Source organism: Brienomyrus brachyistius, chromosome 5 (genome assembly GCF_023856365.1).
Source record: "Brienomyrus brachyistius isolate T26 chromosome 5, BBRACH_0.4, whole genome shotgun sequence".
NCBI classification, from domain to species: Eukaryota; Metazoa; Chordata; class Actinopteri; order Osteoglossiformes; family Mormyridae; genus Brienomyrus; species Brienomyrus brachyistius.
The window spans coordinates 16,351,335-16,422,655 of NC_064537.1; the positions used below are offsets into that span (position 1 = coordinate 16,351,335).

A 71,321-nucleotide genomic window follows, 5' to 3' on the forward strand; every position below is an offset into this window, starting at 1 on the left:
TGCCCATTGAGTTAATCGGCCCCTTCCCATAAATCCTCTTGCGATTGCATTCAGCCATGACCAGTGCAGCGACTATGGCCACCAGCACGGTGATGATGACGATCAACACTGTGGCAGACTCTGCCATGCATGGCCGTCTGTCTACTTCAGCCAAGGATGCCCCTGCCAGTGATCCGGGGGAGAAGCAGGTGATATTTCGGTAGTCGCTGACGTGTAGATGACGCACGCGCAGCATCTTGCTGAAGATCGCAGTCGTAGTTCCAAGGGTTGCCTGCCAGCTGTAGTTGGGTGTTGGGGGTATGCAGGTTGAGGAAAGGTCTTGAATTTAAGATGCTTCAACTGGTTGCTTTCCAGACCTATGAGAGACAGGCTTTGCAGGGAGTTGAATGTCTCTGAGTCAATCCAGGATTTGTTGTTGTGACCCAGCAGCAGATCTTCAAGACCTTGCAGCATGGTCATCATGCCCTTCTGGAGCATCGTCAGTTGGTTGGCCTGCAGACAGAGAAGGGGTACTGAAGAGTGTGTGGCTCCACCTTCACAATGCGGTTGTAGCTCAGGTCTAACTTTTCCAGACTTTCTATTAGCCCAAAGGTGGGAAGGTCCAGGGGCTCTAGCATGTTCTGATCCAGAAGTAGCTCATGCAATGAAGACAGTCCCTGAGAGGAATATGGGAGCAACCACCATATAGTTTGTTGTGACTCAAGTCCAAGTCCAGCTTCTCCAGGAAAAAAAAGAGTGGATGATGCCTGGAACAGATGGGAAGATAAAAGACTGAAGATGATGGATGGTTGGATGTATGGATAGATAGATAGATAGATAGATAGATAGATGGATAGATGGATGGATGGGTGGATGTATGGATGGATAGATAGATGGATGGATGGATGGGTGGATGTATGGATGGATAGATAGATAGATGGATGGATGGATGGATGGATAAATTATCTATCTATCTATCATATGTCTGCTACGTCAGGTCAGTGCCTGAGAAAATGACAGCATTGTGGTGCCATCACTCACTACAAAACATGGCACATGCTTACTTGTGACTGGAGGGTCTGTATGCTGCTGTCAGACATTACCAGAATGTGGAGGGCCAGAGAAGGAATGACTTTGCAGTATTGTCATGCTGTTGCCGCCCAAGTCCAAGAGCCAGGTTCCAGAGGGGACGCCACGGGGCACGCGAGTAGAGCCGCTGGCGCGACAGCCCACCAAGTCCGACGCATCATAACACAGGCAGAGATGAGGGCATCTCTGAGCGTCCAACCTGACCAACTACCAGGTCGATCTGGGGAAGAACACTACGCATGATGGAAGAACCGGGGTTTCCAAAGAATAACGACGAGGGATGATCATAGGATCCCCATGTCTCCAAGTGGGACAGTGTCCACTGACATTCACCAGGGTAGACCTCTGTGAAGAGAGCTATTGCTTATTTATTTGCTTAATTAATTAAGTATAATGGACATGCAGTGGGATACCCAGTAATTAACACTGATGTAGTAATCTGATCTAATTTTATTATTAAGTATAACAAAATATATCCAGTATCTGAATCTCTGGCCCAGTACTATGTCAGAAAATACCAGATTAATAGGATTTTAGTAACCATGACGAATTTTATGTGTTAATGAAAGTGCTGGATAATTCGTATTATGTGGCGGAAAACTCACAAGCCAGCTCTTTTTTTAAATGATTTTAAGTTTTCATATAGTTTTAAACAGTGCCGTGCAGTGGCTTGTCAAAGAGTAAGTGCTCGACCGGGGTTGGTGGGGTCGGTCCCTTTAGGTAAATTTCGGCACTCAGAATATCCGAAAGTGGTCAATCGCCCCAACCCCGCCCCTTCCTGCACGTACCTTATTTCAAATAATTTAACGTAAGACACGTACATCGGATATTATCTTGCTCTTAAACAAAAATTTAGGGCAGCAAAAAATATATACATTTCTATCGTAAATTAACAGAATTTAGGATACGGTTGCCATACAAAACTGTTATAATTAGGATCAAACATATACATAACCTATCTAGTTCTCAGGAACAATCATAAAAATATCTGAAACACATGTGCAACATTACCGTCCGTCGTTACCTATGGTAATAAAACTTACTTTACATGGAATTTCCTAATAAAATTTCATGTCAAGAATACACTTATTCGTCACCAGGACCAGGCTCAATATCAACATCTGTCATTTCTGCCTCTCACCAGCTTACATGCAACACGTACTGCGATCGTTACATCCAACTTTCACAATGTTCAGTTCAGCAAAAGAAGCACAGAAGAGCAGCATTTATATAGAGGAATGTTACCTTGACCGCTCTATTGCAGGAAACCCTCTTCGCGCTTTGAAAGCGTATACCGGGGCGGAACCAGTCTTAATGCTGCACTAATTTTCCCAGCTCACGCCAGTGTGATTAGATTTGGCAACCATGTAAGTAATCCCCTCCCAGATGTCGTATAATTCCCGAATTTGCATTGTATAACTCCCGTATGTCATCAAATTTAAAGCTATAGCGAATTATCCTGGTGTCCAAAGCCGAGCCTTTTGCGCACCTGTCTGACATGATCAGCACGCAATCGTATGAAACTGCGTAGTCTCTTCGTGTTAAAATGTTTATTCATTCTAAAATCTCCTGGCTGCCTTTGGTGCCCCCAACAACCAACTGAATATTCCGATTTATAAACGAAAAACTGAAACAGATCCCCCCTTAAACGCAGAGCACCGCTTACTACTAATTTTTTTATACGTTAGCCGTCGAACGGCTCCGACTAATCCAATGGGTTTAACCATGCATAATTATTTCTGATCCACCCCTAACTTTCCATATCTTACAGCATTTACATCCAGAAAGAAGAATAACGCTGCATTTAGGTTAACACTAATGAATCGGTTCAGAGAGAAAATATCAGATCAGGGACCGAACTCGAGCAACTTCATATGTAAATCGACCGGAAAACCCACAAGCAGAAAGTTGATTATACGGCTGACGACAACGTTTTCAACCAGGTGAATGTAGAGATTACGAATCAGTGTTGCGATTTATTTTTCAATTCAAACCCAGTTTAAATACCAAGGATGATAAATCAAGCACAACCTGAATAAAGAGTATTGTTGCTTTCTCTTTATTCTGATGTCACTTTAGAAAATAAAAATAAAATATCGGGTAGGAAACGGTCCAGTCTTGTCCACATAGCTGGACTGACTGTACAGGTAGCTCATGTCACTGAAACCGCAATGGCTGAGCCCAGATGAGGCAAAAAACCCCAAATATAAATATTGACATTTTTATGGAAGGAATCAGAACGTTCTCCAAACCAAATACACAGATCTGGCTGAGAATAAACCCGAACAAAGTCAAAACCATACGGCTAAACAAAGAAAACATGGGGGGGTGATTTACCTGCCTGTTGTAGCCCAATGGGCATAACGCACAACAATATTCCAATTGGCTTAAAAATGTACATAAGAAAACTGTGGTCCCATTTTGTTAGGAGGTATTGTAATGGAGAACAAGGACCATTTTAAAACAGATGGAGGAGGAAAGAACAATGCATCATCATAAGGTCAGTATTATTAAAACCATTTTGTTTCTCCAACTGCTAGTTGCCCCTGGCTTCCAGGAAACCTCTTAGTGGGTTGAAGACCCTGTACAAGGCAGTATCAAGTAAAGAAGGAAGGAGACTCAACCAAGAAGGCTACACTAAGAAGGATAAGAGAATCACTCTCACTTGCACTCGTGACAATCCAACAGAAGGGATTCTGACAGAAGTTCATCAAAAAGAATCTCAAAAGTGACAAAATTAAGCACTGAAATTACACAATTAAAAGAAAAAAAGGCCAACACCCGTTTATCAGAAAGGCTTCGGGAAGGTGGACAAACCGCAGAGGAAGCTTAATTTGACCGATATTCCCTCGATCTTCAACGAACTTGCAGGGGAAAAACTTGCCGTTGAAAGCTAACCCTCCTTTTCCTCTTAAAGTGTAATTTCAAGTGAAAGATACTTTATGTAATCATTTATTTCACTCTTCACCAGTGGTAAATGTTCTAAAAAATAACATTTTTTTCCCCCCAAAAAAAGCTTTTAAAATTACAGTATTACAGTCAGAATTTCTGTTACTTTTATTTTAGAAAATGTCCTTTTTCAAGTGTGGTATTTCAAGTCACATTTTGTTCAAAATACAGAAATTTTCGGAACATGGATAAGAACACATAGCTAACATTTTTGAATGGTCTTTCTTTTCTTTGAAGACTGGGCAGGGGAGAGAGCAGAGAATGGGCAGGAGGGCGGCTATTCAGCCAGGGCAGGACAAACAAAGTTAGTTAAACGTTATGCTTGTTCTCTCTTTAAATTATCTTTTAAAATTCTAAATTTGAGAATTTTACTTTATCTTTTTTTTTGTCTTTTTAATGTTTTCGGTCTTCAAGACCACTGGCCATCCTCACGGCCCCAGGCAGAGACTGAGGAATGCCGGCCTTGTCTGGAAATGGGAGGGGGACTGGGGGGGGAGACTGCCTTTGTCATCTTGCTTGGGTTGCCAGGTAGCTGCACCAGCTCAGGATGATAAAGCAGAGTCCTTCTGTGTTTGCTGTGCTTGTGAACGCTGCACGGACTTCTGGCTTTCCACATCTCTAAAGTGTTTCTCAACCTAAGAGGACAAAAGTATAAAGTTAACATACAAAAAAGTAAAGCTACAGGAAAGACATCAGAAGGTACTTAGTGACAACTTTTGTGCCAAAGTTCCCAGTGATGCAAAGCCCATCCACAGGGAGCAATAACATTTTAGCCTGATGAATGCAGTAAGGTTTGCACACTAACTCAACACCACTATATTGTGGACATTTTGGGGCACGGCAGAGAGCTGTGATGGGGACACTCATTCATTCTGTTCGTTATTCCTAAGTTTTGGCTCTCCTGCTCCACTAAAATGACTGACCACTCCATAACCCAACTACCACTGACGTTGTGCTTTGCCTCAGCACTGATACTAACCCTGTTAACTTTATTTTCACTTCACTACTTTGAAGACCCACTACCCAGTAAACAAAAAAATAAAATAAAATGAAAAGTTCAATTCCTTCACCTCCATACATGAGCTTCTTTTTAATGTCACTCTAACAAGGACCTCGACCAATGTGGGCACTCAAGGGCAACACATTCCCTTCTCTAACTCACCCAGCCAACCGTCGTCTGCAACAATAAAGTGTGTGCATAGTGCAAAAGCATCAGTGTCATATACCAACGCGTAGGTACAGCAGCGTCACCTGTACAGAGCTGCCGATTCTCAGCCAGATATTTCACCACCCAAATGCAAGAGCCAGTTGCGTGAGCCAGGCCTGGAACCCACAGAGTCGCAATACGCCAAGAAAGAGGTTTAATGGGCTGAGCTAAAGACCCATTTCCTTGAGCTGGTGACTTAGGTGATCTCTGTCCATAACAGACTCACCCATGTTCAGCAAATTCCACTAAACTAGCTACCTGTTGAATTATTATTCATTAAACATTCATACATTTCTTAAGCCAGCATTTTCTGGAAGAGACTGAGAAAGCCATATGTGTCACATGTCAGGACTTTGATTAAAAAGCCAAATTTTGCATAATTGGACACAAGGCGACATTATTTGCCGCACAACATACAATTATATTTACCAACTACTAATTAACTCAAATTCAAAAACTTTAGGGATCGCAAACATGTCTCATTGCAATGAAGGTCATCATGCACTTACTATTTTGCGTACATGACTTAAAGCGCTTCCCTCTTTGCCTTTGCAGTTGTCGGCCTGGTAAGGCGGTGAGATAACGACATCATCCATCACAATGATGTTCTTCTCCTGCCATTTACAGTCTTTGATGCTGGAACGAGAGGTGACAAAAAAAGGGATGGCAGCATTTACACGGGTGTCAACAAAACTCAGCGTGCCTGTACTTAGACTCCCTTTATAGATCACTCTCAGCGAGTTAAGAGCAGCAGCTAAATTTGGCGACCTTCAATTGACAGGGCCAACATCAACGAAGCAGACTATAGTTTCCAATGAATACTGATCAAACGCAAGGCAGCTGGAAAAACTTACGTTTTATGTATAGTTTGGAAGAGCTGCTGACCCTCCACAGAAACTCCAGCACTAATTGCATAAGCTTGGGACATTTTGTCTTCCTTCTCCATCCGTGCTCGATTTGCAAGCTGCAGAAATCAGACGAAAAATTATTAAATTGCCCCTCTTTTACAGAACAGGTAGGTTACAAAATTTTGAACACTGAGGAATGTCTCACCTTGCCAACATTCAATGATGCTAGGGGTGGGGGAGTTTCTGTCCGGTCATTTATTATGTCCACTTCCGAAACATAGGCTAGGTTAATCAGGACTACGTCGCAGAGGTTTGGCTTTCCGCTGGAGGAAGCACATTCTGGGAGGAGGGGCAGGAGTCAAGGAGAAAGAGCAACAACAAAACTGCTTAGCTATGGTGGGGGGGCAGGTTGAAAAGACGCCACAGGCAGGGGGCAGCATCCCACATATATACACAGCCAGCCATACTAATCCAGCATCCAGAGAGTAATCAAATGCACAGTGTTAAATGAGGCAGAAAATTTATGCATTAGCCCATCAAAAAAACAACGTCCTATTCTATCATGAACACACACAAAACAAGTTTCCCCTTTTAAATCATCCAGGTTGGCCAGTCAGAGCTGGTTAATAAGGTGCTTAACTTTTGAAGGGCAATCAAGAAACAAAAGCTCTTCACTAGCCTACTCAAGGTAGAGGTCTTTTAGCACATCACATCTTTCTCACACAAACGTCATTAGGAACATGCCAGATTGTAGCCAAGGAAACTTCAGGGATTAATGCTCTTCATGAAAGACGGCATAAAAAAGAAAATCAGCCAAAGGGGTTCATCCTGGCAAGAAAAGGAGCCCACTGTAACTGCTAAACCCGATTTCTACATTACGCTACAAAAACAAGACAGTGTATAGCAACCACTTTGTCTTCAATTCAACTCTTAAGACACAATCTAATAAATCCAAACTGCCACTAAAATCATCTTATAAGACAATGCAAAAAACCAGACTGTCCTCATACACTGAACGTATACTAAAGACATCCCCAAGACAGAAGGAAAGAGTGGATTGACCGCTCCTCAGACCCCCTTAATCAAATGCCTATGGAGAAACCAGCCATACCCTGCAGTGAACATGATTATTCCAATTCGATATAGTGAGCAATTCTCTTGCAGTTCCAGGAGTGGTCAAAGACCAAAAGCCAAGAACCGCACACCCAAAGGGAGAAACGTTTAACCGAGAAAGCAGAAGGTCACCAATGCAAGGCCACTACCTACTTAGTTCCTCCTCCTCTCATTATGAGCACCACGCCTTTAGTGTAAATAGTCCATTTTCCAGCATTGCTGACTGACAGCGGAGAAGAGGGGCTGCCAGTTAGCAGGGCTGGGCATCAGCGAGCCACAGAGCGTCCAGAGGGTCTGACCTGCCAAGCAGCAGAAACCAAGCCAGCAACATCAGACCTGAAGATCCTGAGCCCATTCCAAAGTCACATCAATAAAGCATAAAGGATTAAAATGTGAATTAATTTTCCGCAGATAGTTTACTTTTATATGAATTCAACAATATTTTAAGCAGGCCAGCCTAAAGCCAATAGGCTACCAAAAACACAAACATGACTGAATCACTCTTTTCCTGTGGGAAAATCCGCACTATAATTAATAAGAGTATACCTACAGTTCCTCCGCTGACAAATATCAATGAAGACACCCATAAAAAGCGAGTTTTCCTTTAGCAAGATGGATAAGGTTTTATATACTGCATCATGCAGACAAAGCAGTCTCATACTTTGCATTGGATGGGCAAAATACCATCACAGAGAAATGCATGAAAATGCCCATACATCATCACTAAAATGAATCTATGAATGAGAGAGCTGCTTTCCTCAACTGCACATACTATATATATATACACACACACACTAGCCCAGCCGTTCCAACTGTACACCTTCATTTTCTTATTTGGCTTTACAACCAAATTCCTAGGCTTTACACATATGTCATGCCACTGATGCTGACCAGATAACTAACGGCAGAATGACAGGCTGCGATATGCCAACACGGGAGTAAAGACACGCTCGGTTTGACGGGGCTGATGCCGGGATCCCTGCGCAGTCTCGTCCGCTAGGTCACACTGCAACGCCGAGCAACACCCAGCAACACAAGGCGTCGCACAGCGCCAACGGCAAAACCAGCTTGCGATTTAGCCTACAGAATAGCTGAACCGCACTTAACACTAAGTGTAAATATACAGCCAGTTACTTCTATGCGGCCTTTAGCGGTATATCCTGTACACACACGCTAACTATCCAGTTTCAAGGTTAACACAGGCAAACGAATGTCTCCGATTATACATTGAAATGATGCAGCTATCGCCTCTCCCAGCTATTTAGGAACACGCTACACTAATTAGTTATAGGACTGCGGCGGCAGCAGGTAAGAGCTTTAATCCTTCCCACAACGGCTGAACTAAAACCGCGACCCAAGAATTGCGATCAAACTGAGTTTCCTCTCTGGACCCTGTATGTGAAGCATGAGCACACTGCCGGTAAAGGCCATGTGACAGATACCACCTATTTCATTAAGAGCCTTGCCGGCTTGCTACCAGGCCACCGCTCCTGACAAAAACACTAGCGGATCGGCTCGTTATGCGCTAGAAAGTGCCTTTCCGTGCTAACGTCAGTCTGTGCAGCCTTACAAACACGTAAAATAATTACAAAACACAAGCACCTAGCTAGGTATGAGTACAGTCAGCCATGATGCCCCTTTGAGTTGCCAAATAGAGATCCGCAGCGGGACTGACCACAATGCTTGTTTCATCGCAACACACAGCACTGAGAGACACAGCTCCGAAGCTCGTCTCCCGGACCCAGCGATATCAAGTCACCGTAAAAGAACGCTTTCTTTCGCTAGCAGTAGGCCAAAATTCAGTTAGCGAACGAAATCTACAAGGACGCACATCGGCACCTTGGTAGCTAGTATCCTAACTACGCCTGCGCGGATCACTATTTGGCAAGCTTTGGCCGGTTACCCCGCAGGCCCCTCGTACCCGAAAAAAGACCAACGAGACAGCGTCAACCTAGGTCGTAAAAAGGATACTCAAAGTCAACATCTTGGACTGATAGTCAAAGGCCACGACCTCTCCTTGCAGGCGCTGCCCTAAGCAGGTGAGACAGGAGACATGGCTCCCAACGCTGAAATACTCCCCCGGTCCAGGAGCCGCCATTTTCTCCACCAGGAAACCGGAGCGCCAGCTTTACGTAAACTTACGCGCCGACGTCACTGGAACGCGAATGGGGCGTGTCTGTGACATACGAACGCGTGTCCTCATTGGTTGTAAGACTTAAACCGTTTGGTTTGGTTTGGTTAGTAAGCGAGACAGACGCTTTATTTCTGAATGAACCGAGCGCTTCAATTCAGTGGATCGTGCTGCCAGACGTGCTGTGTAGGCAGCAACACCGTAATTGAAAAGAAATTCTGAGCTAGTTTGCCTAATAGGATATTTTCGTTATTATTTAAAGTCGAATGCCATTGTTTAGCATTGGCATTAAAAATATTTGTACCACTTTCATGCATTTTCTTTTGCAACAGAAAAAGTATAAAGGCATTTCACTCAGTTATAAAATTTGTAATAATTCAAAATATAAAGTGAGTCACCGATTTTTTTTCTTTTTTTTTCCAATTTTTTTTTTATTACAGCTCTGGTAATTTACTTGCTTTACCACGTGACTTATTGTTGACAATAAATATTGCACGTAATTTTCCAAGCAAATAAACAAATCGCATTATTAATCGTGCAACAGATTCCACAACAAGCTACGGGCATACTGTAATCTCGAGCAAATCTAATGGACTTACTGCTTTCAAGGTTGGATGCCTTCACAGTGACTGGGCCATTAAGTATTCTAAAAATCTCGAACCCTTCACTTTTGCTGTTTAACGTTTTGTGTGTCAGTGTGTGGTAGTCTCATAGTTGTGGAATTGTATTATTACCTAATAAATTAATCTTTCTACATCAGGTCCCAACTATTTTTCTCCTACAACCAAACTTAATCAGTAACACAAAACCAAAGCACACTGTCCACTGGGATGGGGAAGATGAAATGTGCTGAATGAACGAATGGGAACCCCTGCCCCACCTCATATCGCACACAGGGTGCAAACCATGACATGATGATGAGAAAGCATTTAAACATTTAACAGATTCAACATTAGAAAGGAATTTGAATATCATATGATATATGATGAGTACTGGGGAAGTTACTAATAAAAGTACTCCATTAAAGATAGAGGTGGAATGTTCAGGTCCAGAAAGTAGAAATATAGACCAAGGTTTTGTTTCAACTATCCAGTTGCATATAAAGGGTCATAGTCACAGAGTCCTCAACCGGTTGGTTTAAACAAAACTTTGGTTTCTACTTTCTGGACCTGCACTTACCATCTCTGCCTGTAACGGATTAGTTATGCGAGTAACTTCCCCAACACTGCGTATAATGCAAACCTTAGTGGCACAGTGGGTGACAATTTTGTATGACACTTCGTGGTTTCAGTTCCGTCTGTGTCTGCGTATGGTTTGTGTGTGTCTGCATATGGTTTGTGAGTGTCTGCGTGAAGTTTGTACATCCTCCCCATGTTTACTCAAATTCTTTGAGGTATTCTGGCGTTTTCCCATAGTCTAGAATGTGTGATTCTGTGCCCTGTGATCAAATAGCATACTCTCCTGCGTAATCTCTTTGTGCCCTCATGCTTGCCGATATTTCAGGTTCCAGGGATGTTGTGACTATGTACTGAATAAATGGACACTCACAGAATAAGTGCAAGTACATTCTTTATTAATTTAAAGTAGCATGAGTTGAATGGCAGTAATTTTATTAACTTTACACTGTACCCTACATATGAAAGACATGGATCATTAAGACTTTCTAATTTTATTTTCCACTTTGGAAAACCTACTGCGTTTTACGTCTTCCTTTCATTCCATTATCCATCTATTTTCAAAAACCACTTATCCAGTTAGTTGTGCTGACCTGCAGCTGCACCCAAGGTAGGATGCCAGTTTACTTTAGGTCACTGGCACACAGACACATTCACACTACAAATAATTCATAGTCTCCAAGGCTGAGCAGCATGTGCATGAAAGGTGTGAGCATCGTTACGAACGTGGGGAGGACACACACTCCAATTATACAGAGGTGAGAATCGAATCAAAGCCAAGTGTGAGGTGATGGGGGACTACCCGCTGAGTCATTATGCCGCCCTTCTTGACGTTAATAAAAATGTACTCACATTACATGGGATTGGTATCAAATGTCGGTTTCTTAAAATAAGTTATTGAGGCTGTCCCGGGCAGAGGTTATTTTCCCTACGATAAACAGCTGATGCAAATTAGGTAAATGTCACAAAACCGCGCTACTTTCGCGTTTTCATCACAGAGTGACTTGTTATTGCTATTCTAAGAGTACTTTTTGATTTTGACATTAACAATATAAGCCTAGTCTACTGGCTGTAGTTACAAGATGTATTTCGCAGTGACTTATATTCGGCATCACTGTATTCCCCATGTCTTCCGCTGCTAGTGTTACCATTTCAGCTTGGTAAAGTGGCACCATGAGTCCACTCGGCAAACAACGGCTAAGTACTCCCGGGAGCTCCCTTAACTCGGTTAATTCTCAGAGTGACGCTGTGTGTATTTGAGCTTGAGGTTTAATACGCGGTTCATCAATAAAACAAATACTGCGATAACTATCTGCATTTAACGCACAGCTCGGTGAGTCTATTTTCTCCACAAGAATTTAAGTCACTTTGTTAAGTTTGTCCCTCTTCGCTTGCTGTTACCATAAAGGGAAACGCAGTACCCTGGCTAAACATAGATGAAATTAATCTAGGCATCCCGGGCTCTAATTGAAAGAAGCAAAAGCGAAAGTCGAGAAAATTTCATCTTTATTTTGTTGTGTGAGTTATGTTATTTTTCACCTTGCCGGATCTGTGCTTTGTGCGCAATCAAAAGAGATAAGCACTGTTTTGCTTCCGTGTGCATCACCTTTTAGGTAGGCAAGAAGCGGCAACGGGCAGGTAACACGATCCTACTCTCTTCCAAGCCTACACGCAGTTAAGGCAGAAGCCACTTTGTATGAGTTTTTAACAAAATAAAAGTTATTTTAAAGTAGTTATGGAAATGAGTAGGCATCCACAGATCGGGCAGAGTATCTATGAGTCATCACGGCAATTTGATGCGTGTGCGGGCAAAGAACTGCTTCTTGGGAACCTTATGTGTTAACGCACGTATCTGATGCACACATAACCTATTATTTTGTCTAACTCTAGGGCATCAACAAACCGCTCATTTAGAGGTGCATAGTGCCAGCGCAGAACATGTTCAGTGCTAGTTTTGCCAATTAATTGCAATTTCGACTTTGTGCCCCCCCCCCAACTCCGCCCATGCAGATATCACTCCGTATCACTCTGTTGTTGTGTAATTCCATGACTATTTATGGCCATCACTCATTATGGTATAGTCATGTCTGTGGTATAAAGGAATATCTACGGGTATCCCAAGTAGCTCTTCTGATACAGGTGTCCCGGAAGAGCGCCCTCTGCGGTTCTTTTTGCATGTCGGCATGGGCTTGTCGCTAGGCGCCCTGCTACTGCACGCAGGCTATTTTACGGGGTGACCCCACTTCCAAAAAAATGTACACTGATTAGTTTAAATAATGTTTTATCAGCCCCCCCACCCTTTAATAAATGTCTAGTAATGCTGCTGGCCTTTAATCTGTAACACAATGCTTCTGCTCGCAAAAATGTTTCTGGAGTCATCACATTGTCCAGAATAAAGTGATGAGGTGATTCAGCAGCTTTAGTAGGGTATAAACAACGAGCATACTAGAGACTTAATGTTGAGAGTGAAGTCAATGGTATAGGCTGCTGCTGTAGCTTATATTAATGAGAGCCTTATGAATTCTTCCATGTCCTAAAAGCCCATGTTGCACTGCATTCTGAAACTATTATAATAGACTTTTATTGATCTTTGAAAATGTTTTACTTTTGATTTGCACCACTGATTTTCCAAGAAAGCGTACAAGTTTTCTGTCACTGGCTTTGTCTGAACTTCTGTGGTCTGTTCCTGGCCGGTTACTTTGGCATCACCGCTGACTTTTGTAGGGAAGTTGCAGCCAGCCGCGCTAACAGTCCGCCGCTGCCACCGCCAGCCTTCCGGGATGCAGTCCGTACACATCCAGGGCGTCCGGATGGCTGAGGTCCTTCAGAAGACGCTGGCCGACTACGAAGACGTGTGGCTGTTTGTCACACACATGGGTGACCCGAAAGCTGCCTTCCTCCTCTGCTTCCCCGTGACCTACTACCTCAGCCGGCGGACTGGTGTGGCCGTCCTCTGGGTAGCAGCCATCTCGGAATGGCTGAACCTCATGTTTAAATGGTACGAGAGACACCCGCCTCCTTCGTGTGAAATGATACCCGTCTGATTATGGGCAAAATGAGGCTGGAGGGAGAAAGTCAGTTGCGGTACAGTGATGTAATTCCGCTTGACACATGCGTTTGATGTTCGTTAGCACTTCATATTAGAATGATCCTTTTGTCGTCAATTATTCTGCTTAATGCTTTTATATTCTACAAGAAAACGATCAAATGGGCTGCATTGATGGCCTATATTTTTGCGCAGGTCCTATTGCATTTTGCTGAGCGTGTTGTTTATCCATGTCTAATAATAGGGTGCTGTTTGGAGAGAGGCCATTTTGGTGGATAGGGGAATCCCGTCTGTTTGGGAAGAACCCTCCCCTGGTGCGGCAGTTCTCTACCACCTGTGAAACGGGGCCAGGTGGGTGAAGCTGAGTTCAGGTTAAATGGGACACAAACCGGAGACTAGTACGGCGTCTGCTGTAGCGAGAGGGGCCAGCGCGTGTTTCTCTCTCCACACAGGTAGCCCGTCTGGCCACGCCATGGTGACGTCCGCCGTGTGCTGGGTCATGGCCTCCAGCCTTGCCTCCTTCCTGTACCTGCACACACGTAGGTCTGTTTCCAGGCCTCTTACGCCAGTCCACAAATGCCTTCCTCTTCTAAGAACTCATCTAATGAATTATTGTTAGCTGAAAAACACGTCTCGTAAACTTTAGGTACCATCGACCGTTAATGTTAGTCTGCACAGAAAGTGTTTCCCCGTATTAAAGCTGAAGGACCATGGTGGCTGCCTGTGTATCTTCTGCTCTTTGTAGATGCTCACTGCGTGTCTCCATCCTAGTGTCCTGCTGAGGGCTGTCCCCTACCTGCTGTACGTGGTGGTGCTGCTGGCCGTCGGCATCTCCAGGGTCTTCACCCTGGCTCATTTCCCTCATCAGGTCATCGCTGGGAGCCTGACAGGTCACTGCGCTGTCTCTTCTGAACACTGACGTATCACGTCCAACGGGCGGACAGCGAACCCCAGCAAAGCTTAGTTACATCTGCAGTTTAGAAACATTTCCTTTCTGTAGCCCAGGGCTGGGCGATCTTATACACAAAGTCTGGTGTGTATGCAGGTGTTTGGGGTAACCTTTAGGTCAGCTGTTTAAACTCAGGTGTGAGGACTCTTCAGCCAATCAGTCCTCTGATCAGTAATCTAATTAGGGAGTTGCCGCGAAAATCCACACACACAATGACTCTTCCTGGATAAGATTGGCCACCCCTGCTGTAGACAGACAGAGCAGAAACACAAGCAGGATACTGATATTGACGTCAAGTGTCTTGTCAGAAGGGGCTTATGACAGTCCTCTGCAATGTGTCTGAATTATTATGAATGGTGTATGGCTGCCACACACTTTAGAGGTGGGTTTTGCTATATGAGTGTTGCTGTCCCCTCATTTAATGGCAGGCATCATGATAGGAGTGTTCCTGAACCGCGCGGTCCCAGAAGAGCGCCCCCTACGCTTCTTCTTTCATGTCAGCATGGGTCTGCTGCTAGCTGCCCTGCTTCTGCACGCAGGGCTGGAGTACTTTGGCATCAACCTGTCCTGGTGAGTCCCACCTAAACAGGCATGCGGGGGGTGGTTTGCAGAGTCTGGGCTACAACACTGTGTTTGGATGCCTTGTTGAAGTGGTTAGCACTGTTGCCTCACACCTCTGGGACCCGGGTTCGAGTCTCCGCCTGGGTCACATGTGTGTGGAGTTTGCATGTTCTCCCCATGTCGTCGTGGGGTTTCCTCCGGGTACTCCGGTTTCCCCCCACAGTCCAAAGACATGCTGAGGCTAATTGGACTTGCTAAACTGCCCGTAGGAGTGAATGGTGTGTGAGTGTGCCCTGTGATGGGCTGGCCCCCCGTCATGGGTTGTTCCCTGCCTCGTACCCATAGCTTCTGGGATAGGCTCCGGATTCCCCGCCACCCAGTAGGATAAGCAGTTTGGGAAATGGAAGGATGGATGGATGCCTTGTCCTCTTCCACGTTTTGCCAGGGCAGATGAAGCACGCCGCCTGTCAGCTTGTCTTCGCCTTCATGTTATCATTGCTGGTGTTAAAAGGTAGTGTGACGTTTAGAGGAACACAAACCACTACTAGGGATGCATATGGAACAAATACAGACTGATCAACTCCAAGGGTCAACACAGCCAGGGCTGGTTTTATAAATGTGAAACTATGCAATAGAACTGATAAGGAAACATAACATTAATGGTGTTTGGGATTTACTAAAGTAAATAATCACAGGACAGGAATTCACAGACATTTGTGAATTCTAAGCATTTCTTATAATCCAGGCTGAGAATAATATGGGTTAAAATCAGGTTGGTCATTAGCGGTAAAATACACCCTTTGTGTTTAAAGGCCAATATTTATTGGCAGCTGAAAACTATGAAAGCTATGAAAAATTACTCATAGCTGAAAACTTGCACACAGTCACAAAATGACTTATTTCCTAAAACAATACTTTTCATACTAGGTTAAGGACTGTCAAGGTTAGAGCAGGAAATAAGATTTTTTTTTCCATATGCATATTATGTAGTCATGCAAAGTCACGGATGTAGTTTGACTCATTTTGATTTTTGACGAGCCAACAAGGTAGCATTATCATATTTAGGGTTAGGGTGTTTTTGCCTTGTATTGCCGGTACTTGGCAGGCTCGCTCATCCTCATTGACACTTGAGATATAGGTGTTTGTTAAATTCACACAACACTGGGTTCGAACCTGCATGCTAGGAGGTGTGTGCAGGTGTACTTGTCAGATTGATTATACAGCCATTTCTGGCATTGTTTGCTTCCAAAACATGAATGTGCTCATATGCGGTTGATTATTAGGGGAAAAGACATCTGTATGATGCAATATTCTGTTGGCTTTGCTTGCAAACATGCTTAGGTTTTATACAGCCGAGTAACACACCTGAAGGTGCCGGCCGGTGGAGGAACACAGTCGAAACTCCGTTAGCTTAGTTAGCTTTGTTTTGGAAGCTCAGCTTTTTAGGGGCGCTACAAACAGCTGATCTAAATCGGAAATCTAGTCCAAGTGTTTGCGATATGGCCGCATCAATTCACAACCCTGAGTCCAGTTTGAATTTAGGAGCTCGGCCAGAAACCAATACAGCCGTCACAAATCCATCGAGGTGCTTTCTCCGTCCATCCAGAGCTTTCCTGAAAAGGCTGACAGGTCATTTGTAACAGTGCAGGACAGTTTTCTGTTGTTTTCAAGCCTCCTGATTTTGTGTGCTTAGACTGAATAGATCTCCTCTGTTTACTTCTTCCCAGCATGGATAACGATGCACAGAAACCTAAATTCCAAATGGGTGTTACACCCACTTTTAAACTTATTTTATGTCCTACATGCTGCTGTAGTGGGATTTGTTTAGGCAGATCTATTGAATTAGTGGTATGTATAAGAATGAGAGCTGGAGTTATGCATAACAGCTTAGCTTTGACGGGATAATGGTTCACATGTTTGGCACATTAGTGTGTGTCCCCAAGCAGGGAAGTGATGCTGTGAAAATGACTAAAATCATAATTATATTCATGTGATTAATAGTTCATACCATTTCCATTTTTGTGAACTACTCATGTATCGGCAGTAGACTCAGTGACGGGTTGTTCAGAAGCGAGATGTTGCCAGTCCCTGTTAGAGAGAGAGAGCTGTTCAATTTTGTGTTGTCCATAAATTAATTCATAAATTCATCATCGTTTCCTCACGGTCTTCAACATTGCCGCAAACTTTTTTTTTTTTTTTAAGTGAATAACACTTTTTCTGAGGCAAAAGGCTTCAGCACAGCTTCAGGTGGGCTTGTGGTAACCCTGTGGAATACAGTAGGGAAGTTTTTTAGGTTGTTGGGAAAACCCTTTGGACCCTTGAGTTTATGCATGTTGGACTGCTTCATTTAAACCGTCAGCTAAATGTAACCCAGTTATTCAGTCAAAGATCATGATTCAGTCCAAAGTGCTGTAGAGGAAGCCGCACTTATGGTGCCCTCTGCTGACACTGTGATATCATGCCAGTTTCGTGTTCCTTTGCAGGTCCATTGCACTAGCTATGAAATGGTGCTCGCACCTTGCTTGGATCCGCTTGGACACGGCCCCCTTCTCGTCCCTGACCCGGGACTGTGGTAGCATGCTGGGCCTTGGACTGGCTCAGTACTGGAAGCCTGGTGGGTGGAAGCTCCCCTGGGCACCGCGAGCGCTCTGCATCGCCCTCTCCTCCATGACCCTCTACCACATCAACAGAGTAGCCCTGCCTACGTCACCTCCCCTGCTCTTCTACGGCCTCATCTTCATCAGATTCACCCTGGTGCCCCAGGTAGTCATGATCTTCGTGCCTGGCCTGGTCCACCATCTGACTGCTAAGAAGAAGAAGGACTAACTGTGTTGAGGCAGAACGAGATCGACATTATTGAGAAGATGTGCTACAAAGCATGGGACAGGCCCGGTGCCTGAGCAGGAAGCCGTCCAGAGTTGGACTCGGGGTTTGTCGGGAATCGTGCATAGGGCATTGCGAACAATCGCTGATATCTCCTTGGCCATTTTGTTTACCTGCCACTACTTAGGGCATCGTCAGACATTTCTCTCCATCGGTTAGCCATTCAATACTCCTGTCTTGTCATCCATCTGGCAACAGCCAGAAACCTGAGCAATAAAACGCCCAGCTTCATCGAGATGTAAAACCAAACAGGCCATCCTTGGGTGGGAAAAGCTGTTCCGTATGAAATTCTTTTGTCTTCAGGCGCCATTCAATGGCTGTTGTTGTTGTCAGTAGTACTGGCTTTACTTCCCCACTGCTTTGACGCTCAATATTAAAGCTGGACGTCGTGTCTTTTATCCATTCTGATTCTCGCAGGGGGGTGGGAGGGCTTTTCTGACCACATGAGCGTTTACAATCACAGGAGCCTATTGTCTCAGCAGAAACAATGTCATTTATTTACACAAAGACAAATGTTATAACATGATAAAAAATACTCTGAAACGCTGAAGAGATAGAACCAAGACTGGTAAAAGTTACAAGATTTCTTTTTCTCAAGGAGAATCTCACATTGGTTTCTTTCAAACAGAATAAATAAAAAAAAAAGCAAAGAAAATGACAAAAATGAACATTTTGTACAACACATTACAGGTCATAAATCCACTGTAAAGGACACACTTGAACATAACAGAGCACTCAACAGCTTGCTATATCCACCAAATGTGTTCTTATACAAAAGTCGATCAGTTCCAAGCAACACAAAACCCGAATGAAACATCTCAGCTGTTCTGATTTATCCTTGTTTGAAAGAAAAATGAAGCAAGAGGACAGAAGTGTGCCCTGTTGCCCTTATTGTGAAACTGGCTTTGAAAGTGCCATCTCAGTTTATATTACATGGGGGGGGGGGGGGGGGGGGCGACGATGTTTAACCTCAATGTGGGGAAAAGTCCAAACCTGCTGCAGCCAGAGGTAACAAGAGAGACCATCAACGCTGCGATATAGAAAAGGCTGGTCACTCCACCACAAGATCACAAATAGTCTGTAAGTCTGTACAGACTCAGGTGAACTCTACAGCGAGAACAGGGGAGGGGGCGACCTCTCAGCATGTCAAACACCCCCGCACGGAGTTCGTATCGCCTCGATATGGCTGAAAGCTAGAAAGGGGGATGTACTAGTAAGCAGGGTTGGGAGAGGCTAGGAGAAAGTGCGAAATGCAACATATCCTTATTACTGCTAGTGTATTAATGCATAATGTAACACTATTTCTGTACAATAACCCCTGCCATTGTCGTATTTGAAAGCGGGCAGATCTCGAGTGCTGTATTGCTTGCCCTAGGCACATCAGAACAGAGGAATTAAAAAAAAGCTGTTGCGTCTGCGGTGAAGGAGAGCATCGGGTCGTGGGTGTGTCCGTCGCACGGGTCACGATTCGCTTTGAGGCTATAAGCTAAAAGAATGCCTATTATAGCCGAAGAAACGTGCGACCCCTTGTGCACGAGGGATGGTGACACACACAAGACTCCACACTCATTAAAGCTTTCAGAGACTCTGCCCTTAGAAGTACAGTTCACTCAACATATCATCGTGACATAATTCAACATTTTCATTTAGCATTTAACATCCTTCTGATTTAAGGTAGCGTTTTTCCTCAAGTAGTATTGTAAAAAAAAGAAAAATGTAGAGATGGACTGATTCATCATTACGAATCATTTGTCAGTCGCTGTTTCATTTTTACCCATCACCTTATTTCCATGAGACGGGCTGCGAGGAAGAGGGCAGCAGGCGGAAGCTGTCGGGACAGGTTACGCGTCCCCAAGCTGTTCCGACGACATGAGACATGTCGTGACCGCTCTCCGTCGTCGGGTAAAACCAAGGACTGCCACTCGGCGCATTCGTCTCTTAACTCGCCTTTTTGACATGAAAATGAGGCAGGTCTCTCAAAGCCATGACAGCTAGCATCAGAACGCAGTACAAAATCCACAAAGGAAACCAGCTACACGCTTCCTGCCACGCCAATGGAAAACTTTTTTTCCAGCCTAAGAACATGAGGTAAAAGCAAAGGTTTAACCAGTGATTGTCGAACCGGCTCCTAGGGACCCCCAGACAGCCCATATTTTTGCTGCCTGATACGTCTTGCAAAGGGGTCATTATTGAAGACCTACGGCCATGTTTTCTTTCCCTGATAGGGAGCAAAAATGTGGACCGTCTGGGGCTCTGCGAGGACCGGGTTTGGAAACACTGGCTTATGCAACTACAACACCGAGCGTGTGGGATGGCGATGGAGTCGTAAGTCTCGATTAATGACCCCTTTGTAAGACCATGGCTGAGTTCTGAAAGGTGTAAATCCTGTAAATGAGTTCGAGAAAAAAAAAACCCAAAACAAGAACTATTAAACTATATTGCTATAAATCGCCAGAAGTCCCTCGCATTAGCTGGATTTGAAGCAGCGTCAGTTTGCAGAAGTTGTATGGTCTGTTTCCCTGAAAAACCTACAAGCAACGGCTCATCCACCCCCCCCCCCAAAGTTGCCAAGCTACCTAGTCACCATACATTGTATTGCAGCAACAAGAGCAGGTCTTTGTAGGACATTAATGCATCAACAATTTCATGGACAGCTCCATTCAAATCATCCAAACCTCTGAAACCTGGAGAACTCTCATCGTGAAAGCTTCTACCCCCTCTGTGTGTATTGTAACTGAATACATGTGTTGAGTTTCAGAAGAAACTAGAGGACCATTGCCTTGAAGAAAAAGAAAAAAAAAATCAGGAAAGTGACTACAATGAGAATCATTTACAAAAAGGTTTTGAGTGTACACCCTAAAATTATTTAAATAACAAGAACGTTCCCTTTAAGATCCGAACTGGTTTTGCACCATTTCACCAGAGGAACACTGCACACAATGCAATCATAAAAATCACATGAAATAAAGAAAAGGGAACAAGGATTTTTCAGTAAGGATATTCACAGTAATAGATTACTCAACTGTGCAATTCAGTACATATGTGTATGTGTAAATATATATGTATATATAGCATATATCTATATATATTCTACACATTCTACAAGAAAGCATTTGAATGAACAGACATCGAGGAATGTGCTTTGATCATTTTGAATGGCTGTGTTTTAATATAACCAAAGATTTTATATACTGAAAATATATGGTAAAAGATGGTCACATATTCAAAATGCAACCACAGTGCATGGAGACTGAACACCCAAGCAGTGGAAGGGGACGACGTGCAAAAACAGACCCTCTCTTTCCAAAGTCAAAAAATATACAATTACTCTTTAAGTCTCAACAATCATAGATCACTAATACCAGTATACACAACATATGAAATATCAATAAATATACATATTTACTAAATAGCAAAATAGCATGGGCACAACAATAAAGCTATTTTCAATGGTGAATTATTCATATTATACAAGTATATCTTCCAGTACACGGTCAAAATGACGGAGTCCATCTTTGTCACTGCTCCTACTTCTCATTTAATATGACAGTTTACATTCCTCTAAATAGTCGCGCCTCCGTTGTCGGAGCATGAATTATTTTTATTGATTGTGTTGCTGTATCCAGCTGCAACAGACTCTTACAAAAAGGGAACTTGCTTCAGCAAAGAGGTCTTTAGTCATCTCTAACTGCACATCCGAAAGACACACCCATCCAACTCATCACATTCTTTACTTAAAAAAGGGGCTGGGGGAACATCAGTCCTCATTTAACAACAACCGTGTGGAGATCGTCTGTCGAGACGACTGTGAGAAGACGAGCGAGGGAACAGGATGTCAGACGATCCAAATATAACTTACAGACAGATGTGGCGACTGCTGCGTCAGCGGGTCTGAGTTCGGATGTTTGCCAGTCCTGCCTCCTCCGATGGCGGAAAGCTTTGAAAAAGTTGCCCGTCGAGGACCAACGCGATGAGGCACACGGGAGTCCCAGGCTGGCAGGGCCGGGGGGAGGCATGGGCGCCGTGCCCACGGGGGCTCCGACGCCTCGTTTGGGTTGGTGCATTTCCGGTTGGTGTCAGACGGCGGCTCAGCTGGCACTGCGCTTTGGCACTGCGCTTTGGCACTGCGTCAGCTGTCCGCGCTCGCTGGCGGGGCCCGACACAGACGCGCCACGTCTTCCACGGGTGTTTTGGCATGCAGAGTCATTTCTTTATTTGACAAGTTGTATACATCCATTCAATTCCCTTTTTCATGAGGGGGTGTAAAATGATGTAGTGTAGGTGTGCCTGTGATTACCTCTCTTTACAGAACAGAGTTTTGACAAAGGTCGCAATGAGTGAGCTAGAAATGGCGGAATTTCTTAAAAAATGTACAGAACCATAAAACAAAATACACTGTACTTATTACATAATACTTTCATACTTCATAATAAGTCCTGATGGTTGGATCGATACTGTCTGTTACACTACGATAACAGTGACCGTTTTCTTTCTTCCCTAACCAATGAAAAAAACAAAACAACCGCTTCAGGTAACAAATGTGTAACGTGAACACTATTTACAAAATAGACATTAAAAGAGTTGGTCGTTATTTTACATATTTCCTCACAAACTGCCACCAAGTAGGCAGTATAAATAAATAATGAGGAAGCAGACAGGGTGGGGCCAGGGACCAGGAGGTGCCCTTTGACCTCATGTAGCACATGATCCCAGGTCCTCAACCAATCACAGTAAAAGATAGGGAAGGGGGGATAGATATAAAGAAAATCATGAACAAGGAGAGAGAAAGAGAGAAAATCCTAGCTATCCTGGCTGCAACATCTGCTGAATTGGCGCTTTTTCTTCAGGAAGTTAAGGCATTTCAATAAAAATGAGAGTAACAAGTGTGTGGATTTTTTTTGTTCCATTTTATTGTTATTATTGTTGTTGTTGTTGTTTAAGAAAAGGCACCAAATTCCTCTTGCATTTCAACGCTCACTTTGCTTTGGCAGCCACAAATACCTCCTCAGACTGCGCGAGGACCGAGGAAGGCCAGCGCTTATAACGAGCCTGAGCGTCCCTCGCTAACACTTCGTAGCTGCCCTGGAGGGAGCTACCAGCAGGTCCGGTGCCAGTGAATGTGCGAGAGCGTGTTAGTTGGACGGAAAGAAATTATATTAAAAAAAAAAAAACAGCTGAATGTGTCATAACCCTATTGAACGTCCACAAGTGAGGAAATAAATATGTTTTCCGGGCAAACGGCATGAGAACCGGGCTCTGTCCGGGGAAACATTCGGCTGCTACAGGGAAGAGTGATCTTTTTTATCCTTTTCGCAGTGCTTTTGGAAAATACAAAAACACAGACAAACCCTGTCCTGACCCAACACACGGAGTAGACAAAATGGATAGAAATATACAGTGTGTGTGTGCATGTGTGTGTAGTTACTAGTATATATGCCGTTTCATGTTATACGTACAATATATTTGTGCTCTTTTGCACAGTACTGAACAAATAGACAAGTACACTGACAAAATAAAAAGAGATAAAAGTTACGCACACTCACGAGAAAGAAAGCGACCCGAAGGCTGGTGCACTCCCAAGATCACTGTGCCGTTCCCCCCCGGACGCATGTCAGTGTACATTAGTTTGTGCTACTGTCTCCTTACTTCATACCCTACTGCCAGCTTGGGGAGGAGAAAAGTGCGTTAAAAACGTCAAACCGCCTTCTGCGCTGTCCAGTCCTCCGAAGCCCCACGCCGCCCCCACCCTGTTAAAAAAAACACCAGCCTGTTTTGTGGGGGGGACGCCCCATCCGTCTATCCGCCCGAGTCGTCATGTCGGACAAGCCCTCCGACGGCATCAGGTGTGGTGGGAGGGGCCCCGAGGGGCCCCGAGGGGCCCTGACAGAACAACAGGCCTGTGGTATCTGGGGAGGGGGAGGGAGGAGCAGGGGGTGGAAAGTGATGGGTTCCGCGGTTCGCGACGGGTGTCAGCGCCCCCTACAGCACAGGCTCTTCCTCCATTGGCTCCTCCATGGACCTGCGGGCACAGCAGCACCAGACCACTGAAACGCGGCCTGCTCACAGCCAGCAAATCCACAGCCCCCCCCCCCCCCCCCCCATAAAAGACATTTCAGTGATGTGCTACAGAAGATAGCAAGCATTAGGATATACATACAAATAAGGAAGTTAATTACACTCTGTGCCGGATGTGTGTGTGTGCGTCTGACAGCAGGCGGTGTGACTGTGAAATACAAGACGGACGGCAGAGTTCAGCTGCTGATCTCACATCACAGCTACAGTAACCATCTCTCTATGTCACTGTGATAAAACGGCACCTAAAAGCTGCCACTTTACAGCACAGGTGATGCAACTTCCGGCACGACAAGTCCCTGATGGGCTTCTGCTCTGCACCCAAGAACTTTGACCTAATATAACAAAGTATTTCAGTCTAAAAGCACTAACTGTGTCAAAAAGGAACACTTAGTTGTTAGTAATGTACCTCTGAAATTTAATACAATGACGACAAAGTGAACGACAGGCACGTTTCAAGCGCAGATGGAAATTTCTGGAAGTGACGACACTCTGGACGGGGGTGTGGGGCACATACCTGCTGGAGTCCTGGATCACGCCCTGCTCGGCGTCCACGGTGAGCGAGGCCATGGCCGAGACTGTGTCGGCCTCCTCCTTCTCCCTGCGCTGGGCCTCCAGCAGCGACAGGGCAGCTGCAGAGCTGAAGCGCTGCACTGAGCTCCAGTGCTTGCCTGCAGGGCAGAGCAGGCTGTCACTAGCTTGCCCCCCCCCCCGAAAGGAGTCACACCACTGCTTTATAAGGAGGATCCTCCCCCATGCACAGACGGCAGCCCCACACATCTGCTGGCACGCCACGCGGGCCTGTCCCTCAAAGGGCTCCACGGGTCTCAGCACTCACTCTGAATCTCAATGACCTTTTCCAGTGAGGTGACGGCTTTGGGACACGGTTTCTGCTGCGTCACGCTCTGGGGCAGGGGATCCAGCTGCAAGAAGTGACAACCATGAGGACACGAGCTGGGCAGACCTATGTGACTATATGACGGCAGGGCAGGGCGGGGCGGGGCATACCTCCTCCCCCAGCAAGGCGGACACACACGACTCTGAGGCATCGCAGATAGCCGTGAGGTCGTGACCCCCCTCCAGCGCTAAGACGACACGCCCGCCTGCCAACTTCATCAGCTGTTTGGTCAGGTGACCGAAACCTGACAGGCATCATCAGTCAGAAACACTTATAAGCACTTAATTATTTATTATAATTAATTATAAATGCTTAATTAAACAATTGAGGGTCAGAGGATATAAAAGTCAGACCTCTGGTGATCCTGCAGGTCACATGCAGCCTGAACAGCACCCCCTGCAGGCAAACACAGTGCCGGCGATGTGCACTCACATTTGGCTGTGACTGAGTACCCCCCCAGTGGGGACTGATGGCCCTCAACGGCGTCAAATCCAGCTGACACCAGCACCACGTCCGGGGAGAACTCGTTGGCGATGGGCATCACCACAGTCCTTCATGAGGTGAGATAAGAAAGGAAGAGAAAGAGAAAGAGAGAGAGAGGAGAGAACGAGAGAGAGAGAGCATTAGGCAGAAGCCCGCCACAGGGTGGCAGCGTGGGCCAGCGGCTGTGGCAGCCCACACAGCCCGCATGCCAGTGGGGATGGTGGGAGGGGTGTTAACACTCCACGGTCGACTGGCGGTCTTCACCTGCATTGCGACAGGCGAGGCAGTTTCAGACGGCATCCACGGAGCGCAGAACCCCCCTCACACATACCAGACTCACACCGCCCCGCGGCACCGCCATCGCTACAGCGTCAGTCCCTCAGCCGGATCTGTACCTGAAGGCGGACAGATACTCCACATCCCCCATGGGAGGGTCCACGCCACCCGTCCACGCGATGTTCACGTTGTAGCCCACTCCCGGGCCGGTGCCCACCTGCGGGCGCAGACACAGAGGTGGTGAGCTGGACAGCGTCGCTCCGGGGGGGGTCAGGGAGGGGTGACATAGCGGAGAACTGCAGCGATTCTCAAACTTCGGAGTGACTGATACTCAAGAACAGAAGAGAAGAGATTTCTGCACTACGACAGACATCTCAAGTAACGAAATAGTGCAAGGAAAAAAAAGAAACAAATAAAAACACACAAACACAATTCAACTGGATTTGGAAATTCTCAGAAATATCACTTTTCACTTGAGAGGCAGGTCACAGTGGAGACAAGGAAGATTCTCAGCACTGAAAGACTGAAACAGATTCAAAATATCCTATCCATTGCTATGATATATATATATATCTTCAGACACACACACACACATATATACGTGTGTGTGTGTGTCTCTGCATGTGTTGTGTTTGTGTGTGCGTATTTGTGTGTATGTCTCTGCGCACGTGTGTGTGTGTGGGTTTGCAAGGTCCCCATTTGGATAATCTCAGTTTTATACAAATCTATCAATGCAATCAAAAAAGTAAAACTACCAAAAGTCTTGTATTTTGTTTGGTTGCTTATGGTTAAGGTTAGGGCTGGGTGGGGGTTAAGTGTGTCGTGATTGGGATTAGGGTTTTTCCCACAGAAATGAAAGGACACTCCCCATTTAGATAGATAGACCAACTTTATATGTGTGTGTGTGTGTGTGTGTGTGTGTGATGATGATTTATAAGCTGTAATGATAATTATAAAACTGGTAATTATGAAATGGAAGCTATGGACCGCCAGTCAGAATCTGGCTGATATTTTCTCATTTTCTCAAGACCCTACCCCATATCGGCACATTGGAAAATAAAACAACAGCAATATAAACAAATTAGGCTGGAAAAACCAGAGGGAGGGACAGTGAGACAGTGAGACAGGGGACAGTGAGACAGTGAGACAGGGGGACAGTGAGACAGTGAGACAGGGGGACAGTGAGACAGGGGGACAGTGAGACAGTGAGAAAGGGGGACACAAAGTGGACCAAGAAAATGAAGGACGACCTCTTCAGGGGCTCCACTGCCGGGGAAGAAGTTGCCGTCGTCGTAGCGATGCAGGGAGATATAGAGCACATTGGGGTCGCTGTAGAAGGCCTGCTGGCTGCCATTGCCATGATGGATGTCCTGCAGGATGAGAGGAGGACTCCGTCAGGCATGCCGACACGCCCATCCCTCCCAGGGCAAGAGCGCCCCCTGCAGCCCGGGGGCTGGTACACTCACCCAGTCCACGATGAGGATCTTCCCCACGTTCAGCTTTTGCTGAAGCAGCTTGGCAGCGATGGCCACCGAGTTGAAGAAGCAGAAGCCCCTGTATGTGTGAGGGTGAGGTCAGACAGGGACAGATCAGGCTGCCGACGCGCAGCAGACAGGCCCCCCGACGGGCAAAGTCAAAAAAGACTCATGATTGCAGGGGATACGTACATAGCTGTGGACTCCTCTGCGTGGTGCCCGGGGGGACGCACCACCGCAAAGCCGTTCTGTATGGGAGATGGGGGGGGAGAGAAATGCAGTCATTCAATATCCATCAGGTCCTCCATCGCAGAAAGCAGCATGACGGGGTTTCGACGGGGAAGTGGATGGGTGGGTAGGCAGGCAGGCGGGTAGGTTAACTAGCGGATGGGTAGGCAGGTAAGCAGGCAGGCAGGCAGGCGGGTAGGCTGGATAGCGGATGGGTAGGCAGGCAGGCGGAGGGGCGGGGCGGGCGGGGGGGGCAGGCGGGTAGGTTGGCTAGCGGATGGGTAGGCAGGCTGGCAAGGAGATAGGCGGGGCATATAGGCTGGCTAGCGGGCGAACAGGCAGGCAGGTGGGTAGGCAGGCGGACAAGCGGGTAGACAAGCTGGCGGGCAGATACGCAAGCGGGTGGATAGGAAGACAGCAGGCAGGTGGGTAGGCGGGCAAGCAGGTGGGCAGATAGACTGGCTAGCAGGCAAGTAGGTAGGCGGGTGGATGGGCGGGTAGATGCTCAGGCAGGCGGGCGTGTGGACGGGCGGACACATGGTCACCGGGTGCATTTACCTTGAGCTCTCCAGCAGCTACCTTGAAGGCCAGTTCAATGACGCAGCCCACCGCCATGCGGACTGCGCTGGAAGAGTGCATCTCATTCCACACTGTGTCACTGTCCACCTGCAGGGGGCAGCAGCAAGACACCGCAGGGCACTCAGCACTACTTTGCCGAGGCAGTTTCCCTCATACTATAAAAGCTTCTAAGTTTCAGTAATGACACATTCCTATATTAAGACTCTTGAAAACACAGTTAATATTAAAGTAGTATAATTGCTACACACTGCCAATTTTTTTGCATCATATTGAAGGAATAAAGGCAAAACAAATGGAATACCTTTCTGTATATACCTTATATAATTTAACTTTTAAGGGAGGTAAGTGCATCTTTTGCAGTTATGCTTGTCATGAAAAACTGCATTACTGCCACTGTGCTGCACTGCAGTGTAAAAGCAGATCTGCGTCACAGTCAGGAAGGAGCCAATGGTCAGGGGAAAAACCGTGGCTCGGTGTGGATGCAACGGCAACCCCAAAGCACGTAACCCTCCGCGGCTGGAACCGCACCCCCCACCCCTCCTATGCCCCTATGACTCACCCCGATGCCTCCGCAAGGCAGCACCGCGTACATCTTCTGGCTGATGGGACCTGGAAGAGAGAGCAGACATGAGAGGAAAGGTCAGGGAGCAGAATAAGCACGTCCACGGAGCCCTTACCACGTTGTTTTTTGCTACAGCAGAAGTTCAGCTCAGTGTAACTCTGACAGAAATGATGCCGAATGGCAACGCCAATAAACAGCACAAGCAGTTTTATTAAAATTACTAAACAGGAGAATCACCTACCTGGGCTTATTTATACAAGGAAGCACATACAGCAGGTACGTCTTAAAAAATATATGCAATCATATATACACGGACTCATACGTATATACACCATATATTAAAACGTACACACATATATTACACACATTCATTCAAAATTCCATGCAGCTTACTTTCTTCAGACCCAGTCGAGTGCAGTTAAGTCTGCAATAACCAAATCCACAGCATGCTTTTGGGCTATAGAGGGAAGGCCTAGAAGTTGCAAATACTACACATACACACGCAGGGAGCAGGAATCAAGGCCCCAGTCCCTGAGATGTGAACCCACTATGCCCCCCCACATACATAACATATATAAACAGATAAATATATACTGCATGCACTAAACGCACACATCAAAATCCATCACCTCCCAACACTGCAGAGTTAAAGGTCAACGTCTCAACCCTAAAACTGAGCTTCCATCTGCCTGATGAGTGTCTTTTTTTAGTGCTTACAATCTGGTGTTCTTGACATAAATCATTTATTACAAGTGAATAATTAATCTCACACAGCTGGCACAGGAAAGCTGAAATTCACATATACGCAGCCCCTCCCAAACCTGGGCGGTGATCATGAATCAGGAATCAATCTAAATGTTTCAACTTTAACCTGCACTCAGACCATAAAGATCATCTTTCACTGATCCGCTTTTTAAACTTGGCCCTAATGTCCGACGTCACACGCTGGGACCGCTGTCACCTCGCGGACGACCTCACGCCCGCAAAGGGAGCCGTCTCGGACTCCAGCGTCGAACGGACGCTGCTCACATCTGGACCCACCATCAAGGTTTCACAAACAGAACGCGATGATTCACGGGCGGAGGAGGAGGGTGGCAGTGGTGGGGGCTCACATCTCCCAGGGCTAAAAATACACCTGGCCATCAGAGGCACTCATCGTTCAGAACACATCAAGCTGTGTATGAGTGTGTGACCAAAGGCTGCTTTGCAGAGTCGAGACCTTGGAGAGGTCTGTGATGCAGCGTGCATTTATCATTCAGGAGTTGTCCGCACGCCCACATGAGCTTACTCAGAGAGACACGCACACACTCGGCTCGCACACTCGTTACGGCACACAAAGACACACACCCCCCATGCACAAACAGAGATGGTGATTCACCTAAGAGCTTTTTGCTGTCCAGCTTCTGCCTGTTGAGAGGGCTGGTGCCATATAGCAGGGCGTGATGTTCTGAATGGACCGTCTGGATCTCATCTAGGGTAGCTTTCCTTCCTCGGATCCTCTGCTCAGACAACACGCTCATATATAAACCCAATCATATAAAAGGATCCCAGACTGAAGATTAAGACTGATTGTCCTGTAGTCCTCCGACCAGCAGGGGCTCCCGCCCTCACCTCGCAGCGATTGAGCAAGCCCGTCTCTTGCAAGCCGTGACCACACGCTCTGGATCCTCCCGGCATGCTCTGGGTGTATGTTCGTGTTCCCACACATGCACTGGTGCTTCAGCATGAACGTGTCGTACACCACACCTGTGACGGTTTGAAGGAGACCATTCATATTACCAGCCATAACCAACATTTCCTGTCATATCTACATCCACATTCACGTTTGTGCAGCACTGATCCCATCGTTCATTAAGCGATAAATCTCAGCTTCCGTTTCAGTGCCCTTTAACCTAGAGTGTAATTAGCTGCCTCCCATGTACATCCTGATTTGCTGATTCATCCCATTTTCGATGGTGCACGTTCTGACCAGGCCTTCATAAAAGCCACACAGACGACGTGCCCCTGCACAAAGGTGTCACTCTCTCCCGCTATATCTGCTATAATTTAATAGGTGACCATTAGAAAGGAAAGCCCTATTCAAACAGACATTAGGCTACAGGCTGGCTGGGTAACCATTTCCCAACAAACAGGATGACGTCATACCTAGCAGAGGCAGAGAGAATTCAGCCACACTGACATGAGATTACTGATGTGTGACTACTGACCAAATCGACCAAGTTCCAGCGCGGTCTCACCTGTAGTGAAGAGAGGCTTCACAGCAAGTTCACTCATGGGGGTGCCTTTAAGGTTGGCTGTGGCTGGGGAGGACTGGGCCCTTCCCAAAGGCCTGTGGGGCATGCCGGGTGATCGACAAGGACGCCTGGAAAAGGTGGAGCTGCTGTAGGTGCTGCTGGTCTGAAAACTGTAGTTGGGGGGCGGGGGGGGGGGGGGGGGGGGGGGGTGAGGATGGCGGATCGAAATGAGTAAGACCAATTGTGAGCAGATTCTAAATACAGATACTTATTACACAGATCATACTGGGAGAAAAAAAGAAAAATTATGAATCCATGGTGCAGCACACTGCCCATCAAAGGAGAGAAACTGCACGAGGAGAGGCGGGCAGGGCGGCCGAGTGGGGCGGGGCTAGCCGCTCAAGAAGAGTAGCACCTTATATGTGCAGCTCAGCGTCTGTCTGAAGGGGCTGGCTTTGTCAGCCAGGAGCTGCATCCGCTCTCCCTCTGTAAACATGCGGGCGAGCAGGCGGGATCTGTGCTCTGTCAGGATGCTCAGCACTGAGCCCTCCGGCTTTGAGCCGTGGGGGGGGGAATGATGGGTAACACGCGCACAGCCATCCCTGCCCGCAGCTCGCTGGAGAGACACGGGAAGAGTGCTTGACTGCACGTTCGAAGCGGCAGTGCGGCGGCCCCCCCCCCTCCTCGTTATGAATGGGCAGCCAGCACCGAAGGAGGGGCCGCAGAACAGGCTTACTCTCCCCCATTGAGATTCACGCCTCTGTCCTCCATGAGCTCATCTGTATTCAGGGGGAGCAGCGGATGAGGAGAGCATCATTAAGGACAGAGAGAAGACAGACATTTGGGGGGAGGACGAGTCTTGTAGGGAGGGGCTCTGCGTTTCTGCGGCTGACTTCAATAACGTCCTTAAGGCTGCGATTTTGGGCCGTGCTGCCGACACACGTAACAGACACACGACACGTGCACATTGCCGTTTTAAAAGTGTGGCTGTGAAAGCCTCGAATCTGGTGGGCTAATATTGGGGGGGGGGGGGGGGGGGGGAGCAGAGCAAGGAGAAGGGGGTTTGTGCGTGTGTGGGGGGGCGGGGGCAGAGCATTAGTCATCCAGAGATGAGTCAGAGATGGGCCCATTCACAGTCCTGTACTCACTGAGACGGGAGAGGGAGGTGGGAGGGGGCCAGTGTGTGCGTGTGAGAAAGAGAGAGTGACCAAGCGGGGGGGCTCACACCCCCCCAGACCCTCCTCTGACATTTCGCTGGCTGACAGTGGCACCGCTGAAGGGCTCACCGTGCCCACGATGTCCGCACGCTCACCAGCTCACGCCTCATCCAGTGGTGACATAGAACAACAGTTGTCTACACCGAGCCCCCCACCCCCCCCCGACACACACACACGCACAGACACAGACACACACACTGCATTAATGCACCTCTGATTCCAGCCTTGGAAAGATAAGCACTGATTATATGAGTAGCATGCCCCCTCCTCGCTGGCGTGCCCCACCCTTCCCGAGCAGGACTGAACTGAGCTGTCTCTCACTTTTTCATTAGCGGGACAAACAGCGTCGCGGCCACTTGGGGGCGACCAGCACAGCCGCCGCACATCCAGCCGCACTCTGACTCATGGGGATGAGTCACCTGAAGGCGGAGGAATCTGAACAACCTCCCCGCTATCGAACCTCTTCACTATTGTCTGTACATATTCAATGGACGAGGACGACTCGTTTCAGGAGACACGACCCCACCCCCCATGTGATTCACTGCTGCTGCTGCTCACCTTTCCTCATCTGTGGGGGGGGGCCGAGGGGGCACACAAGCAGGGACTGGGCCAATCTCAGCTCCCCCGACTGTACTTCCTGCTAAGCAATCTTGAAGGACATTCAAATGCAAACGCTTGTGTGCAGGAGAGGCTATCCCACAGAGAGCCTGATCACCGATGCCCTGCTGGCTTTCAAATTCCATGAATTATTTCTTTCTAACACCTAAGTTTGCGGATCCGGAGTCACGAGCCGCCAAGGCCCGAGCTAAACGGGCAGATTAGCATAAACACAATAGGAGCGCAGGCATCTCGACGGACGCCCGCGGCGCTCCAGCCCACGCGTGTCACATTTGGGCCCCTGGCTCCTTCCGCTATTTTTATCGCTCTGACGTGCCTTTTTAAAAATACGAACGTGAGGCGGATCTCGCCACGTGTTCGGGAAGCGCCGAGGTGCAACTCCCGGAGAAGAGATCTGCCACAAACGGTGCGTAGAAATAACCGATAACTGGACACCAGACACGACCAAGAGAGCAGAGCCTGTCTCCTCACCTGGGTGTAGGGGATGCCGTGCTCATCATCCTCACGCAGCTCGTCCTCGTCCTCATCTTCCTCCACGTCGCTCTCAGTGTTCTCATCCTTCAGTGTGATTGGCTCTGAGAGAGACGAGACTTCGCCCGGCCTATCGGGCGGCAGTTCCTGGCCCTCCCTCAGCAGCTCCAGGCCCTCGACCCGGTCCTCCTGCATCTCGGCCGTCTCCGTCAGCTCCTCCTCCGTCTCTTCCGGGTGGCTTGGGGGCTGACGAGGTAGCTCTGTGCCTTTGGAGAGCATCTTTGGGGAGGGAAGGTGGGTCGTTTTAGCCTTGGCTGTCTGCGAAATCACTGCCAGGTCATGACACCCCACAGTTAGTCACAGTTAGTAAGATACAGGCAGTGCCGGATAACTGAGTCCGAGGAAAGCGGTATGACCATGTCAGATGTTACAGTTGTCACTAACTGCACATGCTTGTAATCAGATCAGGTATCAGCATACCCAACCTAAGACCTCACCTGTACCAAAATGATTAAGAGGAGAAAAATACTAACTACAGGAAGACAATCAAAGGTGACAATAAGTAGAACCACGCGGGTGAAACACGTGGATGGCGTGGTCGTCACGCCCACCTTGTTGAGCTGGATCTGCTGTTGGTACTGCTTCTGCTTCTCCAGGAAGTGCTGGTGCTGCTGTTGCATGACCAGGTGCTGCAGGGCCTGCGGACTCTGGGGCAGCGGCGCTGACTGCGTGCGGCTCAGTGGCCGGTGCCGCGGCAGCTTGTTCACCGTCCGCATGCCGGACGACGTCCGCTCACCGGCCACCAGGGGCGACTGGCCGTAGATCGGCACTGCAGAGGGGACGTGCATAATGGAAATGTCACACGCTGGACATCTCATACCGCGACTAACAGAAGCTCCGTGGGGCGTCAGCATCCATGTGTGTCGGCCTGTGACAGCTGGCTGCCAAAGTACTAGTATGTGTGGTGGAGGACCTGGGTGGGGGGGGGGGTGGGGCTTCCAGGTCTGTGGGGCACCAGGGACACAAGAATCATGAGGATGCTGTCCTAAGGGAAGGTGTGTACAGACAGATGAGCGGTCGTGCAGGTGTGGTTTGGGGGCACAGGTGCAGACAGGTGAGAGGGCGTGCAGGTGTGGTTTGGGGGCACAGGTGCAGACAGGTGAGAGGACGTGCAGGTGTGGTTTGGGGGCACAGGTGCAGACAGGTGAGAGGGCGTGCAGGTGTGGTTTGGGGGCACAGGTGCAGACAGGAGAGGGTGTGCAGGTGTGGTTTGGGGGCACAGGTGCAGACAGGTGAGAGGGCGTGCAGGTGTGGTTTGGGGGCACAGGTGCACACAGGTGAGAGGGTGTGCAGGTGTGGTTTGGGGGCACAGGTGCACACAGGTGAGAGGGTGTGCAGGTGCGGTTTGGGGGCACAGGTGCGTACAGACGAGAGGGGGGTTCAGGTGTGGCTAGGGCAGTGGTTCTCAAACTTGGTCCTCAGGTCCCATTGCCCTGCCTGTTTTCCAGCTATCCCTGCCCTACACACTGCTGATTGACTGAACACACCTGATCCAGGTAATCAGAAGCTGAAAGACAGCTGGGACTTGTGTGTGGGGCAGGGATAGCAAGAAAACAAGCATCACAGTGGGGCACGAGGATTGACTTTGAGAACCACTGGGCTAGGGAGCACAGGTTCATGGAGGTGAAGGGGTGAAATAGTGAGAACAGGTGCGGAACAGCTGTGTACGAGTAAGAGAGAGCAGGCAGCCTAAGTGGGCACCTGCAAGCAGCGCGCTCTGCTGGCGGGCCTGCTCCAGGAGCAGCACGTGTTGCAGCAGGGATGAGTGGCCGTGACTGTTGGCCGATGCCGGCTCGGCGTCATGGGGCACGCCGGGTGGCAGGCACGCGGGCAAGGATGAGGCGCTGACAAAGGCCCCTGTCAGGGCGCCCCCCTGCCGCATGGTCTGGATGGCCTGGCGCTCCGCCTCCTGCTGGGCGGACAGTTTCTGTGGGGGCTGGAAGAAAGGAGGACATGCTAAATGGTCAAAACACCCTCTGAGAAAAGTACCAGCAAGAGAAGTAGGTGTCACATGATCGGAAGCTAGGAACACTGCTGGTAGAGGTAGATGAAGCAAACGGCACGTCAGTTCGATGTGTGACCAGGCGTCTTCCTGCCTCTCAGTGGCATTACTGTTGTCTGAACCAACTAAGCTGGTGATCCGGAAGCCGCTGACTGTGTGAAGTAATTATGTGTAATTCAAGCTTACGGATGGACAGGCGCAAAGTGCTGACAGCTCCCAGGGGGACGGACACACTTACGATACCAAGAAGCCGCCGTGTCACTGAGAACTCCCTGGAGAAATTCAGGGGGTGGCCGGGGCAGTACTCACAGCGATGCTGGAGCTGGTGGCCGTCACAGAGGCTGGGAGGCCCAGGGAGATATTGGGCAGCGAGGGGGAGGTGTACAGGCTGAGCTGGCTGGCAGATCCATCCACGCTCATGGTCTGGTGCTGCGAGCGTAGGTGCTGTGGGGAGGGGGGCAAGCAATTTTGTGGCATAAACTCAATGCTCAATAAAAAACCTTTCTGTTTGCGTCATCATTTGCTTCAAAAGAAGCTGAGCACCTTACTGGGCAATAAACGGCTCAGTATTCAGTGTCCCATTATGTGATCCCCCCCCCCATACGTCTAGGGTGGTGTGACCTCCTCTTCCTATAAACAGTGCTTTGCACTTTCTTATGTTTTTTTCTGATGATTTCTGAGGATCATTTCAGCTCTGAAATTGTCGAGGGTCAGCGGCCCTGCTGAAAGTACCCCATAGGTGTGAACGAGCCTGGCTGACATGAATCACGTCAAACCTGCTGGTCTGTAGAGCTAAAGAACATGGTAACTTGGTTCGCCTTTTAGTGTGGAGCCTCAGACACGCCTCGTGGTACAGGAGGAGGAAAATGCAGCGGCAGAGAAAATTGCCATGCTGAAAAGCAAGCAAACAAGAAAGCCGACCTGCTAAGTGAATTAGGATACCAGCCTGAGAAGGGGAAGTATTAGGCAGGCAGGCGGCCACGCCCTCCCACTGCCATGGTAACCACACGGGGCTCGCCGCTGAACTCGTCATCCCGGCAAGACAGAGCGGCCAATTAAAAGGCTTTGGGGGCCTGTCGCCGCAGTGCCACACAGCTGTCACAAAAAGCACACTTTGCTAGTGCTGTCACTGATACCACTGTCACACCCTGAACTCACAATGGCTGCGGCAACAACAGTATTTCGGCCTGGACCTGCCTGAGATGGATTATTTGTTTGTTTTCTTCCCGCCGAGCGCCTTCATACTCAGCCGTGGTCGAGAATGGCTGAGGAAGCGGATCGTTAGGAATAAATACTCAAAAACGCAAGTCGTCTCCGAAAAGGCCGAAATGACTCATGCGGTTAATTGCAACCAATCAGGATCCGATTGCAGGTAATTTCTCGCAATCAGTCTGAAACGGCACTTGAAGCGCGTTTATAGCGGCTGGGTGTAAGCGCGAAACTCTGCAATCTGCGGCCGTTCATTGAATGGGATGCATTCAGCCCCAAACCAAGAAAACAATAACACTATTCTTACAGCAGCGATTTATTCATAACCCCGCTGAGGCTGTAGAGAACTCGGAGGCAGAAAGTGGTTACGCTCACGTATGAAGCAGGGCCAAAGAATAGGCAAAACCACTGGGAAAGAGCACCACCAGCAGACCCGGGGGAAATATCAGGTACTGCTCTGCCCCCCGGAGAGGGGAATATGTGACTTCACAACCCAGCACGGGGCCATGGAGCCAGGGCTGCTGCCTGCACATGTGCTTTCACCCATTTTTGAGTCATCATACAAGCAGTGTGGTGCACAAACGTGCCACAAAGCAACACCTGTGCTTCCCCATTGCAGTTATGGTGACACTTCAGCTAGGACAGCGTTTGTAAACAGCCATTTCAGTTAAAAGGACCTGGATTTCACTTAAGCGCTGAGTTCTTGCTGTGTGCTGATTGGTCAGTCTCCTATAATCATGCACGTGTCACTAATGTTAATGTGAAACAGTCTTTCAATCAAGAAAACAAACCAGTCAAAGCACAAGAACTGAACTATTCAGCCAGCATAGGAGCCTTTCAGTTTCAGAGTAGTTAATAAAACCTGAAGTAGCTCAAAGTGCCCCCCCCCCCCCGGACATGGATTAGACGGTCACCCTAATTGCAGTACACATGGGCACAATGTTTACCGATGGACAATAATAGCCACAACAAAAACAGTAACAACAACAATGGTAAAACCACAACAATGCTACCATTATCAACATAATTATCAATATTAATAGTTACAGCTAAGCAACAAAATAATTTAAAGCAACTTACACAGTTAATTACCCATTTTAAAATAATTACCCAAATATGGTACCCTCATACGATAATTAATAATAATTACCCTAATGTTATTACTGAAGCGGTTCTTTGGTCGCTCAGCCTGCCGGCCTATGAAGCGGGAGGGTGGGGGGGGGGGGGGGGTGGAGCCTCCCTTACCTTGTTGTGGATGTTGGGCACAGAGCCGCTGGACCCATTCTCGGCGATGGCGCTGTTGGAGCTGTTGGGGGAACTAGGCCCAGAGCCAGGGGCGCTGCTGCACATGGAGGACACTGCAAGGACATGAGCACAGGCCTCAGAAACCGCCCCCCCTTCCAATGTCACATGGTACCTCCTCCCAGCAAGGGGGGGGGGGACCTCAACATGTGGTGCTACGAGCGGCCTGTTTGATGCTGTTAAATTAACAGCATCCGGGGGGGATGGCGACGCCCCTGTCAGGGCCCATGCGGGCACCGCGATGCAAGAGCTTCCTAGAAATGTTGCTGTTTTTTCTCTTTAAATGTGCTTTGGAAGCTCTTAAAGAGGAAGCGCGCTTTCATACGCGGCTTCTCACATCTCCCTACAGCTGGGCACCGCGGGTCATCCTGCGAGGATCAGTCTGTACTTGGCAGCATCTCATGGTGGCAACTGAGCGTTCTGCGCCCGTCTCCACCGCCACAAGCAAGCTTTCATAGGGATGGAGGGGCATTTTCACGGGAAACAGGAAGCCGATTTTACAAATTACCTGTTTTAGCCAATTGTATTTTTAAATTATACACACGCAGAGATTAAATTCAGGTGCTGAAACCCCAGACTGAATTCAGAGGGGGGAATGCCAAAGGTGCTGCTGCATTTCCCCGTCCTTCACCGAACATTAACCCCCCTCCCACCCTGCCCACACGCCTCTCTGCCTCAGTCCCTCAGCTGACCCTCTCCCCTTCCTGGGGGATTGTTTTAGTAATCCTCAGCGTCCTCCCTGAAAATGAAAAAATGTAAACCATCTGCTTGTTTTCCAAAACTTCAACAAACGCGGCCCTGTGGCCCCAGTGGCCCCTAATAGCCAGGGTTATTTTTATCTGCAGCCTTGGGCTTCATTAGGGATACAGCAACAAAACGATGGCCTAACGCATTAAATGCTACCACCCTCCCTGTATGTGCAGCAAGACTAACTGCCCCCCCCCTCCCCCGATGCTTTGGGTACAGTCCAATTTTTACAGTCTATGGTTTTCATATGAACATTTTTTTTTTTAGTTTGTGTGGGTTTATAAAAATCTCAGTGCTGGGTAATTATTATCCAGAACTGATATAATCAGAATGCTATAGTTAACTTCACAGCCCAGCAAATTATTAAAAACATTAGCCACATTCTGGGGCCCTCTAAAGGGCCACATGGTCGGGGGTCTCTCCACACAATGCTGCGAAAATGCAGCTTGATTCACTGATTAATATGTAACAATAAAATATAACTAAAAGCAGGGGATTAAAAAAAAACCTTCATATGTTATTTCACTCACTGGATGCTGATGAGGTATTTAGGGAACTCGCAGCTCCTTAAGACAGCAAAAAATGAAAAGAGCTACAACTTATTGATTTGACATAATTGTCTTATAGACCGATGTGAGTAGCTTTTGTTTAATTTGTCAAGTAGAGCCATTTGCAGTGCTTTGAACAAAAAGATATCATCAAAAGATGTGGTGACTGAAAACGTTTTCATCTCTATGAAGTGGTGAATGAAGTGGTGAATGAAGTGGTGAACGTGGGCGGCGAGCAGCGGGACTGGTTGCCCTCGACTGCATGTGGGCTGCACCTGTGATCTCGATGGCCCTCTTCTTGAAGGTGCTGATGACGGTGCCGTCCTTGCGCCTGAGGAGGGGGCTGCTGCGCCGCTCGGCCACCTTCTGTTTTAACCGGGAGCGTACCTTCAAGTTGGGCTCGGAAGCTGGGGGATGGGGTGCAGGAAGAGGACCCATCAGCATCGCTTGCACTGCGGCGGTGCAGCCCGACCCAGGAGCCTACCCCGGCTGCTCGTCATCAGAGAGCGACTGGTCTGCACTGAAGCAGCTCTTGGCAAGAGCCCTAATGTGGAGGCTTCGTCATCAGGATTACCAAGTGCCTGTCGCCTAAAGCCCCCCTACCCCCCAGCCATTCACATTTAAAGACACTATCACTCACCCCCAAGACACACATACTGCACCCCCTAACATAAAATCACCAAAACCACAGAAGTCACCTGTTCAAGGGTGCGATACCCATTCACCGGGCGGGCCTGTGCATCCTGCTGCTCTTTGGTCTGTTTTAGCTCTGCTGTAGTACTGCTGTCACCCCCACCTGGCTTTACCCCCAGGATCGTGCATAAAGGCCTCACTTCACATCCATTTAAAGGGTTTAAAGAAGCAGCGGACAAACAAGATAATTCCTAGTTAAGGCCAGGCTGCCAATCGCACTATTTCTGGTTATGTCATTTGCCATATTCCACAGCCAAACTTTTACGTAGGAATGTAATCGTGAAGTTTCCTGGCTCCGACTCAGAAGAACTGTGTACGAATATGTCTAAAGAGAAGCAGGAATGCCACATTTTTTTCTGTCTTATTTCCATTTTTAAAATAAGAATTGCCTGGCGTCCTCCCACCACTGTGCCGGCAAGCGTACGGCAGTGATACCGGTTTAGACAGGCTGAGGCGAGGGCTGCTGGGAGCCGCCATCATCACCCGATGGCTGCCAGTCCTTGCGGGCTGCCGCCGATTCCGGGCGAGCGGCGAAACAGGCATGGAGTGCGGCAGGCACAAACACCGCACGTAATGAGCTTTTGCGCCAGGAATCATTAAGGAGAGGGCTGTCCGGCAGCTGGCCACTGTACCCCCGCTCCGAACGGCAGAAACACGGCTCCGTTTTGCAAACAGATTTTCATCGGTTTCTTTCCGGAAAGCTGGAGGAGAACTTGGACCACACCTTTAATTTAAGCCGAGCACCATACTGGTATGGACTGCGATGGCACCAAACTCCATGGATTCCTATGGAAACCATGGGAAACATCATTTGCCCACCAACTGCGGCAACAACAAAGGCAGTGTTACCGGCCTTCGAGATCCGTCAGGCAAAGATCCATAACAGTGGCGAGAATCACTGACAGCACAGGGCACCGTTCAGCTAAACATGGGCAAGGTGGCAGCAGAACTCAACAGCAACCAGCTCCATCAAAGCCCCAGACTGGCAGGGAACCTGTCCCAAGACCCCTCTTGTTCTTTGGATGAAGTACTAAAATAAATCCAACCAAATCACAACAAAAACCGGGTCAGAGGACAATTATACAAAAAGGCTCAGTTTAATCTGGCAAAATTTGCCACCATTCGGGTGACCAGGAAGTCACACCCGTAAGTGTATTAGCCGGATGTCAGGAGAAAGGGAACCTCATGGAATTCCGGGCGTGGGGGCTGGAAGGAAAACAGGACAGGGGTGGGAGGTGCTCTGTGTAGTTGGGGGAGTGATGAGGAATGAGATGTGAGGGGGCGTGTCAGGGAGTGGGGTATGGCAGGGAAGGGGGCGTGTCAGGGAGAGGGGCAAGGAGGGGGCGTGTCAGGGAGGGGGCATGTCAGGGAGGGGGCGTGTCAGGGAGGGGGCGTGTCAGGGAGGGGGCGTGTCAGGGAGGGGGCGTGTCAGGGAGGGGGGCGTGTCAGGGAGGGGGCGTGTCAGGGAGGGAGGGCTTACCGGTCTTGCGAAGCGGGAAGTCATCTTTGCCATCGTAGGTCCCGAGCAGGGGGGGCAACTTGTAAGAGGGCGGTGTCCCAGGGGTATTGCTCTGGGGGGGTGAGCTCTGGTCCAGAGATGTATGGTGGGCCCCCCTGAAATCCACAGACCATGATATACAGTCATTACAATTCACTAGTAGAATTATTATAACCCCCACACCCCCACATCAATGCAATTCATCTGCATCTTACCTAATGTCATTGTATCATTTGTAATTAAAGTAGCTGATAAAGCAGCCGAAAGTCATGTTTTTCTGTATTTTAATTGATGGGAGCCCTCTGGCCCCCCACCCACTCACCAGCATTTCGAAGGGAAGGAATGGTTCAGCCCGCCGGGGGTGGGGTCTTTTTTACTGCGCAAGAACTCCTGCAGCTTCAGTTTTACCTCTGTGCTGGCGATGGCACCTGTGGGGGAATGAAACAGCACCCACACCGTGTGATGGTACAGTCCGGGCTTTCAAGCGAACATGCACAATTTTGGCAGTATTTGTAACTGACTGGGGTCATATTAATTCCAGTTATCCAATACAATGATGAAATATTGCTCTCGTCCCACCTCATTTTGGATGTTCATTATGCAGTTGCTCAAGCTGTTCTGGCTGGTATGTGAGTATCTGTGCATGTGAGCGCCTCCCCTCCCCAGTCACTCACTCTCCTTGCCCTTCTCCTTGTTCCTGAGCATGACCAGCTGCTGCTCCAGACGCTGCTTCTCCAGCTCCTCATGTCTCTGCTGCTCCAGCTTCCGCTTCTGCTCCAACTCCTGCTGCCGCTTGGCGGCCAAGATCTCCTGCTGCTGCTGTACAAGGGGGACACACACAGAGTCACACACACACGGGGTCACACACACATAGAGTCACATACAGGGTCATACCCACATAGTGTGACATACAGGGTCACACACACCTAAGGTCACATACTGGGTCACACACCTCTCACACACACAGAGTCACATACACGCACACACAGAGTCACATAAAGAGCCACATACAGACACGGTCTCTCTCTCTCACACACACTCACACAGGTTCACATGTAGGGAAACTGCACATGGCTTATGCTGTGACCTTGCTGTCACATGTAGGGAAACGCCAGGACTGAAGCAGGTAGACATTGCGTGTAAAAGGGTGTGGCATGAGCATCACGCCGAGTGACAGAGGCGGCCTGAGAGCGAAAATAGGGTCTCTCTCTCTCTCTCTCTCTCTCTCTCACACACACACACACACACACACACACACACACAGGGTCTTTCTCTCTTGCACACACAGGGTCACACAGGGTCTCTTTCTCACACATACAGGGTCTCTCTCTCTCACACACACACACACACACACACACACACACATACATACACACAGGGTCTTTCTCTCTTGCACACACAGGGTAACACAGGGTCTCTTTCTCACACATACAGGGTCTCTCTCTCTCACACACACACACACACAGACACACAGGATGCCCAATGCCCCGCAGCCCACACCTCATAACGAGCCCTAGGACCATGGATGCTGGTTTTAACTGGGGCTGGTTTAATGGCTGGCAAGAGACGACGTCACAGACCGGTGAACAATCTGCTCTTTCACTCTCTACTGTACACGGCTTATGCTGTGACCTTGGTGTCACATGCAGAAAAACACACAGGGACTGAAGCAGGCAGACACTGCGTGTGAAAGGGCGCCGCGTGAGCATCACGCTGAGCGACAGAGGCGGTCTGAGAGCGAAGATGACCACAGCAGGACTCACTGACCCCCCCCCCCCCCCCCCAAGGGAACATGGGGCAGTTCATGAAGTCGCCGTGAAATGGGATGGGAGGCTTGGCCCAAACGGCCACACTCAGGGTCGGCCACACGAGACAGAAACACCTCTTGCGGTCAGAGAAAACCGACATGAGGCCTGAGGGCCCAGACCTGAGGCTACAATGCAAGGGGGCGCGGACGGGGGGGGCCCCACCTTGAGGTGCTCCTGGAGCTGCACCTCATGCTGCCGAGTGAGGACCTCGTGCTGCTTCTGGAACTCGGCGAAGAGCAGCTGCTTCTGCAGCTCCTGCTGCTGCTTGAGGAGGAGAAGCTCATGCTGAAGCTGCTGCTCCCGCAGTGTGGGGTCCATCGGCGGTGGGGGCGGTGGGGGCGCATGGCTCAGCCGGGGCTCCGTGCGAAGGTCCACCGGGCCGCTGCCCTGGTCCCCGCCGCCAGCGGGACTCTGCATCCCCACCGGGAGGGAAGTCTTTACCTCCACTGCTGGGTGAGGAGAGAGGGAGAGCGGGAGGGAGAGGGAGAGAGGCGGAGAAAGAGAGGGAGAGGGGTAGAAAGAGAGGGATGCTGGTTAATAACAGAACGAGACAGATAAAACCTCCACAGCACAAACCTAAAATAAAAAGGTGTTGAAGGGGAAGTCCAGGAATGGGCTCAGGTTAATTCTGGGACGGGGGGTTTCTCCAGACCATGTCCTAACGATCCAACGGACATGGGATCATAAACACGATGAACACGGGGGGGGAACAAATGAGTCATTGGTGTCCTCGGGAGGCACTTGGATTCCCAGTCTCGGAAGTCCACGGGGAGCAAGATCCACGCTGCGGATCAGCGCTGCTGTTGTCTTGTCAACACCGTCATCTGTCATACGTATTAATCGCCGCATTCGGCTTATTAAAGCAACACCCACGCTGTCATATCAGCATTAAAGGGGGGTTATAACCAGCATTTTATAGCAGGCCGTGTCCCATAAATCCACATAATTGTGAAATCCTTTAAATATATACACTTAAGGAACAGTATGATTGACAAATAGTGGCCGAGATCCAGCTAACTGAGACGGTGCTCATTTTATTACAGATTAAAAAAAAAGCTTATGATTTAGAATCCAGCTGTGGTAAGAAGTTATGAATGTAAATTTGAAATATCACTTTAAGGTGAACAGGAGACTCTGATACATCAAAATACACCCACACATATATGTCCATATCACACATACCGACACATTAAAACGTCTCTCTCACACACACACACACACACACACACACACACACACACACACACACACACACACACACACAAACACACAAACACACACACAGCACCTGTGACACATTACACCTCATTTAAATTAATGCAGGTGACCTGACTTCCATAGAACATTCCAGACAAGCCCGTGTAGGCTTCGCAGACCCTCCGCATCGCACGCGTGGTTCATTCAGTTCACGCCGGTTCACTGCTAAGTTTCTAGCAGCGGTCAGGATGAACAGGCAGTGGCAGCAGCGCAGAGCCCGGTCCCTGGCAGGGTGGGCAGTGCGGCTCTGAGCAGATGTACACCGTGGATTAGTTACCCCCATCAGCGGTCCCTCTGGTGTACGACACACCGGCCGCGGGGTGACTCACTGGCACAGGCCCCATCATCATCTCAGGGGCCCTTGCTTTCCTACATCCAGCAGTCAGTCAGGTACATTTAACAAAAACTACACAGATCTCAGTCTGCCGTCACCCACACGCAACCTGTAGAGTGATGCACACAATCCCCCCCCCCCCCCACCGTCTTTCAACCACCAGGAGACCATGTATCCAAAGTGTGGATAGAACAGATGAATGGACATTTTTACACATCCTTAACAGTATCACCAGCAGACGGGGTACAGCTCCCACTGGGGGGGGGGGATCTTTATCAAACCCATCACTCGAACCTGGGGCCCTAAAGTTATCAACACACCAAAACACGACCGAGCGGGTTGCCACCACTGCCGGCTGCGCAGCTCAAACCAGGCAGCAGAGTTGCCTGCTGAGGGAACTTCAGACATGCTAGAAGATGGTCAGGAGGATATGATACCTGCCCCGGCCCCCCCATCAACTTAGCCAGCCTAGTCTGCTAATAAAAGGAGAAGTAATCCAAGGAACCTGAGGTGGCGGAAACCTACCACTAACAGTTAATGGGACTGTGTCTGTGTTTACTGACACCTAAATACAACCACTGTTGCTGTGAAGGATGGTTAATGTGCATTAAAGACTGACGTCAGAAGTGTCTGTTTAAAAACAGGACCACCAGACAGGATTAGCAGAAACACAGGGTACGCAGTCTGCCGGGGGTCGACCCGGACCAAAGCGGGTCGGCGGGTCTCCGTATAGATTAGGGAATCGGGAACCAGTAGCCTGGCAAGTAGTCTTTCTGTACTCTATTTTCAGAAGGATTATTTAAAAATGGGCTTGATAAAAAAAAAAAACGCAAAGACACTGAAATCATAAGCCACGCGGCACGAGCAGCTCGAGGACGGCATCCCAGCTACATGTCACCACCTGGAAACCACTCCATCCCGCACTCTTTACGTGGCGACACTCCAGCGCGTACCACAGGAGACGCAATCTTGCTTGTTGCAAGGCATTATTTTCATGCGGGGGGGGGGGGGGGGGGGGTCACTTGTTGGCTCTTCCTATTCGGTTTGGAGAGGGTACATGCTAGGGCAGTGTTTCCCAATGAGATCCTCCAGGACCCACAGTCGGTCCACATGTTTGCTTGGAGTTGAAGCATCCTGCCCTAAGGGAATTTTCTGGAAAGACCTTCCAGAGAAATGTGCCATTATTTTTCATTATTTTTATATTATATTGTTATTGTTATAGGGGCAGCATGGTGGTGCAGTGGTTAGCACTGTTGCCTCACACCTCAGGGACACGGGTTTGAGTTTCCGCCTGGGTCACATGTGTGTGGAGTTTGCATGTTCTCCCCATGTCGTTGTGAGGTTTCCTCCGGGTACTCCGGTTTCCCCCCACAGTCCAAAAACATGCTGAGGCTAATTGGAGTTGCTAAATTGCCCATAGGAGTGCATGTGTGAGTGAATGGTGTGTGAGTGTGCCCTGTGATGGGCTGCCCCCCCATCCTGGGTTGTTCCCTGCCTCGTGCCCATTGCTTCCGGGATAGGCTCCGGACCCCCCGCGACCCAGTAGGATAAGCGGTTTGGAAAATGGATGGATGGATTATTGTTATGTGAAATCTCAAATTCTATGTGGTGACTTTTCACGCTCCCTGAATGCGATGCAGCAACAATGCTAGAACAGAAGCGACAGCCACATGCCGGCACACGCACGGTTCTGCCTGGGATGAGATAAGAGACACGTCAAAACCCCAGCGTTTGGTGCTGAAATTTTGATTCTGGGCGTTTAACAGAATGAGGAAGCAGTGTCAGGTTTAAAAAAAAAAAAAAAGAAAAAAAAGAAAACCCCATAAAAACGCCGGGGCTCACATTGTGTCCAGGAGTCAACGTGATCCGGGGAAGTGGGAAAAGGCCCAGCGAAGCCAGGTCAAAGCCGGCCAGGTCAAAGCCGGCCAGGTCAAAGCCGGCCAGGTCAAAGCCGGCCAGGTCAACTGCGAACGGCTAACGGCCCTACATTTCATATTCCTGCCACCTTAGCGATTCACACAGCTCGCCCAAAACAGACACTGCGAAACAGCCCCCAAGTTCAGCGAAAGCTTTGCGGCGGGTAGCCGCAAGCAATTTTACAGCCAGTTCATCCCGATATCGCACGTTGTGCCGGGGGGGGGGGGGGGGGGGGGCAATAAGCACTGCAACTTAGAAACCCATGACTGCCAAAGACGCAGACTGGGTCACGCCGCCTTCGAAAGAATGTCGAGGTTGTTTCCAGGCCCTTCCTGCCTGAAAAACCACGGAAATCCAAATGGGGGCAGCGACAAGACTCGCTGGACAGGATGCAGTCACATGCTCTTAAGGATGGGCTGTGCAAGAAAGTGAGGTAGCAGTCGGATTGAGACCAAAGGGCAAAGTGCCTGGGGTCAAACCTGGGACAGGACGAACCGCTGAATGACGGGAACTCCGGCCAGACCGACTGCCGAAATCACAAGAGCAAGATGGCGGGTCTGGTAACTAACCAAGCTTTTTTTTAAAAAAAAAAAAAATAGAATCAAAAATGCCAATGAATCATATCCTCTCTAAAAACAAATTAGCATACGTGCGATGACTGTCCTCAGTGCCTATCCGAAAGGAGGGTGAGAAAGTGAGTGTGAGAGGAGATGCTAATCAAATCAGTGCCCGATCGATGAGACAGTGCTTTTGGTCCATGGAGCCACTTGACGCACACAGGTTAACACATCTGATTAGCCCACGCTCTGTGGCGTTACTGTGGTCGACTCATGGAGCAGCACTAAAAATAGCCCTTTCTCCATGGCAGCTGTTTACATAAAAGGCAGGAAAGGGGGGGAGGGGGGAAGAGGTGGGGGGCATTTATCTTGCTTTAGTACTAAATAAATAAATATCTATAAAACCACCTTGCTGGGCCAGAATATTACAGAGACTGGAAATGTAGACCTGTGCGTGTGCATGTGCGCTTTCCGTTCCCTGGTGGGGGCGATGCATGTCCACTTCTCAATCACAGCGAGCGAGAGCAAGTCAACAGCCCCCGCGGGGGGGGTCGCTTGCAGATCTATGTTGAGGGCTGAGAACACATTACGCTTATTATTTTCCAGCTGGCCGACTCACGTCGTTACCCAGGGTCACATTTCACAGTATTTATAAGGTTTTCATTGAAAGGAGCTGGGCACTTCACTCAAAGGTACAACAGCTTTGCCCTTTACTCCGCCAGTGGGCCTTGGGCTTTTGTAACAGGGCCGCATCTCTGGCCAGACTTTTCATGTGAACATGCCAAACTAGCTAAACCCTCCACAGATAAAATTTAAAGGGGCCTCAACTGGCTGGGAGGAATTTTAAAAATGGACAGATGAAACTCTAAAGATGCCCGTTTTTTAAATAAACAAGTGCTGCTCAATCAAATAAGCAAGCTGCTTAAATTAAGCGAGAGAAGCTGAATTTGGGGCCTGTCATTTTTTTTTTAAGAAGAGTATGCCAAACCAGGCCACTGACTTATTTAAAACAGCGGCATGCTACATCGGGCGCGGGTGTAAAAAGCATCACCGCACGCCAGTCACATTTGAGCACAGAGCTGCTGAGCTCGATCTGGGATAGGAATCAACTGTCAGGTTCTGGGAACAAGTTTATTCCTCATGCAGCTTCCAGCATAACTGTGCCACTGAAGAGTGTGTGCAGGAAACACACCTGCCCGTCCCCTCAGCGGGCGAGAGGCCTTCTTCTGCAGGTAATGGGGGAACAGGGACAAGAATAACCCAACACTTTGACTCGGAGCAGGGTGTGCCTCCCCACCACAGTAGGGGGTGGGGGCGTGTGACAAGGGCACCTAGGCGCCGTCTGGATTTCCAGCGAGGTTTCAGTCACTTACCCTGTGAAATAGCTGTGCCGCCACTCTCGAACCCGAGCCGTGGAAGGAAGCCAAGCTCACTGGAGACTGATTTCGGGAGCATCTTTTGTTTTATCTCTATCCCACAAAAAAAACGTCACTTTTCTTTCCTTTTAATTGGGTAATTAGACTAATTAGGTGAAAGCAAGTTAGTGGAGGGAGAGCCAGGCAAAGCGGGTGGGATCAGGCAGGACGGAGGCCGGGGCCAGGAACCGGGCCGGAATGGATCAGCCCGGTAAGTGATAATGCCTCAGACAGGTGTGCCGGGTTCTGACGGCACCATAGGATTACATCATCACGTGATGTCAGAGGCCTTGGTGTGCTCCATCCTGTCTGCCTTAATCAGCCCCCGCCCCACTCTCCAGCAACATCAGTAACCAAGTCCGCATCTAATCAGTCCCCCCTGCCCTCTCCCTACCCCACAGGAAAGATGAAAATCGGGATGTAACAAAGGGCAGCATCTCTGTAACAAAAAGTGAACATGGTTATAAATACCATTCGATTAATAATGCAGAGAGACAGACGGGGGGAGGGTGCGGACCCAGTGCCTTTAAAGCCAGCTTTCCTATTTTTAAAGCTCCGTTAGTCCCATTCAACCAGATCCTGACTGGCCAGAAGCTCTGCAAAACAGGGAGCGCGAGGAGACGGTCTGCAGACCCAACAGCTCTGACAGGGAGCCTGCAAAACAGGGAGCGCGAGGAGACGGCCTGCAGACCACAGAGCTCTGACAGGGAGCCTGCAAAACAGGGAGCGCGAGGAGACGGTCTGCAGACCACACAGCACTGAGAGGGAGCCTGCAAAACAGGGAGCGCGAGGAGACGGCCTGCAGACCACACAGCACTGACAGGGAGCCTGCAAAACAGGGAGTGCGAGGAGACGGTCTGCAGACCACAGAGCTCTGACAGGGAGCCTGCAAAACAGGGAGCGCAAGGAGACGGTCTAGAGACCCAACAGGTCTGACAGGGAGCCTGCAAAACAGGGAGCGTGAGGAGATGGTCTGCAGACCAAACAGCTCTGACAGAGAGCCTGCAAAACAGGGAGCGCGAGGAGACGGTCTGCAGACCCAACAGCTCTGACAGGGAGCCTGCAAAACAGGGAGCGCGAGGAGACGGCCTGCAGACCACAGAGCTCTGACAGGGAGCCTGCAAAACAGGGAGCGCGAGGAGACGGTCTGCAGACCACACAGCACTGAGAGGGAGCCTGCAAAACAGGGAGCGCGAGGAGACGGCCTGCAGACCACACAGCACTGACAGGGAGCCTGCAAAACAGGGAGTGCGAGGAGACGGTCTGCAGACCACAGAGCTCTGACAGGGAGCCTGCAAAACAGGGAGCGCAAGGAGACGGTCTAGAGACCCAACAGGTCTGACAGGGAGCCTGCAAAACAGGGAGCGTGAGGAGACGGTCTGCAGACCACACAGCTCTGACAGGGAGCCGCAAAACAGGAAGCGCGAGGAGATGGTCTGCAGACCACAGAGCTCTGACAGGGAGCCTGCAAAACAGGAAGCGCGAGGAGATGGTCTGCAGACCAAACAGCTCTGACAGAGAGCCTGCAAAACAGGAAGCGTGAGGAGACGGTCTGCAGACCACAGAGCTCTGACAGGGAGCCTGCAAAACAGGGAGCGCGAGGAGATGGTCTGCAGACCACACAGCTCTGACAGAGAGCCTGCAAAACAGGGAGCGCGAGGAGATGGTCTGCAGACCACACAGCTCTGACAGAGAGCCTGCAAAACAGAGAGCGCGAGGAGATGGTCTGCAGACCCAACAGCTCTGACAGGGAGCCTGCAAAACAGGAAGCGCGAGGAGATGGTCTGCAGACCACAGAGCTCTGACAGGGAGCCTGCAAAACAGGGAGCGCGAGGAGATGGTCTGCAGACCACACAGCTCTGACAGAGAGCCTGCAAAACAGAGAGCGCGAGGAGATGGTCTGCAGACCACACAGCTCTGACAGAGAGCCTGCAAAACAGAGAGCGCGAGGAGATGGTCTGCAGACCCAACAGCTCTGACAGGGAGCCTGCAAAACAGGAAGCGCGAGGAGATGGTCTGCAGACCACAGAGCTCTGACAGGGAGCCTGCAAAACAGGGAGCGTGAGGAGATGGTCTGCAGACCACACAGCTCTGACAGAGAGCCTGCAAAACAGAGAGCGCGAGGAGATGGTCTGCAGACCCAACAGCTCTGACAGGGAGCCTGCAAAACAGGGAGCGCGAGGAGACGGTCTGCAGACCACACAGCACTGACAGGGAGCCTGCAAAACAGGGAGCGCGAGGAGACGGTCTGCAGACCACAGAGCTCTGACAGGGAGCCTGCAAAACAGGGAGCGCGAGGAGACGGTCTGCAGACCACACAGCTCTGACAGGGAGCCTGCAAAACAGAGAGCGCGAGGAGATGGTCTGCAGACCACAGAGCTCTGACAGGGAGCCTGCAAAACAGGGAGCGCGAGGAGATGGTCTGCAGACCACACAGCTCTGACAGAGAGCCTGCAAAACAGGGAGCGCGAGGAGACGGTCTGCAGACCACACAGCTCTGACAGGGAGCCTGCAAAACAGGGAGCGCGAGGAGATGGTCTGCAGACCACACAGCTCTGACAGAGAGCCTGCAAAACAGGGAGCGCGAGGAGACGGTCTGCAGACCACACAGCACTGACAGGGAGCCTGCAAAACAGGGAGCGTGAGGAGACGGTCTGCAGACCACACAGCTGTCTTGGATTCTCCATACCTCTGATTCATTCTCTCATATACACACACACGCACGCACGCACGCACACACACACACACACACACACACACACACACACACACACACACAACATGCATGCATACACGCACAAACAGCTTTCGTGAGGTGGTGACATAGGAGTCCTGATTTTCCAATTGTGTGTCGCCCTGCGTGGGCATGTTTGTGCCACATGGAGACAGTAAGCGCTGAGCTGGGGGGGGAGGGGGGGACGCCTCGCCTGGTGTCTCGCTCGCCTCTCCCACTGTCACCACAGCCACCCACCTCCTGTCCCAAAACAGCTGCAGCATGAGATGATCGGTGCCTTTAAAAGCTGTGCCCGCCCCCATGCCGCTATTCACGCCGGTGTGGGAGGCTGCTGGAGCTGGCGGTAATGACGCCCCCCCCCCCTAAAGAACCCTTGCAATCTCCTAGCTAAAAATAACACCTCTGTCTCTCCACAACACAGGAGAAGCCGCTGGAACAGCACACACCTGAACAGGCACTGCAGTGTCGGGCTGCCATTTCCACAACAGCCTGGTGCGTGGGTCCAACGGTGAGAAGAAACGGGTAGAGACCAGGGTCGGGGTGCAATGTGAGGCGCGGGGAGGTGTTGGGGAAGAGAACGCGGACCCCCAACCAGTGTCCTTTAATGTGCGCCCAAACACAAAAAGCAGAACCCCAATTTTAAGATCCATAACTCAGCTAAAATGCTATACCTCACACTGGCAGGTATGTCCCCATGATATGGCTGTGTTACCAGAAGGTTGTGGGTTCCAGCCCCGCCAAAGCCTGCCTGAGGAGTTAAGTGGATAAAGACCCAAAAAAAACCCACAAAACAACAAGGGGGAGTCATGCCTGCTGAATAAGTCAGGTAAGCAATAAAAAAAGAAACACTGCAGACCTCATGGGGAGGCTCTAAAAAGCCCCCCCACGCAGAGCAATGACAAACCGGCCCGCTACCGGGACTCTGACACTACACAAAGTTAATGATAGTTTTTTTCCAACCCCTGAGTTTTTGCCAGTCCTGCAGGGAAACCCCACTCTGCGGATTTCTGTCGGTATCGGGGGAGGAGAAGAGAAGAGCATGTGTCCTGGGGCTGCAAGGGCGGACCGGCCTTCTGATCCACTTCAGAGTGGCCCCGGCTCCATCAGGCTAATAAGAGATTGAGATGTAAATAGTGGCTGATTTACGCACAGGAGGAGCTCGTCCAGATCGCCAGGCTACGGCAGCTCCTTGTGCTGGGACCGGAAAGGCTGGCAGCTTTGTGGCAGGGAGGGTGTGGGGAGGGCACTGAGGAGGCCCACAGAGGCAGCGGCCAGCTGCGGATTGGCTGACGCATGCTCGCGGAAGGCATGAAGCGGGGGCCTTGTGCTCTGTGAACTGCAGCCTTTCATTCCTCCACCACCCAGCCAGCCAGCCACACACACACACACACACACACACACACACACACACGTGTACAGTCTGTGTATTCATATCTGTATGGGGAGACAGATATACACGGACAGACACACATGCACAGAGACAGACAGGCACACAGGCACACAGGCGCACACACACACACACACACACACACACACACATACACACACACACACACACACACACACACACACACACACACACACACACACACACAGCCAAGAGACTGACCGAAGTGAGTGCAGTAGGTACAGTTCTGCCTTGCTGATGACCGAACACCCAGGACTACAAAAGAAGCAGTAGGAGCCTCTCACAGCAGGGGCCCCTCACAGCAGGGGCCCATACCTTCCATCCAGAGAACTCTAAATCCCATAGAAAGTCCCAGGGACAGGAAAGAAACAAACCCCCCCCCCCCAGCACACCTCAGTCCTCACAGACAAGGGCCAGGAGAAGCAAACTGCTGCAGACTCAGTCCTGACGTGGCATGCGACCCCGGGTAAAAAACAAAAAAAAGCATAAACAATCATGTGATGAAATATTAACCAACACGGGCCGGAGCACCCAGTACTGTATACGGGCTCCATTGCTACACCCCCATTGACGTCAATCGCTTGCGTGAGAGGAATTTTGTTTTCATTTGGTGCCTGGGTAAACTTCTCAGCGAGGTGCAGAATTTGTCTCGACACACATTTAGGAAGCGGTCAAGGCACGAGGTGCCTCTGGGGGGGGGGGGGCGGGGGAAGGGGGTTAGCTAAAAATAAATAAATAAAAGTGTGCGCAAGCACTAATGCTACACCTTACTGCTATTAATACCCCCCAATGACGGGGAAGGAGACCATCTCGGATCCGGCTGCCCCGCTGAAATGAGCTTTATTTTCGGTTGGACATTGGCAAGATAACTGACATTTAAAGAATTAGAACACTGTATTTTCTCTTGTTTACATGTTAAATAAGCCCTTTCCTACTATGACTCTTCCAAGTTAGTGGATATTCTATTTAGTACACTCTATATTTTAGTTTACCTTATTTTTTTCAAACTCACATGACAAATATAAAAACTGGACTGTTTTGCAATAGAGGCAGGAAATTTGGTATATCTCATGGATGCCGTACAGTAAAGCAGTGTGCACCTGTGCCTCCTCTTCACTTGGGTTATATATCAGAGTATAAATCAGCCTTTGATAAGCCATTTCGAAAGCTCAATTATGATATGAACTATAGCCATCTAGCACTGCATCTCCCAGCAGGTAAAATGTAGGTGCTACCCAAATCGTAGGGTTAAATGGAAAAAAAATAAAACAAGTCTGCAGTTCGAGTGATCTGATTTGTTAAAAGCCACCCACCGAATCACATGTACCGTTAAATCTCAGCATTCTCTTTCCACATGGCGGGCAATGGTTTTGAGGGAGCTGCCATGATCTTGGTGCTGGGCCTGCCCCGAGCCAGCGTGTCAGGATGGAAAGGCAGGACGCTGCCAGTGAGGGGGCCGAGACACACAGGATTACGCAACGTGTCTGTTTCACTGATGAGTGACGAAGTCAGATAAATTACCAGCGTGGGCTGGTCACACAGATACCCCTGCTGCTCCACCGCATGACTCACAAGACCCCGGAAAGTGAAAAAGTGCAGAAGTGCAAAGTGAAAGGTTCTCTCGGTCCACCTGCAGCGAAGCCCCACGTAGATAAATGGGGAGTTGGGTCTGGTTGGGTCTGGGGATTCCCGCGGCGTTTGCAGGGGACTGGCTTTCTATCACACCGCAGTGTACATGGGGGACTGCACAGGGAATACCTTAAGCCTCTCCTTTCATGTGACAGAATGGGCACAGATCGCTGACATCACCTGCGCCGCGTCTCCCCCTTACAGGCCACATCTCATAGCATAATGTTCCAGCTGAAAGAAACTTGCTAAGCAGCCAGCGGGCAGCGCCCACATCATATCACCTCTGCTAAACTGGGATTTTAATCTAAACAGGACAACAGGTCTTGTCACGCTGTAGGCAAGTATGTATCCATCCATCCATCCATCCATCCATCCATCCATAGCAGTACTTCAGACCATATTTCAAACACAGCTGTACCAATGACTAATCAGAGGATAACCAGAGGTTTGGAATGGATGCTAGTCATCTCGTTCACTGCGGTCTGCTTCTCCTGATCACACGGAACAAAGAGCTGCGGTCTGCTCCTGCTAATCTCACGGAACAAAGAGCTGCAGTCTGTTCCTCCTGATCACATGGAACAAAGAGCTGGGGTCTGCTCCTGTTAATCTCGCGGAACAAAGAGCTGCGGTCTGCTCCTGTTAATCTCGCAGAACAAAGAGCTGTGGTCTGCTCCTCCTGATCACACGGAACAAAGAGCTGCGGTCTGCTCCTGTTAATCTCGCAGAACAAAGAGCTGCGGTCTGCTCCTCCTGATCACATGGAACAATGAGCTGCGGTCTGCTCCTGTTAATCTCGCGGAACAAAGAGCGGTGGTCTGCTCCTCCTGATCACACGGAACAAAGAGCTGCGGTCTGCTCCTCCTGGTCACCCGGAACAAAGAGCTGCGGTCTGCTCCTGTTAATCTCGCAGAACAAAGAGCTGTGGTCTGCTTCTCCTGATCACACGGAACAAAGAGCTGCGGTCTGCTCCTGTTAATCTCGCAGAACAAAGAGCTGCGGTCTGCTCCTCCTGATCACATGGAACAATGAGCTGCGGTCTGCTCCTGTTAATCTCGCGGAACAAAGAGCGGTGGTCTGCTCCTCCTGATCACACGGAACAAAGAGCTGCGGTCTGCTCCTCCTGATCACATGGAACAATGAGCTGCGGTCTATTCCTCCTGGTCACCCGGAACAAAGAGCTGTGGTCTACTCCTGCTAATCTCATGGAACAAAGAGCTGCGGTCTGCTCCTCCTGATCACACGGAACAAAGAGCTGCGGTCTATTCCTCCTGGTCACCCGGAACAAAGAGCTGTGGTCTACTCCTGCTAATCTTACGGAACAAAGAGCTGCGGTCTGCTCCTCCTGGTCACCCGGAACAAAGAGCTGTGGTCTGCTCCTGTTAATCTCGTGGAACAAAGAGCTGCGGTCTGCTCCTCCTGATCACACGGAACAAAGAGCTGTGGTCTACTCCTGCTAATCTTACGGAACAAAGAGCTGCGGTCTGCTCCTCCTGGTCACCCGGAACAAAGAGCTGTGGTCTGCTCCTGTTAATCTCGTGGAACAAAGAGCTGCGGTCTGCTCCTCCTGGTCACCCGGAACAAAGAGCTGTGGTCTACTCCTGCTAATCTTACGGAACAAAGAGCTGCGGTCTGCTCCTCCTGATCACACGGAACAAAGAGCTGCGGTCTATTCCTCCTGGTCACCCGGAACAAAGAGCTGTGGTCTACTCCTGCTAATCTTACGGAACAAAGAGCTGCGGTCTGCTCCTCCTGGTCACCCGGAACAAAGAGCTGTGGTCTGCTCCTGCTAATCTCACGGAACAAAGAGCTGCGGTCTGCTCCTGCTAATCTCACGGAACAAAGAGCTGCAGTCTGCTCCTGTTAATCTCGTGGAACAAAGAGCTGCAGTCTGCTCCTCCTGATCACCCGGAACAAAGAGCTGCGATCTGCTCCTGCTAATCTCACGGAACAAAGAGCTGCGGTCTGCTCCTCCTGATCACCTGGAACAAAGAGCTGCGGTCAGCTCCTGTTAATTTCGCGGAACAAAGAGCGGTGGTCTGCTCCTGCAAATCTCCTGGAACAAAGAGCTGTGGTCTGCTCCTGTTAATCTCGCAGAACAAAGAGCTGTGGTCTGCTCCTCCTGATCACACGGAACAAAGAGCTGCGGTCTGCTCCTGCAAATCTCCTGGAACAAAGAGCTGTGGTCTGCTCCTGTTAATCTCGCAGAACAAAGAGCTGTGGTCTGCTCCTCCTGATCTCGCAGATGAATACCTGCGGTCTATTCCTGATCTTGGGGACAAGGAGCTCATCTTTATCTCATGGACGAAGAGATCTTGGGGCGAGGAGCTGCGGTCTGCTCCTCCTGATCCTTGGGACAAAGAGCTCTGCTCCTCCTCATCTCAGGGACGAGGAGCTGTAGTTTCCTCCCATCACACCTCAGCAGCACTACATCTTCTTCACACCCCTGACTGGAGCGTTCCGCACGCAAGCCGCCTGTGGAGAACTGTAGGGTCTCGTAGCGGGGGATCAACACGGGGCTTTACCCTCTATTACAGTTTAAGCTGAATTCTGTTTCCCTACCAGGGCATCAGCAATGATGGAACCAGTAGCCAATTAACATCAGCTGAGTGCCACAGATTCCGATGGACTGGCCATTCAGTGAGCATCAAACCCAGCCCATGAAGGGAAAAACTGGCTCACGACCCAGATCACATCGCTTAGCTGATAAGCAAGCGCTCATGTCAAAAACCAAAATGTACCTGGTGCAAGGATAACCGGACAGGGCCGCCATCCTTCAGCATCATTCTTTAAAAAGAATAAACAAACAAAACACCGAGAAGGGAAGCATAGGATTGTGGGAAAGTCAGAGCATTTCACCGCCTGCCAGGAGTTCTTCAAGACAGAAGTTGAGTTTAAAGTTTCCCTGCCTCTAAAAATACCTCTTGATCCCTTCCTAACCAACCACCCCCTCCCTTTTTTTGCAGCAGGGGTATCAGGCACATTAGAGTGGTGAGGGCAGGCGGGGGCAAGTTTGGGAATGGCGTGGTCTCACACCCAGCCAAGGAAGGCATGGGATCCATGAAAAGCAGCAAACATGAGCTGCATGCCAGACTTTGCTCATTTTTTTTTTTATTTTTTTTTTTGCTCAAGCCCCAAAATAGCAGCACTCACAAAGGGGGGGTGGGGGTGGGTCGCCTGACTATTTTTAAGGGCATCTTATTTTAGCGACCTCTTAAAAAAAAAAGAAAACAAGCCTGGCAGATGGATCCATGAACGTACTTTTACCCCTACCACTCCGCCAAGTCCCCAAGCCGCCTCGCCTGCCCCGCCCGCCCCGCCCTGAGGAGCAGCTCTCAGCCTGTGACCGCTGTTATCACCATGCTCCTGTGTCACAGACACCCACCCCCACACCCCCGGCACAGCAGCACCGCCATCCCCATGGCCGGCTGCAATGGGCCCTTACTGCCGCGTCACAGAAAACCTGGGTGCTGCCAAAGTTTCGGGGCGTTTTGGCCCAAAGGGGGAAATCGGAGTGGAGGTTCTGCGGCAGGGCGCCCCCTTGAGGGCATGGCGGCAGACCTCAGATTAAAGGCTATGCTGGGTTCCCATGAGTGTTTGAACCCCCGCGAGGTGCCTAATTAAAGGCCTGTAATGACGAGCTGAACGACGGCCCTACACATCTGGACGCCGGTATCCGGGGCCTGGGGCGGAGTCCAGGCTAGACGCAAGGATGCGGCTCGTATGGAGTTTGGGGACTGCTGCCATTTCAAGGGCAATACTCTGGACACAGGGCGGCCCGCTGGCTGATTCATCTCGACGGAGCGTGCTTCTAGATGACGCACTGTAACATCTCGACATCCACATCGCCACGTCAACAGACAGATCGCCCCTTCAGCGTGAACGGGGCAAGTGTGAACAGGGCACCCTGCCACGGGGTCGGCACGGAGGCTGCCCATTGGCCAGAGAGTTTGGGCGAGATAGATGCTGGCAGCCTGGCACTGTGCATGACCTTGTCGCAAAAAGTGCCCCCCCCCTTTATGTGGTTGCATAAAACGGATGCCATCATCAATGTCAAATAAGCCAGACTTTGAATAAGTCTTCATAGTTTGTGCATCGACTTCTCATGCTGTGGGTTGAGTACAACTTCCTGTTGGTGGTAACAGGGGTGAGGAAGTCCGATAGTGTGACCTTTGACCCAGAGAGGCACCCAGAGCTTTACATGCCACAGCGATAAACCCCAAAACTGACACTGCTTATAATACACACACCGCTCAGGACGCTCTCCCGCCCGCATTCCGGAGAGCAGCAACGGCCAAACTTTGCAGGAGCTGCTGGTTCTTGCAATGGTATCAGACGGCATAAGGCTGACCCCCCCCGTAGTCCACGCCACCCCAGAGGCCACCTGTTTGGTGCAGCCCAGTGCTGTGTTTCTGTCTGGCCTTTCAGCGATGCAGGGCAGACGCAGAAAGTGAGGATGCAGTTTTATAAAAGTTCACTTGTGAAAATGAATGCGATGCATGGGGTTAAAGGGGCACCTTGCCAGCTGGGAGACACTGGGCATAATGCTGGACCAGTACAAGTTGACTAGGGTCTTCCTATCAATTTCCTCCTATCAGCGTAACATGGTGCCTTGATTACAGACTGAGAGATTCATAAACCTTTACTTTCACATTTTTTTTTGTAGTATTATTTTTTCAGATTCAACACATTAAAACATCCATCCATCCATCCATCCATCCATCCATCCATCCATCCATCCATCCATCCCCTAACTGCTTATCCTTGAAAGGGTCGCGGGGGACCTGGAGACCGTCCCAGGCAGCACTGGAAACCAGACAGGGGACACTTCAGGCATCCATCACACTGCACACACTCACAAAATTAGCAATTTAGAGCCCGAAACTCAAGCGTACTTTATAAAATGGTACATTTTAAACATGATGTCTGGCTTAGTTGACAGCATATTGGCACAGTCAGGCAGCCTACAGACAAGACCGTTCCCACACTGCTGGCGCGTCCAACCGGGCTGCGACAGGAACACCTTGGTGGGCGCATGAGTAGGCGTTGACGGGAGCCTCTGGCCCGTAAGCCAAACCCACTGGCTGCTTTCCAGCAATGTGGCTCTGCGTTTATAGGCTTGGCTGCTTTCTTAGATCGTAATGCCACCAGTTGGCGAGGTTGAACTTTATCAAGGCGGCCCAAGTCAACAATGCCGCTTTAAAGGAACAGCATCGACCTCTAACCTTAAATCCTCGCAAAGGCCTGCTCCTAAAGCCAGGCCCTTCAATAGCTCAGCGATGTGATTAAACTTGACTGCAAACCAACACTGATGCCGGTATTAGTACTTAAAAAGAAGGAAACTACATAAAACCGAACTAGAGGAACAAACTCAGGATGGCACTGCAGTCTGCGGAACAGGTGCCACGGGCGACGCAGGGAGGCTTGCACCGAGCGGGGGGGGGGGCACAGGACTTGCAGCTCACTGACTGCGGGCAGCGCTGCCTCCTGCGATAGGTGTGCAGATGTCAGATGGAGACGGCATTCTTGACGGTCGGCCTCTCCAGAGAAGCCCCGGACAGCGGCCAAAAGAGACTCGCTTATCTTTAACCGCGATGCCAGGAGCAGTAGGAGGAGAAACTTCTCAGAGGAACCAAAAGCAGAGTCCCTCAGACATTTTGCACGAAACCGCTATCCTGACTTTTGACATTTCACTCCCCCCAGCTCCTAATTACAGTTCTGCTTTCATCAGCTCTTTCTCTTTTCAGTAAATAGTTGGGTCCCCGTAGCAACAAAATGTGGGCATGCCTTTGCGATTGCCCAAGCAGGACACCCTGCTGAAGTCTCAGGCCAAGCAAGTGCCATGCAAAACCCCAACGGGAGCCTGAACACCCCACCCCCTCACTTCACACTTACCGGCGTGAGGAAGGGCATGTATCCTGCTTCTAGATAGCATCTGCAGAGGCTTGTCCCGGCCGGACATCGCATCCGAGGAAAAGCAAGATTCCGTCTCGTAAATGGTCTGCAGCATAGCGCAGAGTCCCGGTACGGTCGGGCGCAAAAGCATGCCAGTCCCCGCCACGCTCCGGAACGTCAGCTAGGAAAACATGGCAGCGCGAGCCGGGAAGCAAGCCGCCAGAAGAAGAGTAAAAGTTAACCAAACAAATCGGGGAGGGGGGACGTGTTTTAAAAAAAAAAAAACAAAAAAAAGTAGTTGAAGCCGGAGCCTAAATTCTTCAAAAGTACAATTAGAAATCCAGACCACAGACAGCCATGCGATTATATCCCAGATGAATGGATAATCGGAGATGTAAACAGAAGGCCGTTTCTATGGGGGGGAGCGGCACCATAACAGCGAGGAGCGTGATTAATCTCTGTTGTGTAATCTTAGCGCCGAGCTGGTACAGCCCATGAAAGTCCTCAGTTCCTCGATGGGAAGGTGGGGGGGGGGGGGGGGGGGGGGGCGGCGACCAGGCTGCTGGAAGGGGAATCAGGGGGAGCCTAGGAGGCAGAGGTTCAGCCTATAGTCCAAACTCCTCCGTATATCCATACTCCAGTCAGGAGTCCCTCTTCGAAATGTTACAACCTGAGTGTGGACAGAAGCTCGAGCCGCAAGATAAACAAAATTCCAAGTCCCATCCGGGGGGCACGATCCCTCAGGGGCGCTCCATGATCCGGAAGCTTGACACGGTCTCAAGGCCCGTGAATATATATAAAAAATTCAAAACAGCTGCCGTCTCCGGTAGAGAGAGTACGAGAACGGGCACAGACGGCACAGCCCGCGATCTGAGATCTGAGGCTGACGCGGCGGCAAGGCCGGCCGTCAGCTCGTCAGGGGCGGGTGGCGAGCAGAAGGTAGAGAGAGAGGGAGAGAGAGAGAGAGAGAGAGAGAGAGAGAGAGAGAGAGAGAGAGAGTGGGAGAGGGAGAGAGGATGGCAATCCAGCCAGACCTTGACGCCGCACACCTGGGCCGCGCTGGCAGAAAGCGAAGCCGCAGAAGCGTTTGCAGGGCGTCCCTTCCGTTTGATCCCGGGTGACCTCAGCTCCTCCGCTCAGAACGGGACAACCGGACGGTCGGGGAGTTTACAAACAGAGTGGGCCGCTGGGCGAGCAAGGGAGGCTGGAAATAGACGCGGGATGACGGGGGGGGGGGAGGGGGGGGAGGGGAGGAGGAGGGCCAGACTATAAATAGAAAAGAGCCAAGCGTGCTGATAGCACGCCTGGGGAGAGAGGCTTGTACATGCAAGCGGCAGTAGCCAATCAAGTTCGCCGTCGCCCCGCAGCCCTGGGGACCGCAAGCTGTGTGAGAGGCAGGCAATGCGACTGCCACACACAGACGCACAGAGACACACACACATACGCAGAGACAGACACACACACACACACACACACACACACACACACACTCTTATGCTGCCCAGTGAACACTGGAAATGACGCATTGATATCTCTAGCAGTACGCATATGAATTGAGCCTCACAGACACAAAAATATACCCAAAGAACATGATAATCGGACAAAAAAAGGAAAAAGGGACACCCACACACCACCCAGGAGAGGAAAAAAAAGACAATTGATTAAGCAAGTTTTAGCCTTAGGTCTGCATACAATCCCCCCCCCCCCCAAATACATTCAAATAAGCAAGGTGTGCATCTTCAGCTTTTCACTTCCTGCGCTCAAAATGAATCTGGCACCGCAACCCAAAAAGCTTTTCGCATTCAGAACCACACTACGAAGATACACTTGGCTTTCACACACCGGACTATAAAAACAGCTACGCCGGGGTGAAATCCTTTCGCAGCTGAAGGAAAAACCCATTACACCAAGGAAAGGGCGAAAGCATAAACGATTCTGCCGCTGCCCTGAGTGCAGGATGAGTACGGACCTGCGTCGCTTTGGTTTGTGTTACGGCTACATGTCCTTCATGGCAGGCATGTGTACGGGTGTGTGTGTGTGCGTGCAGGACAGGAGGAGAGAGCATCAGGCTCCAGTAGAGGATGACAATGCGTAAACTCAAATATCCACGGGTAATCCGGCTGCCACCAGACCATAGGGCAGGCGATGAGATACCAAGAGATAAAGGGACAGGAGGCCAGCACTTAAATGTAAAACTCAGCACACACAAACATGGGAAGGCGTAGCACCTTTCAGCCTGAGCGATGCTCCAGTCCTCCTTGCAACCCTAAACGTTAGACCACATGGGATTTGAAGGGATTTTGCAGGTCCTTCAGTCGGACCCTAAGTGCCACCTTCTCCACACAAATGAGTCTCCTCTAAATACACCTTAAATCCAAAGCACTTTGAAAACCAATTCACTTATTCATATAACAAGACTTACAGAGGCACTACAGCGATGCGGGTCAAGTCTCCCCAAGCCCAGAAATATCGATTCAAAAAACCATCACCAAGTTCCCTGAACCCAGCCCCCACCCCAGTTCTAGAAAGGGTGGGGGTGAACAAGGCTGCTGAGGAACCCCCCTCCCCCCCCCCCCCCCGCCTTTCCCTCCTCCCCCTTGGCGTAACTTTACAACAGCTCCTGTTATTTATAAGTGGACGTACTTTTCTCGTTGCGTGACGCTGGTCGGGTTTATGTTTAGCCTCTGAGATGAAGGTGAGAGGCTGTCGCTTGGGTCTGCATGGGTGAACTCTTCCAAGTTAATGTCAAGGACTTCGGCTTGTCAAAAAAAGAAAACACAAGCTGCTCTCCAATATTAAGTTAAGTAAAACCCAGAAACTACCAGCTAAAAACCAAGGTCCTGTTTCTGTGACCTGATTGGCTGCAAAGCCCCTAAGGACCTTTCCACAAGGTGAGAGTTATCCCACCTTGGATGATAGCCACTCCTTTGTGGGTCAGTGCCACGTGATAAATGGGCGTGTCTGAGACAACGTCGCCTGGGAAATGGGGCACGAGCTGACGGACTCGGCAACAGCGACTGTGGTGGCACATTTGTAGGACATCTGACGACTATCGCCCTCAGCCCAGGATTAAACCCCCAACCCACATCTTCTCTTCAATTCTGTTCCAGCACCTACATGCCTGATTTTACCTGTTAGTTAATTGCAAATCCCTTCATTACCAAGCTTAGCCACCTAGGGGGTCGGCTAGGACTGAAATGTAGACGGGTGAGCCACGCTGTGACTGAAATTCATCCTAATACTGTCATGTTCTCCAAGGACCTGAGGGTAGTTTAAATGATAAGCCTTGGACATGAGGAATTACGGTGGGTAACACCTTGATTTCCAGAGTGCTAGACTAAGGTTTTTGGGCTTCAGCTACCAAACCATTTCACAAGCTCCCTGAAGGAGGATGAGCCAGAAGGTGAGGAACATTTGAGCCTAGAGGCTGTCCAAACTTGCCTCACACATCCTGGAAGAACACCGAGGCCTGGCTGAAGGTTCTGTAAACTGGAGACGACCCCGAACACACCTAGCACGCTTCCCACGACCAACGGGCTTAGCCGCTCTCCTGCGGCCGCATCCAGGACGTTCTGACGTCGACGCACGGAAGGACCTCCCCCTGGCCGTGAGCCGATGAAACCACACAAGAGCTAACAGACGCGGTAGATGTCTACGCACAGAGACAAAGGAAAGAGGACAGGCCCCATAAATACTCGCAGTTATTTTTTATCTCGCCCTTGAGCCAGGGAGAAAATCTCTCAGCTTGCCGTTTTAAGGGACCATGCAAAAAACAACAGATGATCCAGATCTAAATATACCTACTATAGCTTCAGGAGAAGGCTACCATTGAAGCTGCCCAGTGAAACAGAAGCAGGGGGAGACGCCAGTCCGAGAGCCAGCACTTTTAGGTACCTAATCCTTATTAAAAAGATGCCTTTCAAAGGCTTTATTCCTTCCACGGCTATAAACACCTTCAAAAGGTGACAGATTACGCTGCTCGGGACTGCAGAATATCATACACTCTTAAAATAAAACCATAACCCACACAAAACAGGAGCACATCACGCTTAATGGGAAACTGGCTTCTTCCACACTAGACTAAACCCTCTGTGCACATCTCTAGCCACATGTGGTGCCTCTGGATTAAAAGCAACTCGGGGAGCAGAGGAGAAGAAGAAAAAAAAACCCTTTAGTTCTCACAATTACATGAAAACAGCATTTATATATGAAACATATGAACAAAGCTGTAAGATGAATTAAAGCTCACTTCAGGACGAGAATGCATACAGATACAAGGAAGAGGAAGGGGATTAGGGGAGAGTAGAGAAAGGACCCAGAGAGCTATTTACCTGAAACAAAATATGGCCAATGACTCATAGCCTGTTCTGCCCGAAGTACGACTTAATGCCCCAACACAAATCGACTTCTCTTTGTCATATTTCATAAATAAATATCCGACGAAATATCCATGCCAATCACCTGGGGATGGAAATGGATTGGAGGCGTCCCTGCCCAGGTACGAGGGGGAGGTATGTGGTTCCAGTGCAGCCATTGGCATGGTATCCCCCCCCCCCCCTGCAATGGGCCCATCACTGGGCGGGGGACTGTCCAACACAGCGACACGCAGAGGAGCCCGTTCAGCGTTAGAAGCGACTGATCCTCATCGCTCAGACAGCGATCTGACACTGATCAGACCAGCCAGACACATTAGATGAAAAACAGGAAACAGATTGATATTTTGCTTTGGTATTAGTGGTATTAAATGTATGATCTGTTGGTCCTAAACAAATGAAATTTTACGTCTTGTTTTCTATTTACCAAAGCATACATTTTTCAGACAGTCCCTGGAGCAACTGAGGTTAAAGGCCTCACTCAGGGGCCCAATGGTGACATCACTCAGCTGACAAGGAATTTGAACCAGTGACCTTCCAACCATAAGCACAGCATCCTTCTGAGCTGCTCACAGCCCCCTCCGAAAGGCCTAGCATCCTGCATGTCTTAACACCCTTGAGTCAAGTGATAAGGCTCTGGATGCTGACATACACCCAAAACCTGATACACCGGACAGCACCCCTCTTGTGCTTATAACCCACATGGAGCTACACCTTAGCCAAGAAGGGACGCATTTCCCAGGGGGTCCCTCAGAATGAGGGGTATTCGGCGGATGATGATGATGATGCTTGTGATGATATTCACTGGTGGAAAACCATAGATAGAGGCAAAAGAAGCGATGATAATCTAGTGAAATTATGTTTCCAACGACGGGACACCCTCCGAGGAATTAGCACACGAAAATAAATAAATGAGATAAACGGCCCCATTGGCTCTTTGACCGATTAACCCATTGGCCCACAATCTTTCAGCAGAAAAGCGTGATGCACGTCATGAACGGCAAGGACACCAGATTCCCAGCCATGCTGTGGCGTACATATTACACGCCAGTAAAAAGACAGGGATCAGGGCACCAGCAGTCCTTGGAGCGCAAAGCCCCTGCTGGAACACTACCACAACCTGCCCATGTCCGCTGCCTGTTCAAACTTGTCCTAATTTGAGGCTGGAGCAGCAACGGGCGTCACTGAGACCCAGCCCTGCTGTGCTGACCCAGGTCCTCTGTTTGATCCCTCTTTTGTTCACCATGTGTATCGTGATGAGAGAAGCAGTCCTGAAAAACGGCCCACATGACCATGTTAAAATCGCGGTACTCCCTCCCTGCCCAACGCCCCCAGACCCGTGTCACAGGCCAGTACTCGTGGCCACCTGTCACACGGACCCCGTGCCTCCAGTGAAATATATTGACTGCAGCTCCGCCCCTCTTTCTCCTTGATACTTTTTTGCACACTTACAAATGGTGGGGGGGGCAGTCACATTTCCCTTCGGCAATAATTGATTAGCAGATCAGAAATTTCCCTTGTTCACTCCGTATTTACCGGGGAACGAAACCTCAGCACAACGCTGAGAAACACATGGAAACTGTATTACAAAATAGAGAAGTGGGTATTTTATACATAACAGGCAGTCACACGGTGTCTCCGTGGGTCAGACTTGAGGCCACATCGGTCAGCATGAAGGTATACATGTGCCCCGTGTTCATGTTCAGTTCTCAGAGGCTCCCTGCATGTGTGTGCGCTCAGCCTGCGATGGACTGACATCCTGTCCCGGGTGTCTCATGTTCCCTGTCCCGTCCTCCAGCATCACTGCTACCCTGTACTCCATAGTTTATGGTTTTAAGCATTTATTGAAGACCGAGAGATACGTATATGGAAGTGTAACACAACTACACAATATTTAACTTACATACATACTGCGTCTACGCGTCTGGCTGAAGCAGATAATTCACAGTTGCAGAGCGAGGGGGGGGGGGGGGGTTGAAAAAACACATTTTTATTATCAGGCGAAAGGAAGGATAATGTGCTGGCATTTTTAATAGTTACATACGTTTAGGTTACGTACAGAATGTATTCTTTGATACTGCTGGAAAAAAAGATAGGGCTGTTTAGCGAAGTGTACTTCCTGTTGAACAAAAATTACAGCAAATAAAAAGTACTGAATGAAACAGCTACATAACTCTTTCCAGAAGCTTCCATCTCGACACATCAAAGCATCTTTCATTTCGGTTCACGCAATATTTCCTCTTTATTGGCTTCCTCGCTTCCACAGCCTTCCTGCATCCCTAATTTCAGGGTGAAGCGGCAGCTATTTCATACAAACAGATATACGCGGAAAAATAAAAAAAAATAATAAGAAAAGGGCTCATTGGTAAAATGAAAAATGGTCTATGAATAGGAACGACTCTCTGGGAGCTCAAATCAGAAACGCGAAAACAGTCCAAAGGTTGCCACGGTGCCCAACGACTCGCAAAGACGTCATCCAGAAAGGAGAGGTTAGAAAAGGTCTGGGTGGTCGTCACTGGGTCTAATTATAACCGCAAGAGATGGGGGTGAGCGTGGGGAGACGGGAAGATGGACCGCCAGAGAGGAAAGCGAGAGACGGAGGGAGGGGAGACTAATCAGAGGCCCGTCTCTAATAAAAACACACCACGGCGCCCGTCCACAAGCAGCGGGATCAAACTGCCACACAGAAAGGAGGCGTACAAATGATCCGAATGACACCTAGAGGAAGGTCACTCAAGCTGAAAGCATGGGATCTAACCTCAGATGGGTCAGGGGGATAACCATGCTTACGTAACCGGCCAGACAGAGGCGATGTCGATCGAGATCGTCCCGCAAACAGTGCTCAGGAAGGTGTCAACAGCCAGGCGCGGCGAGGAAAGCACACGGGGCAAGACAACAATAAAACACAATTTTTAATGTATATGATATGCTACCGAAACTGGCCATTTAATATCCTCTCCCAAGACACCCGACAAATCAAACATCCGGTGCGAATAGGTACGCAGTGAGTCTCAGACAACCGCAACAGATGGTATCTCAGAAGTCCGGTGCGAGTTCCCCGCTAAGAGGCCACGCATTAGCTAACATTTATAAGCTAGATTTTTCATGCTGCTGTCATGACTTGTTTGTTGTTGCTATTCTGAATTATAACACTTCGGAAAGGACACACAGAGAGCCAGCTACAACAAACCCAGTAGGAAAACAAAGTAACGAGGGGGGAAAAAATTAAACGCTAAACAATTTCATGGAAATCACACGATTGAGACAGCAGAAACAGCTCAACTTATGCTGATTATTGTCAAAATGATTACTGGTACTACCAAGATGATTACTAATTACTAAAATTACAAATACGGCACGATAACTTCATGCATTTAGAGATTTCGTAATTGGAAGGTCGCACACCCGAATTCTCTACAGTTGACTAATGGGAGCCGTGGTCACAGCGGCACAGCGACGCGGCGGCCAGGCAGTGTGTAAAGCGACAGGCGACTTGGCAGGGCGCGTTTCGGAAAGCAGCCCCGAGAACGCAGCCTGACACAGAATCCTAAAGCTCCAAACGGAGGCGGAAGTGAGAAAAGATCGTTTTATTAATTCTGTCTCCTTTCCAAAGGGCAATGGGCTTTTCCTGGGCGCCGGCCAATGCGAAAAAGGAATCAGCCTCACTGCTGTTGAGGTGTTTGTTTTAAAAGACACTTTGATTTTTTTTTTCTGAATTAAGTTTTAAACGGTTTTACCGACTAATGACTGGCGTCTGCACAGACGATCCGCAAGTCAAGCGATGTCACCCATTCAGGTCGCCGGTGCTGTTGTCCCAGTCACTGATTAACATGCATTACGCGCCTAGATCGCGATGTCCAATTCCATGCTCTTGGCTCCCACATCCCAGTTTGTTTTCCTGCATTTTCCTTCACCCTGATGCCAAAATGGCTGTCCTTTGTTTTCATCACACCACACAGTTTCTAAGACCATCTTCACTCCAGTTCCAAAGTCGCTGAACCTTCCGTCCATCTCACAAAGATCTATTCACTGTTCCACCATGAGCGCCTCTTACAACAAGATTAAAAAAAAAATCAAATTAGACTAGAATGAAAACACAAACTACCTTTAAAATGTATTTGAATAATCACGTCAGGTGCATTTTAACCACAGGATCTGAAGAGTGACCTTAGTGTCACAGGCTCAGTATCTAACGCCCTCTATAGGGCTGTATGCTTATTACACCCTAACTGAGTTCTGTCACTGCAGAAAGCTCAGTACTTCACCTTAAGCAACAACCATCACTTGAGGAGCAGCCAGTGAAGTTACACTGTTCTTTCCCCTTAAGCGGGAACCGCATGACAATCAATAGTGCACATGACAGCATGTGCATGCAAGCATGCCGTTCAGGCAGAACGTACAAGCCTGGGGTTACTGTAACTAGCATAGAGGTCAGGGGTTCAGTACAGGACATAAGCACCAGTATTGGTCAGAAATAACCATGCGGAGGTCATGTACCACATATAACAATCTCTTACTGGACAATCCACTGAGCTTTTCTTTCTAAGGTAATGAACTTGGGTGTTTGTAGGATCTCCACGGCTTCTGGCACCAAAAAGTTCTACCAAATCTATAATGGCTAAAATGTCCTTGGCTCGACTTGAGCAGACTTATCATTAGAGTTGAGGTACAGCACTGTGCTGCCACTACCTTAAATCACCGCCTGCTTCTTGCAATTGGCCATCTCTTCCTTGCAAGGTAGGCTGTCTCCCAGGACAATAAAGGGCCAGCCAGTTACTCACCGAGCAGGGCCCTCTGTCCACAAAGACCCGCAAAGCATAGACGGCACTGACCACAGCTTAAGGGTCAGTGATCTAGAGAATTCCCTCCAGAGCAGCAGTCCAGGATTCCAAAGTGCCATTCCCAATCCCTGTGGTCAAAATGCTAGGCCACATCCTAACTACCTGTCTACTGACATTTGCCCAAAAGCTAAAATTATTCCCATTTCTGGGGGATTTTAGTCATCTACAGTAAAGGCAGCGGACAGAACATGCAGACTTTCCCGGACACACACGGTCCACACATTAGCAGCTGATGGGAAAAGTTTAAGCCAGGTGCTTATAAAAGGATTAGAGCAAACTTTTCAATGAAAACAAAAATGTCATTTTAATAAGCCCTAGATTTGAAAGGCCTCTTGAATAAATCACCCACACATGCTGACATCAAGGTAAGAGGTAATTCCCAATTCACAAACTTGCCTGGTTGTTAGCTGATCAACAGCTTGCTATTCTGAACGGCACCATTTTTCTGAGAAATTTTGCTGAATAAAACACTTACCGCTTAAACACTAACCCTAACCCTCCAGCGGGCATTCTAAGAATCAGTTCCAAGAATTAAGTAAGAATTAAACAAGCAATAACACTTCGGATTATATAACTGTATTAATAAAGTAAATAGAGAAAAGACACCAGTCACACTATTAAAAAACATTTTTTTACTATCCTATTACTACACAATTACTATCCATCACCTTTTAAGATGCATGTTTTTCCCAGTTAAGAGCAATGCAAATTAGAGCCAGCTAACTTCCATCAGATAGTCAGCAGATCCATGATAAGAGGTAATACAACCACGATTAATACTAACACAGATGAAATGACATCAAACACGCAGCTTCAGAAGTCGACCTTTCCAACCTGTGAATCTTTCACCTGCTATTAAACGCTTGCCTACACAGCACGGTCTGATCACACGTGGAACAGAAAGACGGTTGACTCCGACTTTCAAGGTTGTCAGAGGACAGTCGACCATGCGGCACACGACATCCCGGGTGGTCTTGGTGTCAACAAACGGCAACGTCAAATACAGTGCAGAGAAACATCCTTTTCTGTGTGACAACCTTCCACAACAAGAAAGCAGGGGGAATGAAGAAGGTTTCTCTCCTCTGTTCTCATTCGGTTCCTCATTTGAAGCAATGACAAGATTCTTCTTCTAACCAAAACTCCTTAATTCGAAAGTATATTCTTAGAATAATAATATTAACAATGGTAACAGGCTGAGGTGATGGCTACCTCACCCTTCCAGTGATGCAACTGTCCCTGCTGCCTATACCAGTAAGGATGGGTTATAAAGTAGGAAAAATTCCAGCAGAAAGCCTTTGACCGGTGATGGTCTGGCCTAACACGCAATCTAGAGGCTCCAAGTGATCTAATGTAATGTTTTTGAAGGAACAAGGTAAAATCCATGTAATTACACGGATGGCAGGAGAATGGCAGGTGAGATTCAAACCTACAACCTTGGGGATGTGAAGCCACAACAGTAACCACTCAGCCACCAAACCCACTATCATGTGACTGATGAGAACATCGAGAAGAAAAGTGAATTCAAGCGTAATTCTCGTGCAGAATATTACCTGGAATATCAGAGGAGCTCATAGGCTGACGACGAAAACTTGCTGTTGCTCTCGCTGGTCTCGTGCTGTGTGCGAGCGTGGCGTGGCGGTGATGAACGGGGCCGTGCGAGAGCGCTCACAGTGCAGCGGTGCGTGTCGGGCTTGGCCAAGGGGACGAGGGCGGGCTCTAAAGCGGGTCTTCCGAGTCGGCCATGTCCTCACGGGGCTACCAGGCCGCCACCATAGTCGTCGTCACTCTGCAATGGCCATGAAACAAACAAGAGTCACGGGACACGCATGCTTTCTGACATACGACAGTTTGGCCAGTCCGTCGACATTTTCATCAGAGAAAGCACAGAAGTTCCAGTGCAGAAGGTACCGGATATTCATGATTAGGGAGGCACCCAGCGCCTCTAGAAGCAGATGCGAAATGTGAGACAGGGCCCATCGAATAATCCATACGCATGAAGAGCGGTCATGGGTCGGGGTGTTACTGAGAGGCACTCGGAGCTTTGCGGCCATCGC

The 71,321-nt window shown here is 49.3% G+C and overlaps 3 protein-coding genes across 9 annotated transcripts; 1 reads left to right on the forward strand and 2 right to left on the reverse strand.

Moving 5' to 3' along the window:
* Positions 1-4,101: 4,101 nt before the first annotated feature.
* Positions 4,102-9,316, reverse strand: lsm12b (LSM12 homolog b). The gene is made up of 5 exons (XM_049015459.1): positions 9,157-9,316; positions 6,278-6,411; positions 6,079-6,188; positions 5,734-5,860; positions 4,102-4,652 (listed from the first exon to the last, which is right to left on the reverse strand). Exons 1-5 carry the CDS (start codon positions 9,281-9,283, stop codon positions 4,560-4,562), a joined length of 591 nt encoding a protein of 196 aa, XP_048871416.1. The 5' UTR covers positions 9,284-9,316; the 3' UTR covers positions 4,102-4,559.
* Positions 9,317-11,419: 2,103 nt separating this feature from the next.
* On the forward strand, positions 11,420-18,328 carry g6pc3 (glucose-6-phosphatase catalytic subunit 3). 7 transcript variants are annotated; one of them, XM_049015447.1, is made up of 7 exons: positions 11,420-11,446; positions 13,216-13,489; positions 13,782-13,888; positions 13,990-14,080; positions 14,309-14,427; positions 14,915-15,056; positions 17,531-18,328. In XM_049015447.1, the coding sequence occupies exons 2-7, from the start codon at positions 13,272-13,274 to the stop codon at positions 17,871-17,873; spliced, it is 1,020 nt and encodes a 339-aa protein (XP_048871404.1). In that variant the 5' UTR covers positions 11,420-11,446; positions 13,216-13,271; the 3' UTR covers positions 17,874-18,328. The 7 variants fall into 7 exon arrangements, with proteins under 7 accessions (XP_048871404.1, XP_048871406.1, XP_048871402.1 ...); XM_049015449.1 differs by having other exon boundaries at positions 11,423-11,446; positions 13,263-13,489; XM_049015445.1 differs by lacking the exon at positions 11,420-11,446 and adding an exon at positions 11,685-11,824.
* A 72-nt stretch (positions 18,329-18,400) lies between these two features.
* Positions 18,401-60,464, reverse strand: hdac5 (histone deacetylase 5). Its single transcript, XM_049015394.1, is given in 27 exon segments — positions 18,401-23,949; positions 24,520-24,673; positions 24,841-24,925; positions 25,011-25,144; positions 25,333-25,451; positions 25,779-25,876; positions 26,910-27,029; positions 27,126-27,213; positions 27,327-27,382; positions 27,921-28,028; positions 28,501-28,550; positions 29,882-30,002; positions 30,115-30,147; positions 30,149-30,249; positions 30,741-30,846; positions 30,848-30,907; positions 33,044-33,322; positions 33,655-33,872; positions 34,805-35,039; positions 35,415-35,549; positions 37,560-37,672; positions 39,187-39,318; positions 41,085-41,218; positions 41,425-41,530; positions 41,777-41,921; positions 43,073-43,359; positions 60,054-60,464. Coding segments are annotated over 27 exon segments (3,408 nt in total). The 5' UTR covers positions 60,205-60,464; the 3' UTR covers positions 18,401-23,909.
* Positions 60,465-71,321: the final 10,857 nt, after the last annotated feature.

Coding starts and splice junctions, on each gene's coding strand:
- lsm12b (XM_049015459.1), bottom strand. CDS start 9,283: ATGGCGGCTCCTGGACCGGGGGAGTATTTCAGCGTTGGGAGCCATGTC. Junction 5,861..6,078: donor TTCCAAACTATACATAAAAC/GTAAGTTTTTCC, acceptor CTCTCGTTCCAG/CATCAAAGACTGTAAATGGC. Junction 4,653..5,733: donor TAAGTCATGTACGCAAAATA/GTAAGTGCATGA, acceptor TTGTCCTCTTAG/GTTGAGAAACACTTTAGAGA.
- g6pc3 (XM_049015447.1), top strand. CDS start 13,272: ATGCAGTCCGTACACATCCAGGGCGTCCGGATGGCTGAGGTCCTTCAG. Junction 13,490..13,781: donor CTGAACCTCATGTTTAAATG/GTACGAGAGACA, acceptor GTCTAATAATAG/GGTGCTGTTTGGAGAGAGGC. Junction 15,057..17,530: donor TTTGGCATCAACCTGTCCTG/GTGAGTCCCACC, acceptor GTTCCTTTGCAG/GTCCATTGCACTAGCTATGA.